At 43.8% G+C, this 69,818-nt stretch overlaps 5 protein-coding genes across 9 annotated transcripts in view; 1 reads left to right on the top strand and 4 right to left on the bottom strand.

The window, feature by feature from the left end:
* Window positions 1-1,957: 1,957 nt before the first annotated feature.
* Window positions 1,958-15,774, bottom strand: LOC115799280 (acetylcholine receptor subunit delta-like). The gene is made up of 12 exons (XM_030756357.1): window positions 15,663-15,774; window positions 10,775-10,920; window positions 10,602-10,646; window positions 10,412-10,521; window positions 9,645-9,800; window positions 9,254-9,366; window positions 7,953-8,153; window positions 7,099-7,210; window positions 6,860-6,974; window positions 5,064-5,274; window positions 4,422-4,540; window positions 1,958-3,096 (listed from the first exon to the last, which is right to left on the bottom strand). The coding sequence occupies exons 1-12, from the start codon at window positions 15,718-15,720 to the stop codon at window positions 2,914-2,916; spliced, it is 1,569 nt and encodes a 522-aa protein (XP_030612217.1). The 5' UTR covers window positions 15,721-15,774; the 3' UTR covers window positions 1,958-2,913.
* Window positions 15,775-17,600: 1,826 nt separating this feature from the next.
* LOC115799279 (acetylcholine receptor subunit delta-like) lies at window positions 17,601-33,089 on the bottom strand. The gene is made up of 12 exons (XM_030756356.1): window positions 33,032-33,089; window positions 30,443-30,588; window positions 30,270-30,314; window positions 30,080-30,189; window positions 27,698-27,853; window positions 27,291-27,403; window positions 25,990-26,190; window positions 25,136-25,247; window positions 24,897-25,011; window positions 23,129-23,339; window positions 22,487-22,605; window positions 17,601-17,923 (listed from the first exon to the last, which is right to left on the bottom strand). The coding sequence occupies exons 1-12, from the start codon at window positions 33,087-33,089 to the stop codon at window positions 17,720-17,722; spliced, it is 1,590 nt and encodes a 529-aa protein (XP_030612216.1). The 3' UTR covers window positions 17,601-17,719.
* Window positions 33,090-34,075: 986 nt separating this feature from the next.
* cip2a (cellular inhibitor of PP2A) lies at window positions 34,076-50,401 on the bottom strand. Of its 2 annotated transcripts, XM_030756339.1 has the most exons (22): window positions 50,332-50,401; window positions 50,004-50,106; window positions 49,613-49,760; window positions 46,874-46,986; window positions 46,172-46,266; window positions 45,995-46,091; window positions 44,348-44,470; window positions 43,699-43,844; window positions 43,546-43,621; window positions 40,162-40,383; window positions 39,859-40,021; window positions 39,629-39,776; window positions 38,997-39,096; window positions 38,761-38,879; window positions 38,488-38,668; window positions 37,749-37,823; window positions 37,404-37,514; window positions 36,021-36,217; window positions 35,431-35,544; window positions 35,271-35,353; window positions 34,963-35,102; window positions 34,076-34,551 (listed from the first exon to the last, which is right to left on the bottom strand). In XM_030756339.1, exons 2-22 carry the CDS (start codon window positions 50,103-50,105, stop codon window positions 34,405-34,407), a joined length of 2,700 nt encoding a protein of 899 aa, XP_030612199.1. In that variant the 5' UTR covers window position 50,106; window positions 50,332-50,401; the 3' UTR covers window positions 34,076-34,404. The 2 variants fall into 2 exon arrangements, with proteins under 2 accessions (XP_030612199.1, XP_030612200.1); XM_030756340.1 differs by lacking the exons at window positions 49,613-49,760; window positions 50,004-50,106; window positions 50,332-50,401 and adding an exon at window positions 47,300-47,569.
* A 3,741-nt stretch (window positions 50,402-54,142) lies between these two features.
* LOC115799307 (SH2 domain-containing protein 1B-like) lies at window positions 54,143-68,451 on the bottom strand. Its single transcript, XM_030756403.1, has 6 exons — window positions 68,322-68,451; window positions 64,676-64,829; window positions 63,340-63,660; window positions 62,153-62,216; window positions 55,235-55,484; window positions 54,143-55,153 (listed from the first exon to the last, which is right to left on the bottom strand). The coding sequence occupies exons 3-6, from the start codon at window positions 63,480-63,482 to the stop codon at window positions 55,113-55,115; spliced, it is 498 nt and encodes a 165-aa protein (XP_030612263.1). The 5' UTR covers window positions 63,483-63,660; window positions 64,676-64,829; window positions 68,322-68,451; the 3' UTR covers window positions 54,143-55,112.
* Window positions 68,452-68,579: 128 nt separating this feature from the next.
* LOC115799299 (erythrocyte band 7 integral membrane protein-like) overlaps window positions 68,580-69,818 on the top strand; it is a 4,777-nt gene continuing 3,538 nt past the window's right edge. For 2 of the 4 annotated variants that reach the window (XM_030756386.1, XM_030756389.1), the window contains exons 1-2: window positions 68,580-68,655; window positions 68,846-68,961. In XM_030756386.1, coding sequence (XP_030612246.1) covers window positions 68,869-68,961 — 93 coding nt within the window. In that variant the 5' untranslated portion in view covers window positions 68,580-68,655; window positions 68,846-68,868. Of the gene's footprint in view, window positions 68,765-68,845; window positions 68,962-69,818 lie in introns of all 4 variants that reach the window. The other 2 variants (XM_030756385.1, XM_030756387.1) reach the window with 2 other exon arrangements.

Here is a 69,818-nt window from a genome sequence, read left to right on the forward strand (position 1 = left end):
AATGTGCAGCCACTCTGGACCGTTTGTGATGATGCTGTTTGCAGGAGATGGTGTCAGATGAAGGATTTCTGAGAGCATCCATCAGCTGTTGAAGGTCAACAGAAGAGTTTCTGACCTTTATGTGTTAAACTGTTCATGATTACAGCGTCAGCTCTACGAGGTTACCTCATCACTGCCAACTTCTCTTAGGACATACCTGACCTTTGTTTTCTGATCCCATCAGTAACATGTTACTGTGACACATCATTGAACTACAATCAGCAAGTACACTAAAGTTACTAATCAGACACTGATTCTGCAGGTAGATTATTTGAAAGCAATAATCAAATGTGCCTTTCTTTTCTTCTGCACCTGCATCACAGTTGGCCGACTTTATCCTGTGTGGCATTAATCAGCAACCAGGTTTTACCTTTGTAGCCTCTAACTGTAAATAACAGTCTCAGAGTCCCACGTTTTACAATTAAGCAATCAATTATTATCTTTGTGGCATTAATAAAGCTACCTAATTCATTACTGTTTAAAACAGTAATCATGAATTAATGATGATTTTGACCGGCTTGATCAAGAAAGAAATAATGAGGGAAAGTTACACAGCAATAATTTATTTTTAGCAAAAATCAAATTGGCAGCTGAAGAGAACCAAAGTGCCTAAAACTGCTGAAGTACATGGAGCACATGCTGAGCTGAACGAAGGCAAATACACTGCTGTGTGTAACCCACTCACTCCAATAAATATTGTAATATTTGCACTTTGAATCAAGTGTTACTGTGCTGTATACCTAAAGTTACAGTAAAAGCATAATCAGGTACAGTCAGTCTGCAGAGTTTACTCAACAAAATACAATCAGTGTGTAATCAGCTCAGCTCAGATGATTTTTTTATTATTTTTTATTATTATTTAGAGAAAATGAACTGTTGTCTTTTTATAAAACTAAGAACTGAAGTGAGTGAGCAGCTGCAGACCTGTCACTGAGAACTATCCTTAAAGCACCTTCTGTGAATGCTCTGTGGAGCAGCCTTCTCTGCAAGTCCTGCTTTAACAGCTGCATTTATGATAATATATGATAATAATATCACTACAACCTTACAACTATATATATAACATCTCTCTCTCGCTTATTTTTTTTTATTTATATATATATATATATATATATATACATGGTTGTAGTGTAGCAGAGCAGTTGGAATGGCGTAGTGGTAACATTATGGCCTTTGGAGCAGGAGGTCAGGGGTTCGAATCCAACTGTTATCACAGCTAGAGGTTGATGAGGTACAATGCAAATGCTATGGCAAGGGGGAGCCAGGACAACAGGTCAGGGGGGAGATTTCATCATCCCCCCAGAGAGGAGGAGGGGTTACCGTTTATCAGAAATTAAGTCTGTCATGGCCGTCACGCATACCGGCTGAGCAGGAAGGAGGACCTGATGGCTTGACATCAGATAAAATAAAACAGGAGACAGAAACCATAATAAAACACAACTACAACATTAGATACGTTTGCAGATACCTCAAAGCCTCATCTGCTGAACAGAAGCCAGGGCTCTGGAAGCAGACAATGAGCCAGCTAAACAACAACAGCTCTCAAATATGAGAGTTTATTTGCTAAGAATCAGCATCAAAAAAAGTTTTATCCACTTCAATAGTTACACTAATGTAACTATTAGTTAGTTACACTAATGCTTAATTGTAATACTTGAATTGGGAGGGGTATTGACTGCAAGCTGATATCTCCTGACATCTAGTGGAGATACATGACAGTGAAACTAGAAGTCCTACAAAAACAAACTATTTGGTTTATGCCAAGAAAATATTTAAAAGTTAAATAGTTTCAGCTTGGCCACGCTTAGAAAATGGTCTCACAACAAATAAAATCAAAGATGTCTGTAAATCTTTATTCAAACCACACACAGAATTAAAACAATATATGGATTTAGTTATTCATTAAAGACAAGACAGCATACGCAGCTACAGTATTTTCATCACAAAATAATAGAGTTATAACACCAGAGTAACTCTGCTCTATTTAGTGTTCTTGTATATCTCAATATTTTCTGTAATTTTGTTAATAATAATAAACAATATTTTGCATTATTAAAAAATGTGTTCATAAAAGAAGTCCAAGCTAGTAAAATATAAGACTTAAACTAGTGTTTTTGGCACATTAACTTCGGCAATTTTTCAAATTTGATCCCGTTTCGACAGTAAAACAGTTCGAACAACTCCATGCAGCACAAGAGAGCAGCATCTCTGTCATGTTATGTTTGCCAATTTTGCCATATCCAATACGTTGGATGTACAAGTGAGCGTGCTCAATACACATCTAGCTATACATGTCTATGATATTAACATCCATCCATCATCTTCCTCTTTATCCGGCTAGTCGGGGTCATGGGGAGGCCAAGATTTGCTGAGTGTACGTTTTGCCAGACACCTTAGCTGCTTTAGGTTTATCTTGGACAGCGGGGTCCCGAAACTTTTCATATTCCTCATACTCCTTGATGATGGGACAGGTTAGTTGTCGAGCTATCCGCTTTCTTACAAAGTCTGCAAACTGCCGTCTTTTGATCAGTGTCAGTCTTTTCAGATCCAAAACACCTCCTCGCCTAGGAATTAAATCTAAGTCAGTAGACTGCACGGCTGGCGATGTCTGAATTTCTTCGGCTGGCACAGTGTGTTCACTCATTTCCAGCTTTAGGTGTGTTGTTAAGGCAGCTATGCTAGCGCACAGTATGAGCACTCGCAATGCGCACACGCAGCAGCCTATACACTAAAGCATAAAGTCGTGAACATGCAGAGCCGAGGCGTCTGATTGTCGTTTTTGTCCACAGTCATTAGCATACTCCATAACTTCAGCTCGCACATCGTTAACGTGGCAATTACGATATTATCGTAGACGATATACATCGCACACCCCTACAGCAGACGTGCATGATGCTCCATGTAGTCGTGAGGATCTCCTTCGAAGGGCAGACGTGGAGGATAGTTGCAGATTCCCATCAGGAAGATGATGATGGTGCCAAAGGTCATCACGGGAGTGATCAGGAACAGGCAGAGACGGTCCACGGTGCGAGCGATGCCGCTCCAGTTATCTTTCTCCTGTGAAGACAGCAGCGAGGACAGGGTTTATTTCATATTTAACAATCTCATTTTGATTCAACATTAAAGCCATAAACAATGCACAATCACACAACCACAGTTTATACATCAGACGCTGAACCTGCTGCAGGGGAGTCGTCACAGTCAGGTCCCAGAGGCAAGAACACTGACGCAGCAGTGCTAAAACTGCTGTTCCTCTAATGGCCACTAGAGCGCAGCTCCTATAGACTCTCATGTTAAAGAAGCTCCAGAAACAGATGAGAAACAAAGTTATTGACATCTGTCAGTGTGGAGAGGGCTGCAAAGCCATTTCTAAACCACAGACAGCCATTATCCACAAATGGAGACACAACAGCTAAAGAACCACAGGCCTCACTTGGCTCAGTTAAAGTTCATGATTCAACAATCAGAAAGACAAAAACAGCATCTGTGGGAGAGCTCCAAGGAGAAAACCACTGCAAAAATCATCTGGATGATCCCCGAGACTTCTGCAAAATATTCTGTGGACTGACGAGACAAACACTGTGGAACTTTCTGGAAGGTTTGAGTCACGTTACATCTGCATAACTTAACAGAGCATTTCATAAAAGAACATCAGACTAACAGTCAGACATGGCGGTGGTGGTGTGATAGTCTAGGGCTGCTTTAGGACAACTTGTTGTAATTGATGAAACCATGAATTCTGCTCTCTAGCAGAAAATCCTGAAGGAGAACGTCCTGAAGCTCAAGCAAACTTGGTTTATGCAGCAGGAGAATGATCCAAAACACACCAGAAAGTCCACCTCTGAATGACTCAGAAAATAAGAGAAGCTTTTAGAGTGGCCTAGTCAAAGTAAAAGAGAGAAATCTGACTGAGATGCTTTGGTATGACCTTAAACAGACCATTCCTGCTCGAAAACCCTCCAGTTTAGCTGAGTTAAAACAATTCTGTAAAGAAGTGTGGGCCAAAATTCCACAGTGAGGTGAAAGCCTCATTACCAGTTACTGCAGTTCTGCCAAGAGTGGCACAACCAGTTATCAGGGGATAGCTTTTTCCTTCTTGTATTTACTCAGGTTGTCTTTGTCTAATATTAAAATCTGTTTGATTGGAAACATGTAAGTGTAACAAATATACCAGAAACTAAGAAATCGGGAAGAGAGCAAATACTTTTCACAGTACTGTCACTGTGTGTTCTGATGAAAAGTATGCTAACCTGTCTTTCATATACACAGACTTTGGTTTGTGGGTAGTTTGCAGCATTTTGTTGTGCATTTTTCACACAATGATGATTTAAGGAATCTTGAACCATGCAGAGCATCTTTGTGCTCTCCTCGTTCGCTCTCACCTCGTTGTACTCGTTCTTGTTGCGCATGTGTTTGATGATGTAGTTCGCCCCATCCACGGCCGGCTTGATCTCAGAGTACAGCTGATCCGTCACACCTCCATCGTCCTGCGGCTTCACCACTGCGCGCGCGCACACACACACACACACACACACGGCCATCTTAATTTAAGCATGCTCTCTGCTGATGTTCACACAGACTGTACAGTAAGTGTCTCTCTAACAGCTTGTGTAGTGTTTTGATGAATGGCTCCCAGCACAACATACTGCAACACAAACTCCACAAAAGGACCAAAGCCTCACACTGAAGTGGCTTCAGATGGATTAGTAGGTGACAGTCTAGCTGCTGCATACGGTACTTCACATTAGATAAGTGAAGGTTACCTAACATTAACCAGAAGAAAGAAGGTTTAATGAAATGAAGTCAATGTTACTACTCAGCTTTCAGGCTTAGTGATGGTTAAATACTTCACAGTAACCCAACACTGCAAAATTAAGTTTTGATTTGGTACCAGAGGTTTACTTAGTTTCTATCTTTCATATTTATATTTTAATTGAGCATCTGTAGCACAAAGTCTCCCCCTGGGGTTAATGAAGCATTCTGCTTCAGATTTCCTGTCTCAGTATCTCAGGAGGAGGACATACGTGCAGCGTGGGTGATGCGAGTTGTGAGTCCGTGTCGCTCCGACTGTTTCTCAAACATCAGCTCGCTGCGAGACTTCACGGTGTAGTACTCGTCCGCTTTGGTGATGTAACCCACCGAGCTCGATCGCCGTGGCAACGCCCCATCCCAGGCTGGCTCCTCCTCAGAGGGGTGGGACATGCGCAGGATGCGAGGCAGCCGCTCGAGGAAAAACTGGACAGAGACGGAAACGTTTCAGTGACCTGCAGTCTGAACGCTCACACTCTGGGACGGCAAATCGCAGATGACCCAAGAAAATAAATACGCATCATAACATGCTTTGGATACATTTACACGATGAGCATCACTGCATTAAAGTAGGCTGGAAAGTAATTAGAGAGAAAGATGAAAATCAAGAAAGTATTTTATGAGCAATAAGCTGGTGTATTTAAAGGCACATTAATTTGTGCTATTCAGTTTATTATTTTATGTTAATATTTTGGCAGTTTTTGCCTTCCATACAATTTTAGCACTGATGACTGAATTAAATTTGAAGAAGTCAAAAGTGCCAAAATGGTGTTTTTATCCAAACTGACATTTATACCCACAAGTGTGTGTGTGTGTGTCTGTGTGTGCATGTGTCTGTATCTGTGTGTGTACGTGCATCTGTGTGTGCGTGTGTCTGTGTGTGCGTGCATCTGTGTGTGCGTGTGTCTGTGTGTGCGTGTGTGTATGTGTGTGTGTGTGGGTCTGTATCTGTGTGTGTGCGTGTGTGTATATGTGTGTGCGTGCGTCTGTGTGCGTGTGTTTGTGTGTGCGTGTGTTTGTGTGTGCGTGCCTCTGTGTGTGCGTGTGTGTATATGTGTGTGTGGGTCTGTATCTGTGTGTGTGCGTGCGTCTGTGTGTGTTTGTGTGTGTGTGCGTGCGTCTGTGTGTGCGTGTGTGTATATGTGTGTGTGTGGGTCTGTATCTGTGTGTGTGCGCGTGCGTCTGTGTGTGCGGGTCTGTATCTGTGTGTGTGTGCGTGTGTGTGCATGTGTCTGTATCTGTGTGTGTGCGAGTGGGTCTGTGTGTGCGGGTCTGTATCTGTGTGTGTGTGCGCGTGTGTGCGTGCATCTGTGTGTGCGTGTGTCTGTGTGTGCGTGTGTGTATGTGTGTGTGTGCGGGTCTGTATCTGTGTGTGTGCGTGTGTGTATATGTGTGTGGGTCTGTATCTGTGTGTGTGCGTGCGTCTGTGTGCGTGTGTTTGTGTGTGCGTGTGTCTGTGTGTGCGTGTGTGTGGGTCTGTATCTGTGTGTGTGTGTGTGGGTCTGTATCTGTGTGTGTGTGTGGGTCTGTATCTGTGTGTGTGTGTGTGTGGGTCTGGATCTGTGTGTGTGTGTGGGTCTGTATCTGTGTGTGTGTGCGTGCGTCTGTGTGTGCGGGTCTGTATCTGTGTGTGTGTGTGTGCGTGTGTGTATATGTGTGTGTGTGGGTCTGTATCTGTGTGTGTGCGCGTGTGTCTGTGTGTGCGGGTCTGTATCTGTGTGTGTGCGTGTGTGTATATGTGTGTGGGTCTGTATCTGTGTGTGTGCGTGCGTCTGTGTGCGTGTGTTTGTGTGTGCGTGCGTCTGTGTGTGCGCGTGTGTGGGTCTGTATCTGTGTGTGTGTGTGGGTCTGTATCTGTGTGTGTGTGTGGGTCTGTATCTGTGTGTGTGTGTGTGGGTCTGTATCTGTGTGTGTGCGTGTGTGTGTATATGTGTGTGGGTCTGTATCTGTGTGTGTGCGTGCGTCTGTGTGTGCGGGTCTGTATCTGTGTGTGTGCGTGTGTGTGTGCTACCCTCTTGGTCCACTCAGTCATGACGTGCGTGCTCGGCGTCCTGAAGTGCAGGTTGAGGACGACCACACAGTTTAAAACGACCACTGTAACCAGCACCATGATGAACATCAAGTACCTGAGAGACACACAGGAGAGCTGCATCTCTGAGCATCATGCTGGCTCCCACACCCGCCTGCCTCCATCTTTATATACAGTTAATGTTTCCAGACGTTGTTGGGGCGTGTTTTGGTGTTTCTTACTTGACGATAAGTGGAACAGACATGGACGTCTCCGGCAGCCTTTGAGAGATCAGCAGCAGGAAGACAGACTGAGCGAGCAGCACAGAGATGGACAAAGTCATCTTCTCACCACCTGCACACAAACGGTGTCAACAAATCAAGGAATCTGCTTCTGATTGGTGATCATTTGAAACCTGCAACAATGTATCTCTATCCGGTGTAAGAGGCTGGTGTGTGCAGGTGAGCTCTGCTCTGCAGCTGTGAGGATCAACGATGGTCAGTGACTGCCAGCTTCTCAATCCAGGTGATTTCTGCTTTACATCCCATTGATGCATCAAATTATTATTAGACTCCTAATATATTTAATCTACCTTGTTGCACTTTCCTGTTGACATCCTGCAGATTTTCAGCCTTCAAATTTCAGTTTGCACATTTTTCTTGACTTGTAGAAAAGTGTAAATTTGACCTTTTATTAGTTGGAAAAACCCAAAATATTTAATGACATCACCAGGGGGTCTGGGCCACATTTGATTGCATAGACATAATTCTATATGTGATTGTATATAAAACTCAAATTATTCACGGAAAAAATAAAATAAATTTTTAAAAATTGTCAGTTTTTGCCTGAAAAAACTTTCTTCCTGATTTAAGTTTCTATCACTGCATGAATTAAAAATGAATTATCTGCCCTTTGTGTGTATATGTGTGCTTCTTATATTTAAACTATAAGCTCAGGAGTAGCAGTGGGACACCTTTCAGTCGTAGCCCATCCAAATTCAGTTGCTCTGCATACAATTGTAGGAATTTTTGGATGGCTCAGTTCCACTGCATGGTTCTGTGGTTTGGTTGAAATGACCCTTTAAACGCACACTTACTGTCAGCGGGCAGGTAGTAGACCAGGCAGGCCAGGAAGGAGATGAGCATGCAGGGGATGATGATGTTGACTATGTAGAAGAGAGGTTTGCGCTTGATGATCAGGTAGAAGGTGATGTCCTGGTGCTTGTTGCTCTCCATGGGGATGTGTTTGTAGGCGTTTCTCTTGGCCGGCCGGTGGACGACCTCCCACTCGCCGTTTTCTGACGATATTGGTGAAAAACACGAAATGAGAAACAGAAGAAACTGAGCTGCCTCCAGGACTGACTGGCAAAACATACGGAGTTATTTCTGCAGCCTGAAGTGAGACTTTAACTGGAAGTGTCTACATGAGGTGTTGATGGCAGCGAAGGAGGCCACAATTAGGCTGAAAAAGCAAAGTGAACTCATCACAGAGGAGAGGCCAAATTAACTGTCTTATAAAGAATGATAGCACAACACCAAAAGGCTCAATGAAAGACAACTAAAAACCAACTTCACAGCATCTAACCAGGTGGAGAACACTCCTGAGGAGGCAGGGACACGACCAAGAGACACCTTCATGACTGAAGCACTGGGTACACTAAAAAGCAGAATACTGATGATGCAGTAGCTCATCTGGCTCACACTGCATCATGATTCACAGGTTGGTAGGCTGAACTGCACAAAGTAGTGAGAATTACAAATGTGACCTTCACCTTGAGCTCAGATTTGATGAAGGTGATCGTCACGTGCAGGTCTGATAAAATTCTGACCACTGTAAGAGGAGCTGTGAGTCTTGCGGACAGACTAATGGAAACCTCTCCAGATGAGCTAAAAACGTTCTTTGGACAGAACCAAGATGAATCTTTAGCAGCATGATGGGAAGAGAAAAGGAGAGAAACAGCTCCTGAAGCATATCACATCATCTGTCAAACATGGTGGAGGCCATGTTACGGCATGGGCATGTTTGGCTGCCAGGGGAGCTGAGTCACTAGTGTTTATTGATGATGTGACCGCAGACAGAAGCAGCAGGATAAACTGTGACATGTACAGGGCCACACGTCTGCTCAGATTCAGCCAAATTCTGCAAAACGGACCAGACAGTGCTTCACAGCGCTGCAAAAGAAACCCCAGAGCTTCTCAAAACAAAGCAAATGTGAGCGTCTAATGCCTAAAAGGTTAATGCAATACTTTAGTTAAAGCTGAGAATCTGCACTTGTCTCATTTAAAATCCTCCAAAAGATGAAATTACAAAAACATGGAGGTAACTGTATCAATAAACAGCTTCAAAACTGATGCCCGTGCTGACGGTGAAACATCAAGTGTGAAATAAAACAGCTACCTGTCCAGCTAGCAGGGTCGATAACGACCCACTCCACTGTGTGGTTGCGAACATCGTCAACGTATTCTTCTTTCAGCAGCATCTGGATCTCTTTGGCGTTGTAGGTCAGAGAGCTGCAGAGCAACCAATTTAATTCATCTCAGATGTTTTCAGGAGAAAAACAACAAAAACTTCATGGATTTGCTTCAATATCAGAGAGAACATTTGATCTGCAGCTGGATAATTGTAGTTAACAGCAGCTAAACACACACACACACACACACACACACACACACACACACACACACACACACACACACACACACACACACACACGTCAAAGAAAGTAGGAAAGGCTGAATTATCTGAAGGATATTTGATGCATAGTTGTTGGCAGAGCCTTAAATGTTACGTGAATTTGAGGGTGCAGTTCTGCCAGTCGAAGGGGAAGTATTTAACGTTGATGGAGCAGGAGGAGCGGAAGATGGCCGGAGGCAACCAGTAGCAGAAACCATTATTATACACCAGCACGTTACTGTAGTAGGCCACCTCGAACTGGGCATCATTACTGAGAGGGAGGAAAGAAGCAGGGACACAGACAGGTCCATCAGTTTTTGATATATTGGATCGCTGATTTGTCACAGTGGTCCACCCAGTGGAGCTGTGACAAAGTATTTGCTTCCTTCCTGATTTCTTTTTTTTCCCCATATTTGTCACACTTACATGAACAGCTCGTTTAAGGTTAAAGAATCCGAATCTGATTTAGGTCCAGACTTCGATCCGGCCACTCCAAACCTTTTTGTTTTTGGAGCCACACAGACACACTTGTGGTTCAGATGCTGCACAACCTGAGTGCTCTTGAGCCTCAGGGCACAAACTGATAGGTGGACATCCTCAGGTAGAGAGCAGAATCATGGTTCCATCAGTTACAGCAAAGCAGCCCCAGACCATCACACCACCATGTATTGTATTTGTATTTACTCAGGTTATCTTTGTCTAATATTAAAACGTATTTGATGATCTGAAACATGTTAGTGTGACAAGTATGCAAAAAATAAGAAATCAAATACTTTTTCCCAGCATTGAATACTCTTAGAAATTAACACTGATATGAATACTGTTTCATTTTCCTCTGAGTGAAACAGTAACAGTGAGTGTAGTCTTTGTGCGTAATCTCACTTGTTTTCCAGAACGATCTCCGGCAGCCACACCATCCGCGGCGGCAGGCGGAGAACATCAATGCCACCAAACTCCTCCGAATCCCACGTCAGCCTGTAGTCAGTCCACGTCTGTCACAACACACACACACAGGAATTAAAGAGCTGCGTGTATCAAACATGAAGATGCGAAAGAATAAACTGTTACGCACATGTTCGATCCACACATTCGTCAGCAGCGTCTCATCTGCTTCTTTCTACAAAGGAGAACGAAGACGAAGGTTAAAGGAGGAAGATCCAAAAAAAACGTATTTGAATGTTTTGTCAGACACATTTGAGACCTTGCTGCAAAGATACAACACACAACCACACACAAGCTGTGTACCAGAGAGATGAGGTTGGAGAGTGTGAGGGCGAGGTACACGTCGACAACATCCTGCTGCTTCTCAGCGGGACGCAGCTCTTTGTTGTATCCTTTCTCTCTGAACAGGTAGTCAATGATGCGCTCCTCTTCATTCCTGCCCCAGCACTCTAACACACACACACACAAATTTTACTTTTGTAAACCTCATGAGGAACTACGGTGCAAAAATTTGTTACTAATCCAGAGGCTTTAATATGATGTGGGCCCACCCTGTGCAGCTATAACAGCTTCAGCTCTTCTGGGAAGTCTTTCCACAGGTTTAAGAGTGTTTATGGGAATTTCTGACCATTCTTCCAGAAGCACATCTGTGAGGTCAGACACTGATGTTGGAGAGAAGGCCTGGCTCAGTCAAATATACACACACTTAAATTGGTGGTGCTGAAGGTTCTAGAGGCCTGGGCCTATTAACTTCTCATTGGTGATCATGATTGGCATTAACTGGTAGTTCCTCTTTGCAGCATAAAGAGGATTTGTTTGACAACACTTGTTGGATTGACCAACATGCAGAACAATGGGAAATGAGCTCAGTGAAGATCTAAGAAGGAGAATTGTAGGTTTACACAAGTTGGGAAGGTTTTCCCACTTCTTTATGCATTCCCTCTATAGTTTCATCAATCTACTTCCAGGAATTTTCCATCTGTGAGTCTTTCTATTGAGTCTATAATTATTATTCCTCAGACTGAAGCGATGATTCTTATTCTCTTACTGATAAATTGACAAACTACAGTAAAAGTGCTGCACAGGTCAAACACAGTGCAGGCTGTGTTGATACATCGTGTCCTTATTGGTGCGTGTCAGGTTATGATATAGGTTACATCGTAGGGTTTCAGAGGGGTTTGTGGTTATAACGTAGCTTAAAGGCATAAGTCTAATCAAGTGTAAACATGACAGGTGGATGCTGAGGTGGTGGAAGGGTTCAAAGAGCAGGCGGTGATCCAGGACAGCAGCTGTGCAGATGGGAAATTCTGTAGCTTGAACAGGCTGCCAGACTGGGAGGGTGTGTTTGGGATATGACATGAGGAGACTGTTAGTGAGCATGAAGCTTGACTGCGTGCACTAGCTCAGACCCTCCGTCCAATCAGCTTTTATCTGATTAAGGTGTTTGATGGAGCTTTTTTCTCTGTTTGGGGTTTTTGAACCAGCAGGAATCTGAGCTTGAGTCTCCAGTGACAGTCTGGTTTACAGTCTGTGGTCTGATCCCAGTATCAGTCCACTGTAAATACCTAAACATCAAAGTGAAGATCATGTGACACGTCTGAAAGCTTCAACATTGCTTCTTAATGGACCTTCAGCACCTGTTTCCAAGGTCAAATGTAAACTCATCTCCAAGAATGTGCTGCTTCATCTAGAAATCTTCAAACCCTTGAGGTCCAGGTGACGTCTTCTTCTTTGTTTTGGTTTTTATGACTAACAGCCAGTCGCAGTAACACAAACACACTGTAAACAAGCATGACAAACAAACCGGATCCAAGTGTGTGAATGCTTCGTGGTGCTCGTATTTCACCACATCACAGCTGCTCTGCCAGCAGCTGCTGTGATAACTCCCATCCTACAGCTCAGCACACAGCAACGATCTGATCCAAATGATTCAGAGGAGGTTCGGCACGCTGGAAGTAAAGCAAACATAAGGTTTGCAATTTGCTCTTTTTAGCTGATCTGTTATGAAGGACTGATGGTTTAGCTGAAACTGTGCACGGGAGCCCCCCCACCCCCCATGGAACTTGAGGCGACAATCGCTTGCCCTCCTCCAGCGAAGCAACCGGCGAAACTCGTGCATGTGAAATTTTGAGCTCGTACACGTAGACGTGCACATGTGGGCAGGCTAAGCGACACACCAAAGTTGAAAAATGTTCAACTTTTGTCGCTGTCGCATGGCACTAAAACCAATCAGCAAAGGTTTCATTGACTGACCAACAAGCGAAGAGTTCGCTACATGCTGCAGTCTAGGACCACTTTCAAAATGGAGGAGAGAGAGAGAAAGAGATTAAGAGATAGTGTTTATTCGTCACATGCACAGTTATACACAGTACAATGCACAGTGAAATGTATTTTGTACCTGCAACCATATATACACACACATATAAATAAGAAGAATAAAAATAAAAAAGTAATTCACACTATACACTATACTCTATATACTATACACTATACACACTTTTACGTGGAATTATAGATTATAAATTATAATATTTACACTGTGCAATAATGGTCCAGTTAGGGCTCAGAGTTGAGCAGACGGATGGCTTGTGGGTAAAAACTCTTCTTCAGCCTTTCAGTCTTAGCCCTCAGGCAGCGGTAATGCCGGCCTGATGGGAGCAGGGAGAAGAGAGAGTGTCCGGGGTGGCTGGGCTGTTTTAGGATCTTCATGGCCCTCAGCCTGCACTGCTTGGTGTAAATGTCCTGCAGGTTGGGGAGGGTGGTTCTGATGGTCCGTTCAGCTGAACGAACCACCCTTTTTAGGGCCATGAAGTCCTGCTTGGTGCAGTTTCCCATCCAGGTGGTGATGCTCCCACGCATGATGCTCTCAATGGTGCAGGTGTAAAAGTTCCTGAGCACCTTGAGTGGGAGCTTGAAGTCTCTCAGCCGCCTGAGGAGGTAGAGACGCTGTCTGGCCTTCTTCACAGTGATGTTTATGTGATGAGTCCAGGACAGGTCCTGTGAGATGGTCACTCCCAGGTATTTGAAAGTGTCCACTCTTTCCACCTCAGCACAACTGATGACAAGTGGATGGTAGTCCCTCTGCTGCTTCCTGCTGAAGTCCACGATCAGTTCCTTCGTTTTGCTGACGTTGAGCAGGAGGTGGTTCTCCTGGCACCAGTTCTCCAGGCGGGAGACCTCTCTCCTGTAGGCTGTCTCCTCATTGTGAGAGATTAGTCCCACAACAGCAGTGTCGTCAGCAAACTTGATGATGATGTTGGACTCTGACGTGGCCTCGCAGTCATGGGTGTACAGTGAGTACAGCAGAGGGCTGAGCACACAGCCTTGGGGGGATCCAGTGTTGAGGGTGAGGGAGGATGAGGTGACTCACTCGTACCACCTGTGGTCTGCTGGTCAGGAAGCTGTGAACCCACCTGCACAGGGATGGGCCCAGGCCCAGGTCCAGCAGCTTAGAGACCAGCCTGGAGGGAACTATGGTGTTGAATGCTGAGCTGTAATCTACAAACAGCACTCTCACATAGTTCCCCTTACCGGTGTCTATGTGTGAAAGGGTCTTGTGGAGGAGGAAGGATATGGCGTCATCTGTGGATCTGTCTGGCCGGTATGCAAACTGTAGTGGGTCGAGGGTGGTGGGCAGTGAGGAGGTGATGAATGTCTTGATGAGTCTCTCAAAACACTTCATCACCACAGAGGTGAGTGCTATGGGCCTGAAGTCATTGGGGCTGCTGGGGTGTGGTTTCTTTGGGACAGGGACTATGATGGACTTTTTAAAGCAGGTGGGAATCACACACAGTTTCAGTGAGAGGTTGAATATCAGTGTAAACACAGGTGCCAGCTGGTCAGCGCAGGTCTTAAGGACACGTCCACTAATACCGTCTGGTCCAGCCGCTTTCCTGGTGTTTACACGTCTAAACGCCCTCCTCACGTCGCGCTCCGTCACAGTGAGTGTCTCCGCCCCTCCGGCCGGGAGCGCAGCGGGCTGTCGGCTTCCCGACTCAAAGCGCGCAAAGAAGATGTTGAGTTCATCAGCCAGAGAAGCGTCGGCACTCACCGGGTGTGTGTGTGGTGCTTTGTAGTCCGTGATGGTGCGTAGTCCCTGCCACAGTCCCCTGGAGTCAGACTGTTGTAGTTGCTGTTCCAGTCTGCGGCCGTAGCGATGTTTAGCCTCTTTCACCGCTCTGCGGACGTTGTATGATGCAACCTTGTAGTCCTCCATGTTCCCAGAGGCGAGGCCGGAGTTGTAGGCAACGGTGCGGGACCTCAGGGCGTCGCGGACAGATTTATCCACCCACGGCTTCTGGTTGGGAAAAGTCCTGATGGTCCTCCTAAGTGAAGTGTCATCAACAACTTTCCCAATAAATCCCACAACAGTTTCCGTAAACTCCTCGATGTCTCCGCCCGCGCTGCTGCGAAACATGTCCCAGTCGGTTGAATCCAACGCACCCTGCAGAGCGGCCTCTGTTTGATCAGACCACCGTGTCACTTCTCTCACAGCAGGGGGTTCCTGCCTGAGCCGTTGTTTGTATTTCGGCATGAGAAGGACAGCAGTGTAATCGGACTTCCCAAAGGGGGGAAGAGGCTTTGCTTGTGTGTGTGTGTGTGTGTGCACCTGGATGCCTCTGTATATCATGTGCTATCCTAAATAAACCACCTATTGGACTGTACATCCTCTTGAGCATTTCTAACCGAATGCACCACAGTGACTTCTACCCAATCCTTCAGGCTTTCATTTTTGACCAACACAGAGCTGAAAATGTGAGTTTTTTTAATTACTCTGTTTATAGCTGAGTATTTATATGATGAGGTGCTGATTAAGTACCTAATCATTTGGCTGATGACAGAGTCCAAGTTGAGATGTTGAACATCCGTTAGTTTTCTTTCAATTGATAAATAAAAAGATGAACACACTACATTAAAAGAAGGAACTTAAAAGTTTTAATCAGTCATAATCAGTTAACTGATTACATACTCCAATAACTGAACTTATTTAAAGAGTTTTAGTGTCCTGTGTTATAATTAAAGAGAATTTTAGACCTTAAAAAGAAAAGATTTGCTCGTGTTTTAGAATGAAGATGAACACGTTCAGATGTTTACACCAACAGTTTAAGCACTCATTGTGATACAAGAATTACATAAAAGCGACTGAAGATCACACGTTTAGCCTGTCAGGTCACGTCTTTCAATAACTCACCGGATGAGAGCAGTGTGAGCAGGAACAAGGTGCCCATTGCTGCACGCTGAAGCTCCATGGCTGACTGAGAGAGGTCCAGAGTCCTTTCACCCACCGACCTTCTGCTAGCAGCCCGAGAGGCTGAATGACAGGCAGCAGCTGCAGACAAACTGAGGAGAAAATAGAAAGCAGCAGAGGCCCGAGCCACCGGCTGCTGTCACCTCCACCCTGTACGGGAAACAGAAAGAGCCGCGGGGGGGTCAGATAACACTCATCACAGCAAAGAGCTTAACTTTTAGAGTCACATGAAAATCTGCTTTAACTCCAACCAAGGGCGTAGGAATGAGTTTACTATTGGGGGGGACACATATTGGAAACCTGACAGCTCCATAAATACTCTGAACAAAGCATAAAAGTGGTTTACTTTCTTCTTTTTCAAATGTTTCTTGGAAAAATAGTGTTGTGTACACCTATATTATTGCATGTATAATTTACATATGTATATGTTTTATAATTATAAGATGTGGGCAAACCACCAAACAAAATGGCTTGAGTCTTTTATCAAGCACAATGACCATGTCATTCCAGTTTATCAGGTGGCCGCACTGGTAGGAGCAAGCTAAATATTTCAGTAGCACAAAAATAATTTAGTAGCGTACACAAGTGCAAAGTTTGATATGTTTGATTGGTCGAAAACATTTAGTACTGTAGGCTGACAGGCAATAAAACTGGTTCTTTAATTAAACGATGTTCTGACACTAAAGAACCCTCACAAATGATGTAATGAATAAATTAGTCACTTTTTAACATCAAACTTAAGTTAGAAATGCTATTAAAATATGCCTATTCAGTTTGAAACTCTGTTTCAAACGTAAACAAGATCTAATACATAAAAATGAACATCAATAAAAATAATAACCAGAAATACATAAAAGTGTTACCTCTCACATTAACAGACACACTGTGTGCCTGACAACACAGTGTGCTGTTGCAAACACGTCAACAAGTGCTTTCCAAATATATATGAACATTTGACCTGTGCATGTATATTTTCATCATCTCTTTCTCTTTCTCCATCGCTGCTCTTCCTCCTCACCTCAAAGCCTCATCTGCTGAACAGAAGTCAGGGCTCTAGTACTGAAAGCATGCACAAACATGCTTATTTATTCCTCATATTGTCACCATTACTTATTATCAGCAGCTCCTATCTCCCGACAGCTGACAATGAGCCAGCTAAACAGCACCAGCTGGTGATAAGCTATCATTATGCTAGCTAACAGATAAACAGTTTGATAACATTCTAAATTGTATGCGTTTATTTGCTAAGAATCAGCATCAAAAAAAGTTTTATCCACTTCAAATAGTGTTTCACTAATCTGGCTAACAGCGGCGGCAAAAACAGCAGCTAACTGAGGCTAACAGCAGCAAAAACAGCAGCTAACTGAGGCTAACAGCAGCAAAAACAGCAGCACTTACCAACAGAAATGTTCAGCATATCCTGAACAACTCACCTCAGTATCGCTGCCGTTCCACAGAAGTGAGCTTCAGACTCACATCAGACTTTTCACAAAGTTTTACAGCCTCCTCCAGTGAACATTAGATGTGGACACCAGCTGAATTAAACAGCGGACTGACAGCTTACACTCACTACAGATGAGCTGCAGCCAGAATTGTTTGTCCTAGAGCAGCCACCGTACCCAGATTATGCACTTGAACTGGGAGGGGTAGGAAAACAGAATTCATTGACTGCAAGCTGATATCTACTGACATCTAGTGGAGATACATGACAGTGAAACTTTAAGTCCTAAAAAAACAAACTATTTGGTTTATGTCAAGAAAATATTTAAAAGTTAAATAGTTTCAGCTTGGCCACGCTTAGAAAATGGTCTCACTCTGCCAGTGAGTAGAAACAAATAAAATCAAAGATGTCTATAAATCTTTATTCAAACCACACACAGAATTAAAACAATATATGGATTGAGTTATTCATTAAAGACAAGACAGCATACGCAGCTACAGTATTTTCATCACAAAATAATAGAGTTATAACACCAGAGTAACACTGCTCTCTGCTCTATTTAGTGTTCTTGTGCATGTGTTAACAGCAGACGTGCATGATGCTCCATGTAGTCGTGAGGATCTCCTTCGAAGGGCAGACGTGGAGGATAGTTGCAGATTCCCATCAGGAAGATGATGATGGTGCCAAAGGTCATCACGGGAGTGATCAGGAACAGGCAGAGACGGTCCACGGTGCGAGCGATGCCGCTCCAGTTATCTTTCTCCTGTGAAGACAGCAGCGAGGACAGGGTTTATTTCATATTTAACAATCTCATTTTGATTCAACATTAAAGCCATAAACAATGCACAATCACACAACCACAGTTTATACATCAGACGCTGAACCTGCTGCAGGGGAGTCGTCACAGTCAGGTCCCAGAGGCAAGAACACTGACGCAGCAGTGCTAAAACTGCTGTTCCTCTAATGGCCACTAGAGCGCAGCTCCTATAGACTCTCATGTTAAAGAAGCTCCAGAAACAGATGAGAAACAAAGTTATTGACATCTGTCAGTGTGGAGAGGGCTGCAAAGCCATTTCTAAACCACAGACAGCCATTATCCACAAATGGAGACACAACAGCTAAAGAACCACAGGCCTCACTTGGCTCAGTTAAAGTCAGAGTTCATGATTCAACAATCAGAAAGACAAAAACAGCATCTGTGGGAGAGCTCCAAGGAGAAAACCACTGCAAAAATCATCTGGATGATCCCCGAGACTTCTGCAAAATATTCTGTGGACTGACAAGACAAACACTGTGGAACTTTCTGGAAGGTTTGAGTCACGTTACATCTGCATAACTTAACAGAGCATTTCATAAAAGAACATCAGACTAACAGTCAGACATGGCGGTGGTGGTGTGATAGTCTAGGGCTGCTTTAGGACAACTTGTTGTAATTGATGGAACCATGAATTCTGCTCTCTAGCAGAAAATCCTGAAGGAGAACGTCCTGAAGCTCAAGCAAACTTGGTTTATGCAGCAGGAGAATGATCCAAAACACACCAGAAAGTCCACCTCTGAATGACTCAGAAAATAAGAATCAGAATCAGAATCAGAATCTTTATTGTCATTGTACACAGAAGTTGCACAACGAAATTTAAAATGCATTCCTTTCTAGGTGCCTCAGACAATAAATAATAAAATAATAAAAATATGAGTGATAAAAATGATTACTAAAATACAGTGCACAATAGTAAATTAAGACGAATCTAGCCCCAATACACACACCAACGCACGCACACAGTCAGCACTACCACCCCACATCACTGTCCATTTAACCACACAGAGTTCAGTTCAATGATGGCTCTGGCATAAAAGCTGTTCCTCAGTCTGTTTGTTCTGGCCTTCATTGTCCTGAAACGTCTGCCTGATGGCAGTAGCTGAAACAAGGAGTGTCCAGGGTGTGAGGGGTCCTGGAGGATGTTCTGTGCCCTCCTCTGGCAGCGGGCATTGAACAGTTCCTGGAGGGAGGGCAGGGGACAGCCTATGATCTTTTGAGCCGTGTTGATGATTCGCTGGAGTGTTTTCCTGTCTGCTGCTGTGCAGCTGTTGAACCACACGCACAGACAGTAGGTCAGGATGCTCTCTACACAGCAACGGTAGAAGGACACCAGCAGATTCTGGGTCAGATAGTTGCTCCTAAGAACCCTCAGGAAATGCAGTCTCTGTTGGGCCTTCCTGACAATGCTGGTCGTATTGATACTCCAGGTCAAATCATCCTGCAGATGTACTCCCAGGAACCTAAAATCTGAAACCAGCTCCACTTCATCCCCCTCGATGAACAGAGGTTGAATGACATGTGTTGTCCTCCTAAAGTCTACTACCATCTCCTTTGTCTTAGTGGTGTTCAGGATCAAGTTATTCTCACTGCACCACCTTGACAGCTGCTGCACCTCGTCCCGGTATGCTGACTCATCCCCGCCTGATATGAGCCCCACCACAGTGGTGTCATCCGCAAACTTAATGATGCAGTTACTGGCATGTATGGAGGTGCAGTCATGTGTGTAGAGGGTGAAGAGTAGGGGACTCAGCACACAGCCCTGTGGAGAGCCGGTGCTGAGGCTGATGGCTGAAGAGAGGTGGGGACCTACTCTTACCCTCTGGGAACGGTCTGTCAGGAAGTCCTTGATCCAAAGACAGGTGGAGCGTGGTATCCCCAGATCTGACAGTTTAGTCACCAGTCTGCCAGGAAGGATGGTGTTAAACGCCGAGCTGAAGTCCACAAAGAGCAGCCGAGCGTAGTTCCCCCCCTGCTCCAGGTGAGAGAAGGCAGAGTGGAGGGCCGTGGCAATGGCGTCCTCTGTGGACCGGTTGGCTCTGTAGGCAAACTGGTGGGGGTCTAGTCTGGGAGAGAGAGACTGGAGATGACGTGAGCCCGGACAAGCTTTTCAAAGCACTTCATAACAATTGGTGTTAGTGCTACTGGCCTGTAGTCATTCAAACCTCTGATAGTGTTCTTCTTGGGGATGGGGACAATAATGGAGGACTTCAGGCAGGAAGGGACAGCAGCCTGGCTCAGGGACTGGTTAAAAATGCTGGTAAAAATACCAGCCAGCTGAGCCGCACAGACCTTCAGTATCCGTCCAGAGACACCATCGGGCCCCACAGCTTTCCTGGGGTTCACAGTTTCCAGCATACGCCTCACCTCTTGCTCTTGCAGCCTGAGGATGCTGCTGCTGCCTGCTGAGGGATGTTGGATGGCTGTCTCTGATTGCTGTACCTCAAAGCGTGCAAAGAAGCTGTTCAGCTCCTCTGCCAGATTGATGTTACGCTGATCAACTAACAGGCTGGGTTTGTAGTTCAAAATATGCCGAACCCCTTGCCACACCTGCCTGAAGTCGTGGCTCTGGAAACAGTCCTCAATCCTCCTCTTATACACAGCCTTGGCCTCCCTGATGCCCCTCTTCAGGTTGGCTCTGGCAGCGCTGTAAAGCGCCCCATCACCAGCTCTGAAGGCGATGTTCCTTTCTCTGAGTAAGCTCTGCACCTTTCCATTCATCCATGGCTTTCTATTTGGAAAAACCCGGATATTCTTGTCCACAGTTACAGTGTCGGTGCAGAACTTGATGTAGTCCAGAACAGCCGAGGTATACTGCTCCAGGTCCTGGTGCTTGAATACGTCCCAGTCAGTTGTTTCAAAGCAGTCCTGCAGCTGTTGAGAGGCACCTTCAGGCCAGGTCTGAACAGTCTTAGATGTAGAAAGAGCAGTTTTGCTGAGGGGGGTGTATGCTGGAATCATAAGCAGGGACAGATGGTCTGACTGGCCCAGATGTGGCAGTGGCACAGCCCTGAAACCCAGCTTGATGTTAGAGTAGACTTTATCCAGTGTGTTGTTCCCTCTTGTAGGGCATTTAACATGCTGATGGAACTTGGGTAGAACAGTCTTTAAATCGACATGGTTAAAGTCTCCTGCAATGATGTGTACAGCCTCAGGATATCTGCTCTGTTGACTGCAAACCGTGTCATGTAAGAGACTAACAGCCGAGTTAGCATTAGCATCAGGGGGAAGATAAACAACAGTGATCAAAACAGCTGTAAACTCACGGGGCAGATAGATGGGCCTGCATTTAACAGTCATGTACTCCAGGTCCGGAGAGCAGTGGCTGTTCACAGTCATACTGTCTGTACACCAGCTGTTGTTTACATACAAGCACACACCCCCTCCTCTGCTCTTACCGGAGGTCCGCATTCTGTCATGCCGGTGCGTTGTCCTGCCGGCTAGCTCGATGGCTGCATCAGGAATGGATGAATGAAGCCAGGTCTCAGTGAAGAGCAAAACGCAGCAGTCCTTCACGGTCCTGTTTGTAGCCACCAGCAGTCTCAACTCATCCATTTTATTCGGGAGTGATCTTACATTGGCGAGGAAAACACTGGGTAACGGAGGTCTATGAGGCCGTTTACGTAGCCTCTCCAAAACGCCAGCTCTGCCGCCTCTTTTCTGCCTCCTTTCTCTGCGCCGTCTCCGTCTGCGACCCCCCCTCACAGGGATGATGAACCACAAAGAGCCAGGTGGTCTGGCGATGTCCACCGGGATGTTGTGAGAGTGGAGGAAGTCAGCCATAACCGCCTGCTCACTTTGTGCTCCTATATGTAGGAGTTCGTGCCGTCTGTATGTTATAATGTCCGCCCGACATAATGGTGATGTGTTGAGCCACAGTTGAAGCACACATAACAACATACACAATTTCACAGAGCACCGAAAAGGAGAGCACTGAGCCGCTGCGACTATGCGCGCCGCCATCTTGGAAAGATGTCACAAAGATGTCACAGAGAAGCTTTTAGAGTGGCCTAGTCAAAGTAAAAGAGAGAAATCTGACTGAGATGCTTTGGTATGACCTTAAACAGACCATTCCTGCTCGAAAACCCTCCAGTTTAGCTGAGTTAAAACAATTCTGTAAAGAAGTGTGGGCCAAAATTCCACAGTGAGGTGAAAGCCTCATTACCAGTTACTGCAGTTCTGCCAAGAGTGGCACAACCAGTTATCAGGGGATAGCTTTTTCCTTCTTGTATTTACTCAGGTTGTCTTTGTCTAATATTAAAATCTGTTTGATTGGAAACATGTAAGTGTAACAAATATACCAGAAACTAAGAAATCGGGAAGAGAGCAAATACTTTTCACAGTACTGTCACTGTGTGTTCTGATGAAAAGTATGCTAACCTGTCTTTCATATACACAGACTTTGGTTTGTGGGTAGTTTGCAGCATTTTGTTGTGCATTTTTCACACAATGATGATTTAAGGAATCTTGAACCATGCAGAGCATCTTTGTGCTCTCCTCGTTCGCTCTCACCTCGTTGTACTCGTTCTTGTTGCGCATGTGTTTGATGATGTAGTTCGCCCCATCCACGGCCGGCTTGATCTCAGAGTACAGCTGATCCGTCACACCTCCATCGTCCTGCGGCTTCACCACTGCGCGCGCGCACACACACACACACACACACACGGCCATCTTAATTTAAGCATGCTCTCTGCTGATGTTCACACAGACTGTACAGTAAGTGTCTCTCTAACAGCTTGTGTAGTGTTTTGATGAATGGCTCCCAGCACAACATACTGCAACACAAACTCCACAAAAGGACCAAAGCCTCACACTGAAGTGGCTTCAGATGGATTAGTAGGTGACAGTCTAGCTGCTGCATACGGTACTTCACATTAGATAAGTGAAGGTTACCTAACATTAACCAGAAGAAAGAAGGTTTAATGAAATGAAGTCAATGTTACTACTCAGCTTTCAGGCTTAGTGATGGTTAAATACTTCACAGTAACCCAACACTGCAAAATTAAGTTTTGATTTGGTACCAGAGGTTTACTTAGTTTCTATCTTTCATATTTATATTTTAATTGAGCATCTGTAGCACAAAGTCTCCCCCTGGGGTTAATGAAGCATTCTGCTTCAGATTTCCTGTCTCAGTATCTCAGGAGGAGGACATACGTGCAGCGTGGGTGATGCGAGTTGTGAGTCCGTGTCGCTCCGACTGTTTCTCAAACATCAGCTCGCTGCGAGACTTCACGGTGTAGTACTCGTCCGCTTTGGTGATGTAACCCACCGAGCTCGATCGCCGTGGCAACGCCCCATCCCAGGCTGGCTCCTCCTCAGAGGGGTGGGACATGCGCAGGATGCGAGGCAGCCGCTCGAGGAAAAACTGGACAGAGACGGAAACGTTTCAGTGACCTGCAGTCTGAACGCTCACACTCTGGGACGGCAAATCGCAGATGACCCAAGAAAATAAATACGCATCATAACATGCTTTGGATACATTTACACGATGAGCATCACTGCATTAAAGTAGGCTGGAAAGTAATTAGAGAGAAAGATGAAAATCAAGAAAGTATTTTATGAGCAATAAGCTGGTGTATTTAAAGGCACATTAATTTGTGCTATTCAGTTTATTATTTTATGTTAATATTTTGGCAGTTTTTGCCTTCCATACAATTTTAGCACTGATGACTGAATTAAATTTGAAGAAGTCAAAAGTGCCAAAATGGTGTTTTTATCCAAACTGACATTTATACCCACAAGTGTGTGTGTGTGTGTCTGTGTGTGCATGTGTCTGTATCTGTGTGTGTACGTGCATCTGTGTGTGCGTGTGTCTGTGTGTGCGTGCATCTGTGTGTGCGTGTGTCTGTGTGTGCGTGTGTGTATGTGTGTGTGTGTGGGTCTGTATCTGTGTGTGTGCGTGTGTGTATATGTGTGTGCGTGCGTCTGTGTGCGTGTGTTTGTGTGTGCGTGTGTTTGTGTGTGCGTGCCTCTGTGTGTGCGTGTGTGTATATGTGTGTGTGGGTCTGTATCTGTGTGTGTGCGTGCGTCTGTGTGCGTGTGTTTGTGTGTGCGTGCGTCTGTGTGTGCGTGTGTGTATATGTGTGTGTGTGGGTCTGTATCTGTGTGTGTGCGCGTGCGTCTGTGTGTGCGGGTCTGTATCTGTGTGTGTGTGCGTGTGTGTGCATGTGTCTGTATCTGTGTGTGTGCGCGTGCGTCTGTGTGTGCGGGTCTGTATCTGTGTGTGTGTGCGCGTGTGTGCGTGCATCTGTGTGTGCGTGTGTCTGTGTGTGCGTGTGTGTATGTGTGTGTGTGCGGGTCTGTATCTGTGTGTGTGCGTGTGTGTATATGTGTGTGGGTCTGTATCTGTGTGTGTGCGTGCGTCTGTGTGCGTGTGTTTGTGTGTGCGTGTGTCTGTGTGTGCGTGTGTGTGGGTCTGTATCTGTGTGTGTGTGTGTGGGTCTGTATCTGTGTGTGTGTGTGGGTCTGTATCTGTGTGTGTGTGTGGGTCTGTATCTGTGTGTGTGTGCGTGCGTCTGTGTGTGCGGGTCTGTATCTGTGTGTGTGTGTGTGCGTGTGTGTATATGTGTGTGTGTGGGTCTGTATCTGTGTGTGTGCGCGTGTGTCTGTGTGTGCGGGTCTGTATCTGTGTGTGTGCGTGTGTGTATATGTGTGTGGGTCTGTATCTGTGTGTGTGCGTGCGTCTGTGTGCGTGTGTTTGTGTGTGCGTGCGTCTGTGTGTGCGCGTGTGTGGGTCTGTATCTGTGTGTGTGTGTGGGTCTGTATCTGTGTGTGTGTGTGGGTCTGTATCTGTGTGTGTGTGTGTGGGTCTGTATCTGTGTGTGTGCGTGTGTGTGTATATGTGTGTGGGTCTGTATCTGTGTGTGTGCGTGCGTCTGTGTGTGCGGGTCTGTATCTGTGTGTGTGCGTGTGTGTGTGCTACCCTCTTGGTCCACTCAGTCATGACGTGCGTGCTCGGCGTCCTGAAGTGCAGGTTGAGGACGACCACACAGTTTAAAACGACCACTGTAACCAGCACCATGATGAACATCAAGTACCTGAGAGACACACAGGAGAGCTGCATCTCTGAGCATCATGCTGGCTCCCACACCCGCCTGCCTCCATCTTTATATACAGTTAATGTTTCCAGACGTTGTTGGGGCGTGTTTTGGTGTTTCTTACTTGACGATAAGTGGAACAGACATGGACGTCTCCGGCAGCCTTTGAGAGATCAGCAGCAGGAAGACAGACTGAGCGAGCAGCACAGAGATGGACAAAGTCATCTTCTCACCACCTGCACACAAACGGTGTCAACAAATCAAGGAATCTGCTTCTGATTGGTGATCATTTGAAACCTGCAACAATGTATCTCTATCCGGTGTAAGAGGCTGGTGTGTGCGGGTGAGCTCTGCTCTGCAGCTGTGAGGATCAACGATGGTCAGTGACTGCCAGCTTCTCAATCCAGGTGATTTCTGCTTTACATCCCATTGATGCATCAAATTATTATTAGACTCCTAATATATTTAATCTACCTTGTTGCACTTTCCTGTTGACATCCTGCAGATTTTCAGCCTTCAAATTTCAGTTTGCACATTTTTCTTGACTTGTAGAAAAGTGTAAATTTGACCTTTTATTAGTTGGAAAAACCCAAAATATTTAATGACATCACCAGGGGGTCTGGGCCACATTTGATTGCATAGACATAATTCTATATGTGATTGTATATAAAACTCAAATTATTCACGGAAAAAATAAAATAAATTTTTAAAAATTGTCAGTTTTTGCCTGAAAAAACTTTCTTCCTGATTTAAGTTTCTATCACTGCATGAATTAAAAATGAATTATCTGCCCTTTGTGTGTATATGTGTGCTTCTTATATTTAAACTATAAGCTCAGGAGTAGCAGTGGGACACCTTTCAGTCGTAGCCCATCCAAATTCAGTTGCTCTGCATACAATTGTAGGAATTTTTGGATGGCTCAGTTCCACTGCATGGTTCTGTGGTTTGGTTGAAATGACCCTTTAAACGCACACTTACTGTCAGCGGGCAGGTAGTAGACCAGGCAGGCCAGGAAGGAGATGAGCATGCAGGGGATGATGATGTTGACTATGTAGAAGAGAGGTTTGCGCTTGATGATCAGGTAGAAGGTGATGTCCTGGTGCTTGTTGCTCTCCATGGGGATGTGTTTGTAGGCGTTTCTCTTGGCCGGCCGGTGGACGACCTCCCACTCGCCGTTTTCTGACGATATTGGTGAAAAACACGAAATGAGAAACAGAAGAAACTGAGCTGCCTCCAGGACTGACTGGCAAAACATACGGAGTTATTTCTGCAGCCTGAAGTGAGACTTTAACTGGAAGTGTCTACATGAGGTGTTGATGGCAGCGAAGGAGGCCACAATTAGGCTGAAAAAGCAAAGTGAACTCATCACAGAGGAGAGGCCAAATTAACTGTCTTATAAAGAATGATAGCACAACACCAAAAGGCTCAATGAAAGACAACTAAAAACCAACTTCACAGCATCTAACCAGGTGGAGAACACTCCTGAGGAGGCAGGGACACGACCAAGAGACACCTTCATGACTGAAGCACTGGGTACACTAAAAAGCAGAATACTGATGATGCAGTAGCTCATCTGGCTCACACTGCATCATGATTCACAGGTTGGTAGGCTGAACTGCACAAAGTAGTGAGAATTACAAATGTGACCTTCACCTTGAGCTCAGATTTGATGAAGGTGATCGTCACGTGCAGGTCTGATAAAATTCTGACCACTGTAAGAGGAGCTGTGAGTCTTGCGGACAGACTAATGGAAACCTCTCCAGATGAGCTAAAAACGTTCTTTGGACAGAACCAAGATGAATCTTTAGCAGCATGATGGGAAGAGAAAAGGAGAGAAACAGCTCCTGAAGCATATCACATCATCTGTCAAACATGGTGGAGGCCATGTTACGGCATGGGCATGTTTGGCTGCCAGGGGAGCTGAGTCACTAGTGTTTATTGATGATGTGACCGCAGACAGAAGCAGCAGGATAAACTGTGACATGTACAGGGCCACACGTCTGCTCAGATTCAGCCAAATTCTGCAAAACGGACCAGACAGTGCTTCACAGCGCTGCAAAAGAAACCCCAGAGCTTCTCAAAACAAAGCAAATGTGAGCGTCTAATGCCTAAAAGGTTAATGCAATACTTTAGTTAAAGCTGAGAATCTGCACTTGTCTCATTTAAAATCCTCCAAAAGATGAAATTACAAAAACATGGAGGTAACTGTATCAATAAACAGCTTCAAAACTGATGCCCGTGCTGACGGTGAAACATCAAGTGTGAAATAAAACAGCTACCTGTCCAGCTAGCAGGGTCGATAACGACCCACTCCACTGTGTGGTTGCGAACATCGTCAACGTATTCTTCTTTCAGCAGCATCTGGATCTCTTTGGCGTTGTAGGTCAGAGAGCTGCAGAGCAACCAATTTAATTCATCTCAGATGTTTTCAGGAGAAAAACAACAAAAACTTCATGGATTTGCTTCAATATCAGAGAGAACATTTGATCTGCAGCTGGATAATTGTAGTTAACAGCAGCTAAACACACACACACACACACACACACACACACACACACACACACACACACACACACACACACACACACACACACACACACACACACACACGTCAAAGAAAGTAGGAAAGGCTGAATTATCTGAAGGATATTTGATGCATAGTTGTTGGCAGAGCCTTAAATGTTACGTGAATTTGAGGGTGCAGTTCTGCCAGTCGAAGGGGAAGTATTTAACGTTGATGGAGCAGGAGGAGCGGAAGATGGCCGGAGGCAACCAGTAGCAGAAACCATTATTATCCACCAGCACGTTACTGTAGTAGGCCACCTCGAACTGGGCATCATTACTGAGAGGGAGGAAAGAAGCAGGGACACAGACAGGTCCATCAGTTTTTGATATATTGGATAGCTGATTTGTCACAGTGGTCCACCCAGTGGAGCTGTGACAAAGTATTTGCTTCCTTCCTGATTTCTTTTTTTTCCCCATATTTGTCACACTTACATGAACAGCTCGTTTAAGGTTAAAGAATCCGAATCTGATTTAGGTCCAGACTTCGATCCGGCCACTCCAAACCTTTTTGTTTTTGGAGCCACACAGACACACTTGTGGTTCAGATGCTGCACAACCTGAGTGCTCTTGAGCCTCAGGGCACAAACTGATAGGTGGACATCCTCAGGTAGAGAGCAGAATCATGGTTCCATCAGTTACAGCAAAGCAGCCCCAGACCATCACACCACCATGTCTGACTGTTGGTGTGACTGTCAAACCATGAAGTGATTTTTGACTCAGCAGGTCTGCAGCGAGTGTGGCACTGAAACTAAAGTCAGCTGTCTAAAAAATGTGGTTAACTTATGATTTAATAAGGGGGGTAATTACTAGGGATGGCACGATACCACTTTTTTAGGTCCGATACCGATCCCGATATTTTACATTTGAATATCTGCCGATGCCGATACAAATCCGATCTTTTTTTAAAAAAAACAAAACAAAACAAAAAAAAAAACAATTGATTTCAAATGCCTGGATACATTTTACATAAGTCAACAGTCTCTCACACAACAAAATCAAAATCTTTTAGTTGTCCCGCGTACAAGACTAAGAACCAGGGAGGGGCAGAGCTTTTCAGGCAGTGGTGCCAAAGCTCTGAAACTGTTTACCACTCCAGCTCCATTTAGCTGACTCTGTGGCATCTTAAAAAAACAGTTGAAAACTTTTCTGTTTAACCAGGCTTTCTGTTGACTTTATTTTTATTCTTTTTCTTTTAATATGGTAATGTTAATATGTTTTTAACATGGTGTTTTATCTGGGTTTTTTGATATTGTGTTTTAATTATTGTACAGTGTTTTGTGACTTTTTGTCTGTGAAAAGCACTAAATAAATAAACTTTACTTACAACAATCGCTCTATCACCTGAGCCCTGTTGCTCCTATGTGAGAAGATGATGCATTGGCTTATGGTATGTTGCAAATTTTAGTAGGGCTGCAACTATCGCTTAATGAGTAATTGAGTATTCTATCAATTATACCATCAATTACCCGAGTAACTGGATAAGAAATACTTTTTTCACATTAACAGTTCATCTGCATATTTTAACTTCCGTACTGCAGTTTTTCCCTGTGTGAAACAAACAGGGTGGATGGAGCAGCTGCAAAGTTCTCTGTTCTTCACTTACTGATCAGGTGGTTGATGAAGGACCTCCAGCTGTTTCCCAGTAAAGGTTTTAAGGAGGTTACAGGGAGAAACCATTCTTCCGCTCCATCTGAGCTCACCGGCTCCGCCTCTTTGTGCAGACAGACTGCACGCTAATCAGCTGACTGCTGCTGTTGCATCATCAGTGTTTATGTTGAAAAACTGGGGGCTGCGTGAGCGTAATTTTGTAATGCTTTATATTCACAAGCATTCTCCTAAACACATTTCTACTGCAGATCTATATTTAGTCACTAATCAGGGATTAAAGTATAAAAAATATTTTGACGAGGAAGGGGTCCTTCCGGACCACTCAGTGTCAAAGGGAATCCGTCCCAGCAACGATGGAGAACTGAGGGGGTCATTTCCTGATCCCCACTCCATTACGGTAGATGGCGGTAATGCAGCTCTAAGCTGGTTTGGTCAACCGCAAACTCACAAGAAGAAGAAGACGACGGAGAACTGTAAAGCAGCTAATGTGGGTCGGATCGGATCGGATTGCATTTTTTATTTCTTTCAGATATCCGATCCAGTAATTTAGGCCAGGATCGGACCGATACTGATACTGAATATCGGATCGGCGCATGCCTAGTAATTACTTTTTCACACAGGGCCAGGTAGGTTTGGACAGCTTTTTTTCCACCTTAATAAATGAAATAATGACTAAAAAGCTGCATTTTTTATTTACTCAGGTTATCTTTGTCTAATATTAAAACGTATTTGATGATCCGAAACATGTTAGTGTGACAAGTATGCAAAAAATAAGAAATCAAATACTTTTTCCCAGCATTGAATACTCTTAGAAACTAACACTGATATGAATACTGTTTCATTTTCCTCTGAGTGAAACAGTAACAGTGAGTGTAGTCTTTGTGCGTAATCTCACTTGTTTTCCAGAACGATCTCCGGCAGCCACACCATCCGCGGCGGCAGGCGGAGAACATCAATGCCACCAAACTCCTCCGAATCCCACGTCAGCCTGTAGTCAGTCCACGTCTGTCACAACACACACACACAGGAATTAAAGAGCTGCGTGTATCAAACATGAAGATGTGAAAGAATAAACTGTTACGCACATGTTCGATCCACACATTCGTCAGCAGCGTCTCATCTGCTTCTTTCTACAAAGGAGAACGAAGACGAAGGTTAAAGGAGGAAGATCCAAAAAAAACGTATTTGAATGTTTTGTCAGACACATTTGAGACCTTGCTGCAAAGATACAACACACAACCACACACAGGCTGTGTACCAGAGAGATGAGGTTGGAGAGTGTGAGGGCGAGGTACACGTCGACAACATCCTGCTGCTTCTCAGCGGGACGCAGCTCTTTGTTGTATCCTTTCTCTCTGAACAGGTAGTCAATGACGCGCTCCTCTTCATTCCTGCCCCAGCACTCTAACACACACACACACACACACACACACACACACACACACACACACACACACACACACACACACAAATTTTGCTTTTGTACTGTGAGGAACTTCAGTGCAAAAATTTGTTACTAATCCAGAGGGTTTAATATGATGTGGGACCTTTGCAGCTATAACAGCTTCAGCTCTTCTGGGAAGTCTTTCCACAGGTTTAGGAGTGTTTATGGGAATTTCTGACCATTCTTCCAGAAGCGAGAGAAGGCCTGGCTCACAGTCTCCGCTCTAATCCATCCCAAAGGTGTTCTATCAGGCTGAGGTCAGGACTCTGTGCAGGCCAGTCAAGTTCTTCCACACCAAACTGGCTCATCCATGTCTTTATGGAGCTGCTTTGTGCACTGGTGTGCAGTCATGTTGGAACAGGAAGGGGCCATCCCCAAACTGTTCCCACAGAGTTGGGAGCATCAAATTGTCCCAAATGTCTTGGTATGCTGAAGCATTAAGAGTTCCTTTGACTGGAACTAAGGGGTGGAGAAGTGTGATTCATCCCTCCAGAGAACACGTCTCCACTGCTCTAGACTCCAGTGGCGGCGTGCTTTACACCACTGCATCCGACACTTTGCATTGAGCTTGGTGATGGAAGGCTTGAATGCAGCTGCCATGGAAACCCATTCCATGAAGCTCTCTACACACTGTTCTTGAGCTGATCTGAAGGTCACATGAAGGTTGGAGGTCTGTAGTGATTGACAGAAAGTTGGTGACCTCTGTGCACTATGACCCTCAGCATCCACTGACCCCACGCTGTGATTTTATGTGTCAGAAGGCTACGTTCACACTGCAGCCTGAAGTGACCCAAATCCGATTTTTTCGCCCTCATGCGACCTGTACCCAATCTTTTCATGCCAGTCTGAACAACACAGATCGGATTTTTTCAAATGCGTCTGCTGTTCACACACAGATCACATCCAAGTCGCATATATTTGGAAATGTGAACGACCACGCAAAAAAAAATATCGGATTTCACAAAAAATTGGAATTGGATCACTTCAGGCTGCAGTGTGAACGTAGCCCAAGTGGCCTGGGTCGCATTTGAAAAAATCCGATCTGTGTTGTTCAGACTGGCATGAAAAGATCAGATACAGGTCGCATGAGGGCGAAAACATCGGATTTGGGTCACTTCAGGTTGCAGTGTGAATGTAGCCTTAATCAAGTGTAAACATGACAGGTGGATGCTGAGGTGGTGGAAGGGTTCAAAGAGCAGGCGGTGATCCAGGACAGCAGCTGTGCAGATGGGAAATTCTGTAGCTTGAACAGGCTGCCAGACTGGGAGGGTGTGTTTGGGATATGACATGAGGAGACTGTTAGTGAGCATGAAGCTTGACTGCGTGCACTAGCTCAGACCCTCCGTCCAATCAGCTTTTATCTGAATAAGGTGTTTGATGGAGCTTTTTTCTCTGTTTGGGGTTTTTGAACCAGCAGGAATCTGAGCTTGAGTCTCCAGTGACAGTCTGGTTTACAGTCTGTGGTCTGATCCCAGTATCAGTCCACTGTAAATACCTAAACATCAAAGTGAAGATCATGTGACATGTCTGAAAGCTTCAACACTGCTTCTTAATGGACCTTCAGCGCCTGTTTCCAAGGTCAAACGTAAACTCATCTCCAAGAATGTGCTGCTTCATCTAGAAATCTTCAAACCCTTGAGGTCCAGGTGACGTCTTCTTCTTTGTTTTGGTTTTTATGACTAACAGCCAGTCGCAGTAACACAAACACACTGTAAACAAGCATGACAAACAAACCGGATCCAAGTGTGTGAATGCTTCGTGGTGCTCGTATTTCATCACATCACAGCTGCTCTGCCAGCAGCTGCTGTGATAACTCCCATCCTACAGCTCAGCACACTGCAACGATCTGATCCAAATGATTCAGAGGAGGTTCGGCACGCTGGAAGTAAAGCAAACGTGAGGTTTGCAATTTGCTCTTTTTAGCTCATCAATCAGGCTTTCATTTTTTGGAACACAGAGCTGAAAATGTGAGTTTCTTTAATTACTCTGTTTACAGCTGAGTATTTATATGATGAGGTGCTGATTAAGTACCTAATCGTTTGGCTGATGACAGAGTCCAAGTTGAGATGTTGAACATCTGTTAGTTTTCTTTCAATTGATAAATAAAAAGATGAACACACTACATTAAAAGAAGGAACTTAAAAGTTTTAATCAGTCATAATCAGTTAACTGATTACATACTCCAATAACTGAACTTATTTAAAGAGTTTTAGTGTCCTGTGTTATGATTAAAGAGAATTTTAGACCTTAAAAAGAAAAGATTTGCTCGTGTTTTAGAATGAAGACGAACACGTTCAGATGTTTACACCAACAGTTTAAGCACTCATTGTGATACAAGAATTACATAAAAGCGACTGAAGATCACACGTTTAGCCTGTCAGGTCACGTCTTTCAATAACTCACCGGATGAGAGCAGTGTGAGCAGGAACAAGGTGCCCATCGCTGCCAGCTGAAGCTCCATGGCTGACTGAGAGAGGTCCAGAGTCCTTTCACCTGCTAGCAGCCCGAGAGGCTGAATGACAGGCAGCAGCTGCGGACAAACTGAGGAGAAAATAGACTGTGGACACAATTGTCAGGAAGTATTCAAAGAGGATATCCCTTATATGGTCATCTTAGGTAGAGAATTCCCACCCACCCGCTGTACAAACATTGTTTGTGAGGGGCAGCCAATCAGAAGAAAGTTGGCTCAAAAGGGGCGGGCTAAAACTGTAAATTGTAAATAGAGTTTTGAATTCTCAAATTAAACTAGTTTGGGCAGTGACCTAAAGGATATAGCAGAAATGAGTTTTCAGAGGGTGGCCGGGCTCTCCTTTAGAGATGGGGCGAGGAGTCCACTACTATCCACATCGAAAGGAGGCAGCTCAGGTGGTTTGGGCACTTTCTGGTACCTCCTGGCCAAGGTGCTCAGGTTACGTCCCACTGCGTGGAGGCCCCGGGGCAGACCCCGGAGAGTTTACACGTCTCAGTCAGCCTGGGAACACTCAGATGTTCCTCCAGATGAGCTGGAGGAGATGGAGGTCTGGACTTCTCTGCTTAGGATGCCACCCCCCCACTGCCTCCTTCATCCATCGACTTCAAAGTTTTATTGATTTTAATCCAGTTTTCAAACAGCAAATTGTTGAAGTAATTAAAAATATCTAAACAGATTTATTGCACCTGCACTGGCAGAGCAGAAGTCATCCAGGTTACAGAAGGCATCTGCTTCAGACACTCCTTCATTTACACTCTTCCCCTCATTCACTTGTTTTCAAGGTTCACAGTTACACTGGTGATCAAACATTTTCAGTTTCACTTTAAGACACATTTGATTTAGTTTGGAGTCCAGTAGATAATATTCTGGGCACAATAATTAAAAAGATCTGCCTGAAAACATCACTCTGGGTCTGTAAAACTGCAAAGGAGAATTTATTTCAAGAAAGCAGAACAATGTCTGAGAAATATATCCAGCTTTACTGATATTAGTGATATCTAGTTGATATCTTCTGATTCTGTTGATGGCTTCAGTTCATTTTTAAAATAGTTTTAAAATGTTTTTAAAGAGGAATTTACAGTAATGTCTTTAAAAAGCACATCTCAGTCAGCAGAGACGTTCAGGACTTACACACAAACAGATCTTTGATTTATTTACTAATAAAAACACAAAAACTCCAACGTGACCTCTTTAAAATACAACTGACATGTCATAAAGTTAATGAAGTGTTTTTTATTAAATATAAAAAGGCTCATGAAGTTCACTGAAATGACTTAAAAATCTCATCTTCATCACCGGGCGCCACTCAGAGCGACAGGTTGACGTCGCTCTTCATCTTGCCGCTGCTGAGGCTGTGGATCATGGCGATCATCGCCGAGTGTTTGTTCAGCTCGTCCTCCTTCTGCTTTAACTTCGTCTCCAGCTGACTCTTCTGCAGCTCCAGAGACGATGCCTGGAAACAGAAAAGGTTCCATATCAAGAACAGAGCCGGGGAGTCTTTGTTCTGGATCAGGCAGATCCAGGCTATTCAATTTCACTGGGTTTAAAACGGAGTCAGACTTCTTCCTGGTGACCAGTAGACTCCATCAGAGTCATAACCTTTGGAGACAGAATTTCTGGGGTAACGAGATGAGCAGTGACCTTGGGATCATCTCTCTGCTGTCTGCAGATGGTGCTGAGAATCATGTGATGTCTTCCAATGCAAAGCTGCTGGGATAAAAACCTCCAAGCCTGAGGTTTTGGCTCTCAGCCGGGTGGGTGTGGCAGGCCATAACAATGCAAAGCTCATGAAGCTGCAGGTGTAATAAGATCCGAGCGCAGAGTGAATGTGTCGTTTTATCTGCACTGTGACTGCTTCAGTTACCTTGATGCTGGCGTCCTTCCGGGCCTGCTCCGTTTTATTGAGCTCTTTCCTTAAAACATCCACCGTCTCCTCCAGGTCTCTCCTCTCCTGCTCCTTTTCCTTCACCTTCTCCTCCTCAGCCCTCAGCTCAGCACGCAGACCTGACAGGAACGAAGCAAAGCGCTCAGTGAGATCGAGAACGTATGAATGCAGGAGTCAAACATTAGATATTCTTTTAGAAGCTGTAACCCGGTCTCTCCTCCTCGTTCTGCTCTTACAGTCGCCCTGAACGCCTGACTTCCTGCTCTGCTGATGAACTCAACACCGACCTGAGATTTCACCGTTTTTCCTCTGTAGCTCTGAATGAAGCGATTGGACCTCCTCTTCTTTCTCCTCCAACAGCGACGCCGTCCTGAGAAAAAGAATCAGAATCAGGACTCATGTCGAAGAAAACGGTCTTTTTTAAATGTGTGTGTAAACGCGGTTTACTTGTTTTGCTGCAGCTGCAGCGCTTCGTGGTTCTTCCTCAGAGTGTCGCTCTGCTTGGTGAGAGAAATGTGAGCCGCCTGCACCTCCTTCAGCAGCCGCTCCGTCTCATTATACCTGCACGGGAGGACCGAACCGTCACACCCAAAACACTGAATGTCACAGTAAAAGAAGGCCACAAATACACACTGGCTGTTCACGCTTTCAAAATAAAAGCCTTATATACAGAATTATGTGAGATGGTAGGTGGTTTCTCTCAGGGGGAAAAACAGGACATTAATGGTTAAATCTGCAGCACGGATCACAAAAACACCTTCAGGTAAAGTGAGAACCCCCAAAAAAGGAACAAAACTCAGACTTTGGTGTTTAAGATGTTTAAACACACTCGATCCCATCGTCTGTAACCTCACTGAAAAACAACAAAGTGTTTTTGCTCTTCTTGGTGTTCAGAACCTGAGCAGGAGGAGTTTGACACAAACACAAAGACTGGATCTCTTTCTAACTACATCAGTGATTTGGGAGAAAAAATGAGAGCCTCATATTAAAGGATGCTAAACATAAATCCAGCCAAAGTCCCACTGGGTGCCTCTGACCTGTTGAGCAGGGCATTGTAGGCTCCTTTCAGGGCCTGGTGTTCCTCAGAGTCCTGCTGTAGTCTGGAGTTGTGCTGCAGCAGCTCCTCCATGTCAGCTTTGGAACGCTCCACCTCCAGCACCTGGCCGCTCAGCTCCACCTGCAGCTCCTCCCGCCGCCGCTCTGCATCCTTCAGCAGCCCGGCCAGCTTACGGGCCTGCGGGCGGAGCGAGGGGCAAGAGATAAAAACTGCAGCTGTGAATTTGATCAAAAAAATCTTTTAGGACTAAAATGTGAGGAAACAGTAAAATATACAATGTTTCCAGAGTTCAATATGAGGTTTTTAGCTTTCAGTGAATTCACTGTGTTCAGCTATTAGACAAATCAACTGTCTCAGCTTCAGACAGTAAACCGGGTGCAGCAGTGTAGTCAGACTGCTGAGTACTCCTGTCTTTAGTGATGGGACGTACTATACCGAGGCCTCAGGGTGGGTGTTGAGACATCCAGGAAGTCTTTTGTGTAGCACGTATTGAGGCTCGCTTTTTTCAGGGAGAGTGACGTCACTGATGACATCTGAAGCCTCGCTGCTTCAGGAAGTGGTCCGAGTGTTGGCGTGATTTATGAACATATAAGAAACGCAATGATCCCTTCAAAATGTCTGCTTGAGTTTCACCAGTGTGCCAAGCAGCTGATCTACGGGTATCATCCAAGCCTGTGCAGTGGGATGCAGGCTTGTACCTGTGCAGCCAGCCTCCTCAGTGCCATGTGAAAGCTGGAGACCGGCTGAGACCAAGCACAGCAGAAAAAAAAAATCTCTCTTAATAAAAATGAAAGTTCACCCAGTATTCATAAACACAATCACTGCCCCATCTTTAACCTGTTAACTGGCAGCACCAAAATCACCTGAAAAAACTACATAACACCCTCTGATTATTATTTGCTCTGGAAAACCCATTTTGTAGCCTATTAACCGGCCACCAATGTATGAAGTGCATTTTATATGGCAGGCTAGACCCTCCCATTTTGATTGACACCTATTTGGCCAATCATGTCAAGTAATGGGTTTCTCAGAGCCAATTATAACCAGAGGGCGTCACGTAGCTTTGTCAGGTGATTTGGTTCGGCCAGTTACATGACTGGCCGAATGAGGCGTCAATCAAAATGGTAGGGTCTAGCCTGCCATATAAAATAAACTTATTTCTGTAGGAAGATGGCCAAAAACCCATCACAAACAGTTGAAAGAACAATAATGGTTTTGACCAGCAGGGGGGGCTGTGTGCACATGAAATGAACCTTTTTTCTAAAAAACCCAATTAGATGTAAAGGCCTCCTGAGGCTTCATCTGGCCATCACTTTCTTTTTCATGAGGAAAGAATAGTATGAAAAGATCAATAATGTGTTACCTCAGCCTCAGCCTGAGCTCTCTGAAAGCGATACTGAGCGAGGAGACGGTCGGCCTGAGAAAGAGCCAGAGCCTTCGCCTCCAGCAGGTCCTGCAGACGGCTCTCCTTAGACTGACGAGGAGACACAAAGAAACTTCATCAGATACAGAAGTGCTGAAATCAACTGAGGTCTGAATGCTTCTGCATGGGTTTCAGTGTTACATGAACAAATAACTAGCACGAAGTAAAAGGTCAGACTGTAAAAAAACTGCAAGAAGAAGAACATGACAGGTTTGTGGTTACATGACTGCTGAGCCCAACTATAGCTGCGTTCATCAGGGTTTTCCTTTGGTCTGATGTACTCACCGCATACGTAACGAGCTTCTGCTCATAAACATCGATGATCTCAGACACGTGCGAGTCCTTGACCTGCTCCTGCAGCTGCAAACAGCAGAAACTTCCATTAACAGCTAAAAGGCACATAAGCAAAACCCTGTACAGTTCAGTCAGAGATCAGCACTTCACCAGTGAAGATTCAGACAGTTTTTTTTATTGGAAATGGTGAAAATGCAGAGACAGAAACTATTTGGCCTTAATTTTACAGCTGTTTTCAGTGGTTACACTGATCTTCCCAAACTTTATGACCTTTAACCTTTTAAAAAAAGCTATATATGTGTTTGTGACCCTGAGTTCTTAAGGCCCCGAAGAGATCAAACAATCCAGCAAATAAATAAAGCAGAAAAAATAAAACAGCATCTTACGATTTCCCCAGATTATTTTGCAGCACCTTCAGCTTATATGCTGCACAGGCTGGAGCTACATTATAAAGATCATATTTGTTTATGTAATTTAAGACATGTCATTTGTTTGTTTGTTCCCAATCAAAAGAGTTTGAGTGAATTTCCACACGAGGAAATATCTGAAGAGTTCTGGATGCAGAATTTAGATCTCAGAGCATCAGCATTTAATGAAAATTAACCTCAATGAGCAAATTTAAAATGAGAGAAGGAAACTCTGCATCTTAGTTTAATGTTGTGATCAGAGCTGCATTCCAGGCTTTGGCTGAACTGCAGCAAATGTCTCATTTCTGGAAATATGTCCTCACCTCCAGCCCATTCTGAATCTTCTCTACCAGACTGTGGACACTTTTGCTGGAAACGCTGGAGGATTCCAGCGTGCTGGCGTTCATCCTTGGAGGCGGGACTTCCTGCACTGCCACGCGCTTCACAGACAGCTCCGCCTCCCGCTGCCGATAAGCGTTGTTGGCGGCGATACTTTCTCCCAGGCTTGAGAAAAATTAGAAAGTTTTGTCCAAAAATATTTTCACAAAATTGTTACATTTTCTAGATAAAAATCACGTTTCGAGCATGAGACTCACACCAGCGAGGGGAAGTCTGGGAGGGGAGTGGCTTCAAACAGCAGACAGAGTCCGGTCTGCACACGGTCTCTGCGGTGGGAGGTGAGGGCCAGGGAGAGGGGGGTCACTATCCTCTGGTCCTGAGGGATAAAAACAGAGAGCGTAACGTCCCGTTTTAACTGAACGCATCATTCATGACATAAAATTAAAAAATACTGCAGTCAGTGAGACTGCAGGGAAATAATATCAGGGCGTACCTGCAGTATCCTGTAGAAGCTGGTCTCCATGTCTTTCACGTGTTGTCTCAGTCTGCTCATTAACTCCAGAGTCTTCAGCACAGCTTCAGCGCACACCTGACTGAGACAAAAGCACGCACACCTGAAATCACAAAATACCTCTAAAACAACTTGAAAAGTTTCATCAGCAAAATTAATGTTTAGTGGATTGTTTTACACCCCATACTGTGTTACTTTGCTCATATCTGTTACAGAAGTCAGTACTGTGTCCATCATGTTTCCACTCACTTGTGGCCCTTTGAGTACTTTATGTAAGTGAGTCAAAAAAGCCTCTACAAAGACTCGCTGGCCATCATGGCAGCATTCAGCAGGGCTGCTGATGTCCCTGGTCCAGCAGCCAGTTTCACACCTGGTAGCTGGTTGTGTGCTGGTGGAGAGCGGCTGAATAGCAGTTTGGTTTTTTTTTAAGGTATATGCGAGTACAAATCACTGATACAATAAAAGAACTAAATCATAACATCTGGTGCAGCTGTTCATTGCAATATTAAACTGTCACAAAATCCCACAGCTTCCCTCACTGCTCTAAAGTCATGTGAACCCAGAAAAATCAGAGCATGATGTATTTTATGACTGCAGTCAGAGCTTTTACTCACCTGAGATCATCGTCGGAGACAGGAGGCAAGCAGCTGAGGGGGCTGTTGCTATGGTAACGTGAGAGGAGCGCTTCAACCTGCGAGAGGCAGAGCTGAGCGCTCACCTGACAGGACACCAAAGATCTGGTGGCGTCCTCGGCGCAAAGGAGTGGAAGAGTTAAGGGTTCAAAGCAAACAGACACGTGCAGATGCAGAGAGCCTGCAGAGCAGCAGAGTCACGTGAAGGATATTGAGCAGCAGTCTGGTGACGCGGGTGATGCGGAGGCAGTGCTTTCTCAGGTGAGCGTCTCCCTGCGCGGGATCGAGACCCTTCAGCAGCCCCAACAGGACCGGAAGCAACATTTCCACAAAGCTCAGCGTACAATCAGACATGCTCTCTGCTCCCAACGCCTCCTGGAGGGAGAGGACAGGAAGGGGAACGGCTGTAGCATTTTCCTGGTTCTAGCAGACTAGCAGTCACATCAGAGCAGATGCTGCATCAAAGCTCTTTATATCTTATGTTAGGCCGCTGTGTCCCAGTGTGACTGCCGTACCTCCAGCAGCTCGTTCAACAGCTGCAAAACCTGCAGAGAGCAAGATTCTCCGCCCTCCACAGGTGAGCTCAGCCACTGCACCAGAGCCAGCCCACACTGCACCTTACGCCCACCGTCCCGTCCTGCAGCTCTGAGTTTGGGTCCCGCCGGTTTGAAAACCACCTCACACAGGAGCGAGCGCAGACCCGAGACACTGCACATGGCCAGGAGAAGCTCCAACACCTGCACACGACACAGACACACAAATCCGGATAAAAGTTTTAGTCACTGAGCTTGACCTGCTGAAGGGTTTAAACCTCTGGTTAGAGAACAGGAGCAAAAAGAGGCTGCAGGAGGAAGAGTGCGTACAATTATGCAGTAAAACTTAAGGTGTTTCCCTTATTTTCTGTTACACAGGTGGATGCTGACTGAGAGTAGAGCAGCAGAGAAGCATCTCTGTGTCCATTTGGGTCCTCAATCTGAAACACAGCAGCTTGAACTCACCTTTATGTTGTGTATGTATGTATAAATGAGTTGTCCGTGACATTGGCCACGTTGGCATGTTCATGGTCTTTGTGGGTTTTTTTTCCTGTTTATCATTTTGTAACAGAGGCTGTAAAAAAGCTGTTTGGCGTTTGTGACGCATTTGTCACATTTAACAGTGTGACGGGTTTCACTCATGACTGCTGATATTTTAACCCTGATGATGATGATGATGATCTGTTCCTAAACCTCAGAGCATTTTTAGTTCCTGAACCGATTCAGTCTTGTGATAGAAACCAAATAATAACCAAGTAAAAAGTTCTCAGCAGCTTTTCAATCAATGTTTGCAAACCAACTGTGACCCAGTTAAATTCTGAGACACAGAGAGAGACCACTCCACTGTCCACTTACATCACAAAACAACACTAAGAAGATTTAAGGTTAAATCCTGTGTTTGAGGAAAAGATGAAGAGTTGAACACAAACTTAGAGAACAATGATTCTGGGGGATGGGACTGAAGCAGCTCTGAGGGCTTCCATAACATCAGCAACAGCCTCCGTCAAATGGACAAAAAACAATTTCAGTTTTATTCAGAGCATCAAACCTTTTTACATGGGCCCTACAGCCAGAATTATAGTGAATGGGAGTTTCTCTGGGACCGCACATCTACCACGTGGACGCCACAAGGCTGTCCAGCCCACCTGAGGCTCTTCCAGCTATTTACTGAGCCACCTGCACAAGGTATCAGACAAGATCCAGGTGTACAGGGTAAAACAATACCAGATATCCCTTCATGTGGACAATGTCTTGGTTAGCCTCAGAGGCTAATGGCCATGATTGTATGGCAGCCTGTCACGCTAAACCTTTAACATAGAAAAAACAAACAAGTTTTATCCTTTAACTTTAACCCAGCACCTGAAGTTTAACTGGCACGCTAATATTTAGGGTAAAACTAACAAAGGATGCATCTGAACTTCATACTGAAAACTATAAAAACAAAGAAGATGTAGAGAGAGATGAGCCCTCTGTCTCTGCACTTAGGCAACAGAATAAAGGTGATTATGACGTAGAGCTCAGATTGCTCGACCTGTTTCAGTCATTTCCTACTCAGGTCCCCGATTGCAAATTTAGAGATAGATGTCGCTTAAAAATCTTTATGGCAGCTATTAAAAAGGCCACAAAGCGGTGGCTTAGTAGGGGCCCACCTACCACCAGTCAGTGGATGATGATCGTTAATAACAATCAGAGCAGAAAGAGGAGCGTCTGAGGCTACAGAAAGAAACGGGCGACGTTTTCTGGTAAAAATGGGACAGATACAGAGCAGGGTTACAGCTTACCCTGTACACGATTCTTAGAGCTTCGTTCTTACCTTTGTCAGGTGAACATCAATACTATCTTTGATTTTTGACAGCCCTGTGGAACCCCCAAACTATCGTATATAACATTTCCTTTATTTTTCATTTGCAAAGCTAAAAGGAAAGTGTAACCAAAAATGGTGACGTCTCTGCCTCGCTTCCTCCTGTAACTGTGGTTTATTTTAAACCATGTTTTAATTTAACGGAAACACCCAGTAAAAGATTAAAATCATCTGTTTCCTGAATTTGAACTCCTGAACAAATGTGAGGAAACCGTCAGATTTTATGTGAATCCTCAAAGCCAATCGTGACACTAATATTTTTTAGCATTTTATTGTTTTGAATTTTTATTTTGAGTTCAGTTTCACTTCAGTTATTAAAAAAAGGATTTCTTGATTTCAGTTTAGTTTTTCAGTTTCAAAATCTCCAGTTATTTAATACTTTATTTACTGTGTTAGTTATTTAAAACATGTTTTGCTTCCTTTTATTAAATTCATAAAGCAGTTTTAATTTAGAGACTATTATTTTCAGCTTTTTAATTGTGCTTTATTGTCTTTAGATATTTATGTATTCTATTCTGAAGTTTTTTGTGTTTTACACTGATAAAAAAATCATTAAGGAAACACTCGATCATCAGCGTATGACAGTTTTGGACTTTTTGGGCTGCCTCCTTAGACCTCAGACACTATTATTTAAGTTTCTTCAGTCAGACTTTCGCCTTCGTTTCTGCCTTAGCGGTGAAGGCTTCTCTCTAACATCGTCACTGCTCCACTTCAACTCCAAAATAAAATGATGTCCTTATTTAAAGAAATGAGGGTTGTGGCTATACGCAGATATTATGCAGATTCCAGGTAGCGACCACAAGGCCACTGATTTTGAATAAGTCTGATTTAATAACATAATAGTTAGCAAATATTATATGGGCAGTAAGAAAAAAAATTGGCCAGTGCACACGTGTCATAAATCTGAGTGTTTTTTTTGAGCAGGATAAAAACTTTTCCATGCACTGAGGGCCAAACCTTCACACGTATGGATGTGCCGTCCTGGAGAAGCTGGGCTACATGCCCGACTCATGTCTCGAACTACCAGCAGTGACAACAACACTATGAAAATGCAAAACTACAGAAAGATTAGACAGGGATAAGGAGAGCGTAACGCTCTGCGGCCACCACCAGGGTTGTCTTGGTCGCCCCTCCGGTGCACCTGCTGTCACTTGCATTTGCACCATTGCAGGTAAAAAGGATTCAGTGGTTTATCCTTTCAAACTGAACATATTGATACCCCTGAAGTTTAACTGTTACCTTTTTTGAGCAGTGTTTTTAGATTTATGTATTACTAAATGACATATTTTGACTGTGCTGTCATGTCCCCAAAGCCTCTTTAGGCTATATGTAACATCTTGCAGGGTAAATGCACGCCACGCTTCTGATCACTGCTATACTGTAAAAAAATAAATAAATAAATCATGTATGAGGCAGTGTGACACACACAGTCAGATGATGCTTTTGGTGGGAACATGCAGACTAACGTGCAGCTTGTGTGTTTTATCCTATTTGTCTCCGCTCACCTTGGCTGCAGGGTCTGGGTCTTTTGAATGCAGCAGTCCTAAAACCTGAGACACACATGCTGAGAAGTGCGGATACCTAGAAATGAACACATGGGTTTCAACAAGAGTTTTAAAGCAGCCACTGAGAAAAACTGCTCTGAAACGTCCGCATACCTCGTTAGGCAATCTGCTATTTTGGGGTTCTTTAGCAAATCAACCAAAAGATCAACTGAGTATTTTCTGGTCAGAGTGCCGTCACCATTCACGATGATGTTGAACACGAGCTGGAACGTCTGATGGATGTTCTTTGCATCAAAGAGCTGTCAGGAAATCAGAGATATTAAACGGTACGATATGAATCAGTATGAACGCTATTTACTGTCCAGGATGTAAAGAAAAACAAGAACAGAAAACAGGAACAAAAAAAGGAACTGCTGTTTCCAGTGCTGAGAAAAAAAAAAAAAAAAAGTATTTGTTAAGACACTTGCAAAGGTCTTGGTTTCCAAGAAACCAGACCACACTGTACTTCTTTTTAATCACTCTGAACAGCAGTTCTCCGAACTTTCTGAAGGTCTTTCAAAGTGTTTCTTTGGCTGCTTTTTCACTCCTTTTCTCATCTGTGTACCTGACCCTTTTCAGAGTTTCATAAACCGCTAAACCCTGACCTACGAGTCATTCAAGCAATAAAAAAGGCAGTTAACTCATTTTAAATGTTATCTTTATGCACCTTTTTAACAGCAGCTGCAAAAATGCATAATTTAATGTGCAATAAAAAAAATTTAAAAAAAAAAGGTGACAGCAGGTCGCAGCAGAGTTCACCCACCTTCTCTCCGACCTTCTCGTTCAGAGTGAGGCCAGCCAGTATGGACAACGTGAAGACCACCACAGTCAGGCTGTTGTGAGCCAGGAAGTTGATCAACGTGCGATAAAACGGCTTCACGTTGTCCTGCAAAATAACAGAAGCAGTTTCACTCACAGCGGTGACAACAGCAGCTGCACGTGGACTGAAGAGGTAAGGTTTATTTGTCACATGCACTAATACACAGTACAATGCTCAGTGAAATGTATTTTGTACCTGCAGCCGATGAGCAGTAAAAATATATAAATAAGAATAAAAATATGTAATTCACACATCACAGCACACAAAATAAAGATATATAAACATCCATCCATCCATCAGGGCACAAATATAACAGTTTAGTCTTCGAGGGTTTGTTACTGCAGCTGTGAAAAATGTGCATCTCAAAAAAACGAGAATATCACAAATTTTTTTCTTATTTAATTCCAAAAAGTAAACTATATTCATTACAAGTATGAAGCACAGACGACCCCTGAGGGGACGCTAATGACATGGTGAGCTGAGCTGTAATGTTAGCCATCTGCACGCTTCCTCTGGTTGTTGGATGGACACATCTCTACAGCTGTTATATCCAAAACTGGCCAACTAGTTTTATCTAATAGGGTTCTATTATCTCTCCAGCGTGTCCTGGGTCTACCACGGGGCCTCTTCCCGGTGGGACATGCCCGGAACACCTCACCCAGGAGGCGGCCAGGAGGCATCCTAATCAGATGCCCGAGCCACCTCAACTGGCTCCTTTCGATGTGGAGGAGCAGCGGCTCTACTCTGAGCCCCTCCCGGATGGCCGCACTCCTCACCTTATCTCTAAGGGAGAGGCCAGCCACCCTTTGAAGGAAACTCATTTCTGCCGCTTGTATTCACGATCTTATTCTTTCGGTCACTACCCAAAGCTCGTGACCATAGGTGAGGGTAGGAACGTAGATCGACCGGTAAATCGAGAGCCTCGCTTTTACGCTAAGCTCCCTCTTCACCACGACGGACCGGTGCAGCGTCCGCATCACTGCAGAAGCAGCCCCGATCCGCCTGTCGATCTCCCGTTCCCTTCGCCCATCACTCGTGAACAAGACCCCGAGATACTTAAACTCCTCCACTTGAGGCAAGAACTCGTTCCTGAGCCGGAGATGGCACTCCACCCTTTTCCGGCTGAGGGAAGAGGCCCCGTGGTAGACCCAGGACACGCTGGAGAGATTATGTATCTCGGCTGGCCTGGGAACGCCTTGGGGTCCATCCGGATGAGCTGGAGGAGGTGGCTGGGGAGAGGGAAGCCTGGGCTTCTCTGCTTAGGCTTCTGCCCCCGCGACCCGGCCCCGGATAAGCGGAAGAAAATGGATGGATGGATGGAGGGTTCTATTATAGTTAAAGGAAGCAGACAGCTGAGATCTCCAAACCTGAGCAACATCTAGAGGGATAACACTGCAGCCAGAAGAAACAATTACATTTCTGTCCTTTAACTTTAGCAGCATTTAATCTTTGTGCTACTCCCAACAGTGGATTCAAAATCCTTCCCTGAACAAAGTTTAATGCATTTATTTGTTCTTTATGTCTTCAGTGTTTGAACTGATGCTGATAACCAACCGTCTTCCTCTTTTATCCGATGCAGCAGAAACTCACCAGAGACTTGATGTAGTTCTGCACCGAATGGTTTTCACGACAGAGATTGGCCATGAGGCCCAGACACGGCATGACGACATCATCGTTGTGAGACTGGCTGTGACGACAGTAAAAGGGTAAAAGGGTTAAATGAAAGCCGAACGAGTCGTGTAAGGTACAGGCAGAGACGTTTATTACATGTTGGTCATGAGAAACGTAATGAGCTCGTGGATGTAGCTGGTGGACTGGAAGATACGAGTGTTGTAGGTCAGCTTCTGGAGCACCTGGAGGCACTGAAACACAGAACAACACAACTGAAGTGTTACATTAATGTGCAAATGATGCAGTCTGAATATGCAGTAACTGACGAGGGCATTTTGATGTGCATCTTAGGTATCATAATCCTGACTTCTCTGCATGCTCTCCAATATCCCGATCAGCATCCAGTGAGGTGGGCACTGTCCTTACAGCCCTACTGAGGTTAGAGAGAGAACCCCCCCCAACAGGCCTACAGTGGGAGTTAGTCTGCGGTATTACAACAGTGCCAAACTAATGTATTTTTGGTATTTAACCTTTTTTTAAGAGTCTTGGCCAAATTAAACCTGCTTTTGTTTATTATTGCAGAGAACATCAGGCTCCACATTAACATCCAAAAACAAAAGTCAATTTTCACCATCACCACAGTCTTATTAAAAAATAAAGGGTAAATAAATCAAGCCCTGAGTGATACATGAGCGAACTCCTCCAGTACCAAGGCCGGACTGAAACTGGCTGTAATGCAGCCGAAGCTTTATGAAAATATACAGAAAAGTCCTTTAAAAGGGTAAAACATAGGACATAATTCATGATTGCACACTTGGCTGGAGCCTAACAGCAGGCAGGCTGCAATGACGGGCTTACCTGCAGCACCAGAGGCTCTCCGGGTGTGTTGCTGTGACAGTGTACGACAGCAGCCAGGGTGCCGGTGAGGTTGTAGCTGCTGTGCAGAATCTCCCGGCTCTGAGCATCACAGGCTGCAATCAGATGAAATTAGAAATCAGAAATCACATGGTTCGCTTTTTTAAACTGTTTTATGTCTGTGCTGATGAAAGTGTCTCCATTTTATGAGTTCTATTGTAATTAAAAAAAAAAAAAAAAGCCGTTTCCTGAATTTTGTTACACAAAATAAATAAATAAATAAATAATTTGTTGAGTCTTGTTGTGAGAATCTTGAAAAACAGTGCACATCAATTTTAAAATTGACCTAATCTGTAATGTGGTATCAACATTTAGGTGATCTCTCCATATAATGACCTACAGAACTGCCCAAAGGTCTGTGCAGCTCACCTGGAGCTCACCAAGGAGGAGAGATGATGAAGCTGGGCTGTTAGGTCATCCACCCACTGGCACTTACAGTGATAATGGATGGTATCACAGAGGGCTGAGAGAGGCTGACAGGATGAGGAGGAGATATTAGAACAAGAAGCTTTTAAGGCCTGAGGAGGGGCAAAATGATGACAACTGAGCACCATCATGCTGCAGAGCCTAAAAAGCTTGCACACTGCTTTTTATCCATTATGGATGACGGGTGCTGTCACAGTGCCTCTGCTCAGGCTCCTCAGGAGCTGCTCTCCTCCTCTGAGCTTCCTGCTCTCATCTCCAGCCCTCCTCCACCTCATCTCCAGACAGCTTCTTCCTGCCTCACTCTTCCCTCTGCTTCCTGAGGTATGGACATGGGTTAAAAGCATGAGGGAGTAAGTCCTGCTGCAGGACAATGACTAAAAATGTTATTTTGGAAGGGCAAAATTACTGTACATTTCTGAAATCCTACTAAATCAGAGTTAAGACTCTCAAAGTGAAAAACAATTAGATTTGTAGCAACAGAATCATAATATCAGCATAAAATGTGGAAGCTGTAACTCCCACAAATATGGCATCAACAGAAGCTCAGGATGTCCCACTGACAGTAAAGACTGCACAGATGGTGCTTGATGGGCTCAGACCCCCACAGAGGACAAAGATAAACTGCTGGGTCTCAGGAGGACAGACATGCTGTTTAAACCTTCTTGGCCTAAAAAATTTATTTATTCCCTCCAATATCTTCTACTTCTTAAAATAACATTGCAGGCATCCCATAAAAACTGGAAAGCATGGATCCACAATACTTTTCACAAAACAGGGGGATTTGATGTGTGACCTTTGACCTGTAACAGGTCTTTGTGGCAGTGAAACACTTCCTTTATATGTCCAGACAGCCACCAAAGACCTAATGATGCAACTTTCTGCTGCTCCCATGTGAGATTACAGGTTTACATTCATGAGTTTTTAATTTTAGTCTACTGTGAATTTGTTTATTCTCAGTTCCAGATTTGCTCGTTTCACTTTTGTTTTGATTGGCTTTACAATCAGATGTGAAGTGCTAATGGTTTAAGCAGCGGAGCGCATCGCTCTCTAAGGCTATTCCACCGCAATGGGAAATTTAAATTACTTGGCTTTAACAGAGCATAAAATCTTCTGCCTGACCATCAGCTTCATCATCTCTCCTCCTTGGATGTCCTCCCTGTGGGAAGGTTATCCCACTCTCCCTCTAACTTTGATGCCATCTCTGTGCCTCACTTATTCTCTGACTTATGTTGAACAGTTTTCACAGAGTTACAGATACTGCATATCTGACAGCTCAGGTGGAGGCAGGATTCATCCAGTTGCTAATTAAAAACCGTTCCACCAAATATGACCTGAAATCCTGGCTACAGCTGACCTGTCACAGTGTGCAGACGAACACAAAACATTATTTCCCGTCAGATCGTGACCCGCCCACGTGTCGAAGTTAGACAGTAACTGTGTCACATGCATAAATCCACACGCTGACATTTTCATCTGTATTCCTTATTAAAGTCAGTATTATATACTGTAAGAGTGAGACAATCAAAAACACTTCGATCTTTCTGAGTCACATTAATTGAAGCATTTTGAAAGACATGCCGGTGTTGTATAGTACAGATGTGAGAAGAAAAATAAGAACAGACATTATTACAGACATCAGCTGCTCCTCGCACTCCCTCATCAGCTGTGCTGGTTTTTGAGCAGGTAATCTGCACTGCTCTTGGCAGGTGATTCCTGAGATGAACAGAACAAGCTTTGGGTGATCTACCACTGCTAGGAGATCACCCAAAGAAATGTCCACTCCCACAGGAGCATAATAGTTTGTCCTGCAGCTTTCAGTCAGAAAACTGGCACTGCGCCTCTGCCAACAGCAGCTTTTTGACAAAGTTTTGTCTTTTTTTAGTTTTATTGCATGAAATATTCTTATAGTAACAAATAAATTTCAACCCAGTCTACTAATAGTGAATATTTTATTTCCTCTCTTGGAATAAAGTGTGGAGGAGTGTTTCTCCTGTGCTTTTCCAGCCAGGACTACACCTCTCTTTGGGTTGACAGAAGTGGCCACATTAATACTAAAATCAAGGACATTTCCTCATTTTCACATTTCAAATTGTAAAAAGTCTAACTTTTATTGTTATTTCTATTAACTAAAATGTTTCTCCACAGTTTCAGTTCTGTGTTTAGTTCTGGTTGATTATAATAAACTTGGATTCAAACTGCCAGAGCACCCAGGTCTCAGTGCTTACTGGCCCTGAAGTGTGAGCAGGTGTTTCATACCTAGCTGTGACAGCAGGGAGATGATGGAGCTCGTCAGGGGGGGGCTGGTGCTTGGACTTCCAGCCAGCTCCACCAGCCCACTCACGCACTCGCTGGGCAGAACCTGCGCTGTGGACAGCAGCTGCTCGCACTTCAGCCCCGAAAGTTTCTACAAACACACAACATGCATGTGAACCGCACAGGGACAGCATCCACGCATCCCACCAGCACGCTGGGGTGTAATCACAGACCAGATTATTAGACAACAAACCGCTACAGTATTATTTATAGCTGCATGATATCCTGCCTTCTTCACATATTCTACTCCAAAACCAAACCCACGTGGAGCCTCATGACACCACTCAGGTGTGACTCTCCGGTACTGCAGGTGTGTTAACAGCACTTAGCTCACCTCCACCTGTTTCTGTAGCTGCGCTGCGTGCTGCGCCGTCCTGCTGTCTCTGTACTGCTGGATAGCCAGCAGCAGAGACTTCAGACACGTCGTCACGTCCATCCTACACAACAAAAACTACACTTTAAGAGGCTTTTATCAAAGACAGACAGAAAACTTTAGTTCGCGTGCCTTCAACCAACGTCCATTTTAAGCCTGCAGGCTAACATTAGCTGACCAGCTTATCTTACAGTGTAATGACAACAGACAAAAAGCTAATTATAAAAGTCTGAAACTGTGAACTGTGGGTCATGCATTCAAAACAACCGCCTTACAATGAACTTTATACCTGGGGTGCCTTTTGTTTCTTACACAAACATCAACAACCGGCAACACAACGGCGACTTCCTCCCGCTTCAACTTCGAAAGGGAAAGGATCGTACCATGTACGAAAACGGGGGTGAAAGTAAATAAAATCAACATTAACAAGACTATTATTTATTACTTTGTGATATACACAATTGCGTCCTATTATGATAAGGTTTGAAAGTCATACTGAAATAATTTTTAATAATTTATCGGTAACGGCTTAAAAACAGATAAAGCTGCTGAAAATCACAAACCCCCTCATTACAGGTCCTAAGGGCGAGGCCATGCAAGGAGACACGTAACAATAGGGGGCGGAGCAAGAACCTGCCGCTGTAATTTTTTAATAGTAAAAATTCGATTCAGTTCAATAATAACTCGGTAAGAATGGTCTAAATTAAAAATCTATTAGAATTAGATATTTCTTTTTATTTCTGAAATTGATTTGAAAAATAATAATTTTTGCATTCAGCCCTTACATTTGTGGTTTACCGCAAAAAATAACACCCAACTGTTTCCTCCACATTTTTCATTTCACGAAATAATACATATATTATAAGCTTGTTATTAACCAAAACTCTCGAGCCATCCCACATTTCCAGATAACATGGAAATGCAGAATAAAATATTAAAGCAGAGTTTGTACAATTCTAACAAGTCTGAAAGTAATTCCCTTACGAAAATCCACTACGGTTAACTATGGTTTTTATGCAGTAACCATGTTTCTGCTTGTAAAAAAAAAAAAAAAGGCCAAAAGATAAAATTTAAAACTGGTTCTTTGCTAAGCTGTCTGTGTGGACACACTGATTCATCCTGTGATGGGTGCATTTTTTATGCCTGAGTGATTCATAAATGCATTAAGCAGCTTAACAAAAAAATGAACATTCCTCTGAAAATGGTCAGGTATGAGGATGCCCGATGAAAACGGACCTTCAGAAAGCTGGAGAACTGTTCCTCAAGACCTCTTTAAAAATGACAAGAGAGTAATATAAAGAAATGAGGGGTGGCTCAAGACTTTTACACAGTACTGTACATATTTGTGCTGGACTGGATCAGACAAATGCATCCTTTTTCAGAAGTCATTTCTGGTATACATACTTTAAAGTGCCTGTGGAAAAGTAACCTGAGTACTTGAGCCACTTGTTGGTCAGTGTTGCAGCACGTTTACTGCTCTGATCAAAATTACATTACATTTAACAACAAATACTAAATATTAAATAGAAATGATATCGTTAGATCTGCCATAACTGGTTGAAAGACATGAACGATGATGCACTGTGGTTTCTTGTCACCCCATTCAGGTTTCATATCGTCTGTAGGGCACGTCAGATGTGCAGAAAGGAAGAAAAAATAAGCTTCTAAGCCGCTGCATCCATGATAGGAATGAAATGATCTCATCAGCCTGTGCAAAGACAACAAAGTGTAACAAATGAAAGAGTACAGGAGGCTTCAGAGGCTTCTGCACTCAGTAAAGATATTTAAAGTTTGTGCAGGCTTCTGACTGCAGACAGGGGGTGCATGCGTGTGGTGTGCACGTCCATTTGATTCAGAGTGTGGAAACTGTGGTTAGACCGTGCTGATGGTCTTAGAGGACATCAGCTGCTTTCTGCTCCTCTCATGTGTCTTTGTTGTTTTCCTGTCAGCTGGTTTTCTTTTAAGATGCACATATTTGAAACAGATGACCATGTGTCTCAAATGCAAAAAAAAAGGATAAATGCTCAAAGATTTAATCCCAGCTCAGATATAATGAGTGTAATGTTTAGGTCAGCGAGCAGCAGCAGCAGCAGCAGCAGCGGCGGCGGCCTGTACTGAAGGTGTGTGAAAACAAACACAGGATGTGTGACTGTACAGAAAATAAGGGTTTAACACCGCATGCTTTTTTCAAAGTGAAGAGTTTAGCACGCACGGACCTGAAGACAGAAAGGCTTTTTGAAGACATGTTACACAATCTCAGACTTTCAGGGATCTTTAAGGCTCAAATTTAACGGCGCGCAACAGTAACGAATCAAAACTGATCAAACGTGTACAGAATATTTACAGTAAGTAAAGAATAGCCTTTTATAATCATTTGACTTTTAAAAAGATTCCATAGCTGAAAAACGACTCCCACAGATTATAAAGAGACAGAGATCTGATGGAGATAACATCTGATCGCTGTGGAAACAAGCCCACGTGTAAATGTAAAGTTCGTTTTTGCTACATAGTTGCAAAGATGTGAATCATCATATTTTGTTTTCTGCTTTGATGCTTCTGCTCACGAGGTTTCAGAAAATAAAGCGAGTGGTTTACGGTGCGAGATTAACACTTTGGAACAAAGGTTACTGTTACTCAGTGTCTGCTGGACCCACTGCATCATTCAGTCCCTGATGATTAATATAAATCTTTACTTTATCCCAGTTCCACATTATCTGGTTATATGGTCTGTTAGAGCTCATCAGTGGACAGAAGTGTGATTTTCTTTATGATAAAATGTAATAAAAAATAAACAACATCTGACAGCTCAGGTGGAAATCTTGATCAAATGTCAGCGAAGTTTCGGATTCCTGTTCACTTCTCTGAACTGATCCCATGGCCTTTGTGCCAGTCTGTGGGGGCATGTTTGCACGCATGTTTGCACGTATGTGTCTTTCATGTGTATTCTTTGCACTTGACACACAAACACTGTGTCTTCTTGCCTATCTTGGGGCTCACAGATTATACCTGTGGTTTTGGTTGAAAAAAGTTAAAACAGCAGACAAAGCACATGTGAAGCACAGTGGGTTGCCAGTTTGACCCAAGGGTTAAGTTCAGATGGAAAGTCGTATTGGAGGGTGAGAGCAGAAGAAAAAATATAGCTGAGTGTGGTCTCTGCAGAGTCACAGCTCTCATCTGATCGTATTGTGGGTAAAAACTCATTTATGACTGAAGTGAAACAGAGACGCCGCGCTCAGCTACATTAATGCTGCACATTCGTTTTTACAATGACAAAATCTGTTACATCGTCTGCATTTTTACAAACGCATCAGGCTCTTTAACCGTTCGGGGTTCAGTTAAAGTCCATTTTGGCAGGTGCAGAACACCTGAGTGGAAAATATGAAACATTCCACCCTTCTTTTTGAGAGCCCGGGGGTCCCTGCTGATTTATCGATCACCCACCACGTTAGCACCCGTGCCTCACAGCGGGAAGGACCTGGGTTAGAATCCACCGGCCGGCTGGAGCCTTTCTCTGTGGAGACTCCGGCCTCCTGTCTTTGTGTCAGAGCCACCGTCTCCAAACACCACAGCAGGTCTGTCTGTAAACCTTCCCTTTCATTCTCGCTGCTCTCCTTCACTCAGAAACCACCGCTGACACTCATCTCCACCCGCTCCACACAGTCACAGTTTACAGCAGGGGGTCAAACTTTTGTTCATGACTCAAAAAACAAGATGTTCACATTTTTCTGAGCCAAACATGTTTTCCAGAAATGATAATGCGCTCTCCCACAGCAGGAAAAAACAGGGAGTTATATTTGATAAAACTGGATTCATTAATGGTATTAATGCAGCAGACCGAGCTTTCCTTACTTTCTCTCCTCTCACCGATTATGCAGCCAGTTTTCCTTTTTTTTCAGAAGCTTTTTAAAACTGGGTCCCAAACCTTGTTTGCAGACAAACAAACAAACAAACAAAAATGAAGAATTTAAGCCTCCTCGTCTCCTACATTTACACACTTAAAGCCTTTTTCTAATCTCCTAAATTTACACTCACCAGCTACTTGATTCAGCTGCTTGTTCATGCAAATATATAATAATAATAACTTTATTTGTACAGCACTTTAAAAAAACACACAGCTACAGAGTGCTTCACACTTCAGATAAAAACACATTAAAAATAAGTGTACATATTTACACACACAAACTCACAGTCTTTCATCCATTCCTGCAGACACACTCCTAAACGCACACGTTAGTGGAACAAAAGAACACAAATAATGAAAACGAGTTTCCACAGATTCGGCTGACGGGAATGTTTTAGAGTTACAACCTCTGACCTGCCGACCACATGACAGCAGTTCGGTGCGTTCAGACAGGTAGACGTGACCGAGATGATGTGGCGTGTTCATCGCTGTCAGACGGGATGGTCTGAGTATTTCAGGACCTGCTGATCTGCTGGGATTTTCCCACCAAAACAGGTCCGAAAAAGAGAAAATATTCAGTGAGCGGCAGCTCTCTGGGTGAAGATGCTGCATTGATGTCAGACTGGATGTAACCAGCCGTTGCAGCTAAGGTGGAATTGAACCCAAGCCTTCCAGTATTCTGAGTGTGAGGCAGCAGGGCTAACCACCGCGCCACCGTGCTGCCCAGCTTTGTGACCATGTGAGATTTTTATTTGCCCTCGCTGCCTGGAGTAACTCTCACAGTACAACACAGGTTACAGTATTTAAGATATGTTATGATAAAAAATATATACATGTATATAAATCTATTCTTTTGGTAATAAAAGCATTAACACCTAAAATTTACCACTAGGACGGACTTCCTGACACTTCTGCAGGTGCTGGAGGAAAAACACCAAAGTTCATACAGTTCATCCTGACGGGAGCATCGAGGGCTGGGATGCATTTAATGGAGATCCTCTGGAAGGTGGTCAGAGTTCTTCAGGAGTTCTTCAGGGCACTGTGATCCAAGAGCAGATGATGTTCTTAAAAATATGTAGGTACAGTCAACATCCCAAATAAGATCCAGTCTGTGGACCTGACATCACTGATTTCCTCCAGATGTCTCATGTGGTGTTTGATTGTCGGTGTTAATCGGGAAGCACTTCCACGTACTCGGCATCAGGAGCATCTGGGTGGAAACAGAGAAACGGTCAAACATGCAAACCAAAGGAAGATGTTGAGAAAAGAAAGGAGAACATGTGAGACGTACTCTCGTAATCATGCTCTTCATCAGGTACGGGAGGCGGCTGCCTCCGTGACTCGTGCTCATCCCTTCGCGACCTTTGCTCGGGTGATTTCGAAGGCTGCGTTTCCAGAACTCTTTGGGGCTGGATCAGCAAGGCCGTCTTCCTTTTGACTGAGTGGCGCAGATGCATGGCCAGACCCTGGTTCTTCCTCTTGTAGTGACGGATCAGGTCGTCGATAGTCTTAAAAAATGTCTCCTCCAAACCCCCCGCTGTCTGAACAAAGACCAAGAGCATAAGGTAAATATAATAAAGCAGCACAAACATATGAATCAGTCAAAGCTGGTATAAAAATGGCGGTTAAAAAGAGACCTGCTGTAACTTATTTGAGCAGCCACCCACATGTGGCCTGTTCTGTGTGAGAGGTTTGTATAAAGTAGGAACCATCGACGAGCCCTGAAAATGCATCCAAATTACACTTTTTGGAGTTTCCTCCAGCAAATGATCAGAAACCAAATGAAACATTCAGTGTTTGCTTCTGTTCTACGTTAAACTGGAGTAACTACTGACCGGTGAAATATATGAAACATCCAGAGCATCACTTATTCTCTTTGTAAGTCAGTTTGCTGATTATTTCCCAGTCAGTAATTCCTCATATTTACAATTTAGTTAAAAAAAGTGCTCATTTCTCTTGTTTTCATTTAACACATCTTTCAGTTTGTTCAGTTTCATGAATTCAGATTCCAGGAGGAGCCGATCCCATCTGTGACAGGGAGACGGGTGGGGTGCTCCCCGGACAGGTCGCCAGCCTGTCGCAGTGCTAACAGAGAGACAGACACCCGCTCACACTCAGGGCCAATTTATAATAACCAAATAACCAAACATGCATGCTTGGACTGTGGGAGGAAGCCGGAACCGGAGAGAACCCGCACAAACACGGGGAGAACGTGCAGCCTGGGCGCTGGATTTGAACGCAGCCGTAAAGCCACAGCCTTAATTAATTAAAGAATTACAAGACCATGTCAGGAATGTTGTCACATTAGTGAAAACACACAGAGAACCTGAGAAATCTGATCTGGGAAAAACTCTGGCAAAGAAATTGATGGAAGTCATTAAGCTCAAAGGCCTTTCTGGCTTTTAAAGGGCCGTTCCGCAGGAAGGCGTCCAGCACACGTCTGTGTTTACGTTACGTTCACGGCGCTGCGTCAGTTTGACAGCTTTCCATTTCTAAGTGCTTTCAGGCTGCCTGCCTGTGAGCAGTTTGTTATTGTGGTCACAGCTGAGACATACTGAAACTCTCCGGTGGATCACTGGATGACAGACGTGGTGATGTGTAAATGGGTTCTGCTGCACCAGGAACTACCTTCAGGCTTTCGTGCATAATGGGTCAGGGCTGGTTTGGGGAACACAAAGGAGACCCACACAACTTTGTGGTTTCAAGAGTGTGACTAATGTGTGTGAACATGATTCAAAAAACCTCAACCAACAAAATGTAACAACAGGGCTGAGAAAACAGTGCTGATCTGGGACCCCCTCACTTTTAATATGACTGTCATCTGAGTTTTATGTGGCTCTTAAAGGGTTTTTCCGCTGCACTTTTAAATATTTTACAACTTCATTTGGAACCAACTGAATCTGAAGTTGGACTTTCCCAGAGCTCGAGGTGACGTCTCAGAGCGTTGTCTGGTCTGAAGGATTAAAATTGGAATTAAAACATCAAATCGAACAGCTTGAAAATGCAGTAAAAACAAAGGATCGTTTAGGTTTTACGTATCAGGACGTTACAAAAATGATCAGGTCCTTATTAGGTCTCAATATTAAGTAAACAGAGTCTCAGAAGAACTCCAACATCATGACATGTTACACCATGGTGTTATTTATTTAATGAAAATAAACCAAAATGCAGAAGCTGTGTGATGCACCCTGTGATTCAGCAGTAAAAGTGCCTTCCACTGCAGTAAGTTGAAGTTATGGTTTTCTGTATGACTCTCACATGGCTGCAGAGGGATGTTAGACTGCTCTTCTTTACACTGCTGCTTCAGTTCTGTGAGGTTTGCTCATGCACAGCTCTCACAAGATCCCACCACAGCCTTTCACAGTCGGGCTGTGGTCTGAGCTTTGGACGCTGCAGCACGTTGTTCTTTGTAGATTTGCTGCTATTCTCAGAATCATTGTCCTGCTTCTTGACCCAGACAGACAGCCCCACCTTTGACTCTAGAGTACTTTGGCACACAGAGGACTTCATGGTTGACTCAGTGACCGCGAAACAAGCCCACATCATCACCCCTCCACCACCGTGCTGACAGTTGCTATGTTTGTGCTGATATGCCGTGGCTGGTCTTCTCTGTCCACAGGACATCGTCCCACAAGTCTTATGATTTGTTCAGATGCATCTTTGCCAACCTAAGCTGTGCAGCCATGATCTCTGCAGAGGGAAGCACCTTTTTCCTGGCAACCCTTCAAAATAAGCCACACTTCGTCTTTTTCTAATTGTGCTCTCGTGAACTTTAACTCGCTCGCTGAGGCCTGTGGACTCTGAGGTGGGCTCAGAGGTTGCTGCAGTTTCTCTGAGCGTTGAACGGTCTGACCTTGAGACTGGCAGCGGGCACTGCAAACTGATGTCAAGGGAACCTGGAAGGAGCTGTGTCCGTGGAGCTGTGGGTGGATATAGAGGAGTTGGACCCACTAACAGGTGGTTTCCACTGGGTCAAAAACTGTTTGCTGCAATGGCCCTGAAGCATTTGACTGAACACGTGCAGATAAGAATTGTTGGACTGCAAGTTTATAACGATACCAAGTGAACAAAGCTGTATAAAAAAGTATATATTGAGGCTACATCAACAGTGTTTATCAGCAAAGGAAATATGGTAGACTAAACCAAACACTAAACAAAAAGCTTTAAATATTCCTAATCAGCCCAGAATGAGATAATAGGAAAAAATGCAGATTTGGTGAAAAAGTGAAACCTCCAGCAGCCACATCCTGAAGCTGAGCCCACGGCTTTATTTTTAATGTCATAGTTGAACAGCTCGTGCACGTGGGCAGCAGGTTAATAAATCTGTAGCTTCTGTATTTTTAAACACTTCATTTTGTTTTTTTGAGTGTGGTGGAAAAAATTGACCGTGATAAAAACTCTGCTCTTCATTCTGCTGTTTTTTTTGTGTGTAACCAACGTCAGAGTTGTTTCCTGTGGGAGAGATGATGACAAAAAAGTTTCCATTTTGGAGGTGAAATGTTAGTTTATAGATGTACAAACTGCTCTAACCAAATCGCTGTCATTTCTCTGCCATGTTTAATGCATGAGAACGAGTTAGAGAGCAGAGCTACAAACAAATGGAAACATTTAACTGAAACCGTGCTCGATTCCTTTTCTGACATCTGCAGAGACGAGATGTTTTTCACATGTAGTTTAACTATTCTTACATTTTAGAAATGCACACAGACCAAACATCTGCACATCCTTCTTTAATAAATAAGGTTACAAGTTTCAAAGCATTTTGCTCCTTGGACTCTTGCTGCAAAGCAACAACTGCTGCAGTGGTACGAGTATCTTTGGTATCACAAACTTTGTGTCATTATTAAAAATCCTGTAAATAAACTGTGGAGTGAGTGACAAATAGACTCACTTATATAGTGCCTTTCCTCTCATGGTGAACACTCACTCATACACACTCACTCATACACACACACTCATACACACACACATACTCATACAGCACTTTTTACACTCACATTCCAGCAGATACATTGGAGCTAAATCAGGGTTCAGTATCTTGTCTCAGGATACTTCGACACATGGAGTGGAGGAGCCGGGGATCGATCCACCAGCCCTCTGATTGGTAGGTCGCCCGCTCTACCGCAGCCACCTGTGGGGTTCCTCAGGGACTGGTAATTGGTCCTCTGATTTCTTAAATAACTTTTTTTTTTCTTTCTTGTTTGCTTTATTTTTCATGGCATTTTTAAGATAAGAAAAGAAAGATAAGAAAAACATTATCTACTATTTTAACTACTCAGCTATTTAGTTTTCAACCTACGTTTGCAGATTTAAGCACAATAAATTTAGCTGGCGCTTTGGTTAGGGCTACAGTTTCCCCCCGTCAGTGACAGCTGGAACAGAGTTCAGCCTCTGCGACTCTGAATTTGATGAGCTGTTAAGAAATGAATGAATGGATTTTGTTAATCGTGTTTTTCAGTCTGTGGAGTAAAACTAGAAGATAATTCCACATGTAGTTCAATTATTCTTAAATGTAATAAATATAGAATAGAATAGAACGCCTTTATTGTCATTATACAGGATGTACAGGAAGAGACTGGAGGTAATTGGAGGAAATAAATATCTGTTCTCTTTTTAAAGAAATATTTGTGGAGACTCTTCCAGACAGAAGGAGACTCCACAGTTTTATGACAGTGTGAGAAACAATAACTGCCGTGTGTAATTAAAAAGGATTAATACTTGCTTACGTGATTTCAAATGATGTTTTTGTAGTTTTGCTTTCTTTCTTTTTTCTAATGTTCTGTTTTACAACCTGTTTCCACATTTGTACCCTGCTGACTGTCTTTTACTTCCTTCTTGTCTGGTTTCATTGTGGCTGCATTTGTTTTTCTCTGCCATTTATTTTTTTGTCTCTGACTTTCTGTCCATTGACCAAATCAAACAAACATTTGAATATCTTGACGTGTGAAAGTGAGAAGGGGAACTTGATTTTCTTATTTTTTGACATAGAAAAAAAAAGATTAAACAAATAATCAGCACACCTGTTGGTCATAAAAATAACCTTTGCTGGCGCTGGGAGGTAGCTGAGGCTTTGGGTCTGTCCTGCTGCACGTGTGTTTGATTGAACTGGAAATATTAAAGTTTCTTAAAATTAAAGTTTCTTTCAGCGTCTGTGGTGTGACAGGGACTTCGTGCTGCTGCCGTAGGCTGCTGGTGGTGTTACCACAGCGGGGAGGTGGTGCTACACAGGAGAGGGTGGGGCAGTTTACCAGCAGAGCATTGCCCCGTAATGAGCTGATCGATGCGGAATATTTTATCACTGTTTTTATCTGTAAATGAAAACCAAAGTTCAGGACTATCAGGGTGAGCAGGACTCGTCTCGATACAACAAGCAAGAAATCTTGAGATCATTTTTGACTAACAACAAAAGTTCAGTTTTGATTCAAACTGAAACTCGACAGCAGATTTTGTACATGCATATACACAAACTGATTCCAACAAATTTAGATTTTAAATGCTTAAATTTGACTTTGTTCAGGCCAGCCAAAGATTTTCTGATAAAGTATTAAGTATTCACTTTGATAAAACAGAAACAAGTTTACCTCAACAAGAAAATCAGGAAATCTTTGCTCACAGAAAAAAGAACCGATAGCTCTCAGCAGGTTTCCTTTAACAGCTCAGATTCAGTGAAAAGGAGCTTCCTATTAAAGTGGTTCCCAGGACGTTAAAGCCACACATCACAGATATTAAACCATGTACACACAACCAACTTTTCTTTCTGACATACACAAATAATGTAAACTTTGGCCCAAAATAATGGGTGGAGCATTAAAGGAACTGAGACTGAGGAAGTTTGGATGCTACAACTTCAAAAGGTCAGCTGCATGTCTGATATATGAGCCTTTCCAACTACAGCTTCATCTGCTATTAACCAAATTTTAAAGTGGATTTTGGTATATTTTATATATATATATATATATATATATATATATATATATATATATATATATATATATATATATATATATATATATATATATACAGTGCATCACAAAAGTGCGTACACCCTTCACTTTGACACTTTGACACAATGAGCAGTAGTCTGTGTGCAGCTGATATAACAGTCTTCATGCAGAGCAACAGTTCATCTTTAAGATCCTCACAGAGTTCTTTGCCATGTTGGAACTTTCAGTGACCAGTATGAGAGAGTGTGAGAGCTGCACTACAAAATTGAACACACCTGCTCCCTATGCACACCTGAGACCTGGTAACACTAACGAGTCACATGACATTTTGGAGGGGAAATGACGAGCAGTGCTTAATTTGGACATTTACGGGTGTAGTCTCTTAGGGGTGTGCTCAATTTTGTTGCTGCTGGTTTAGACATTAATGGCTGTATATTGAGTTATTTTGAGGGAAGAATACATTTACACTGTTATATAAGCTGCACACAGACTACTTTTCATTGTGTCAAAGTGTCATTTTGTCAGTGTTGTCCCATGAAAAGATATACTTAAATATCTGCAGACATGTGAGGGGTGCACTCACTTTTGTGATACACTGTATATATATACACCATATGGACTAAAGTATTGGGTGCCTCATTGCCACAGGTGTAAAAAATCTAACACCTGTCTGCCTTTACAAGCATTACTGAGTCTGACTGCAGTGCTGTAAAACATACTCTACAATTAGCTAGAAGTGGCGTCATTGCAGAGTGGAAGTGTTTAGAAGCTGCAGCCACAAATTTACAGGCCGGGGTCGCTGAGCGTTTGGGTGTGTCATGCGTGAGGGTCGCCAACGCTCCGAAGCCTCTCTGGTATTAACGTCAGCACCGGGAGCTTCGTGGTGTGGGTCAAGCTGATCCTGCAGGTGCAACGTGCAGGTGGACCAGTACTTTTTTCATATAGTGCATTTTGTTAAGGCCGCGTTCTCAAAGATAAAGCTTTAAGAACAAACTGAGATAGTGGCCCACACACAGTAAGCTACTCCAGGGGCCTGGGTTTGATGATTTCCTGCATGTTATCCACAAATACGCACTCCCTCCCTGCCTTCCTCTCTGCTCTCTGTGCTTTCACATCAAAACTAAATGAAATGCATAAAAATATAGCAATAATAACAATAATGCTCTGTTTACAGTAAACCCTCAGTTTACTGCAACGCAGAGAGATTCTGCATCCATTAAACCTGCTGAAAATAATCTGTGTGTGTGTATGTGAGCTTGCTTTACCAGGAGAGTGTAGTATCCATTGTGCGACTGCAGCAGTCTGTAGGTGTACACCACCTTCTGTTTGCTGAAAGAAAGGAGACGTGTGCTGCTGTTACATGACGGTGAACGTGATTAAACTTTTGGTTGTTCTCAGGAAATAGAGGAAGAAGAAATGTGAGCGGGTCACATGGTTTGTTTTTCTCATAGTTTGAACCCTCTCATCTGTGTCGTCAGAGCCTCCTTTAAGAAGAAATGTACTAAAAAAAAGGTGGTGGATAAAGGATAATGTTCTGTAGGTACATAAATACTGAAGCCATTTTTTTCTCACGTGTAAACACTGCATGCCTGTCATGGAAAAAAATAACCTGGAGTGGAACCCTAACTGATCGCAGCAGATTCTGTGGTATTTGTGCAGGTGTAGGTTTCCTAGAGTAATAACACAAATAACTGATCTTATCGTGATTTTAATAGAATTCAAACTGCTCAGATCAGTAGAACAGCGTTTGTATCTACTGGTATTAGATTCGTGTTTCCATTTAAATGATGATTAATCAATCTGCAAAGAGTCATTCTGTATTATACTGCTGTATCAGCATTCAAAGGTTTGGTCAGATAATGTATCAATATTTGCTTCTACTTCCGCTAAGAATTTTATCTTTTTTTATACCTTTTTTTTTTTGCTCCATTATTTTTATATTTGTAAAAAAATCGTCTTACCAAACCTCTGAAACTAAATTTCCTGCTTTAATTAAATACAAAAAAATAAAACAAATATTAATTAGCACTAAATGAAGTTACGTGACAGGGAACAGGATATCAGAGATGCTATTGTCACTCATATATGATAGTACACAATAACACGAATCAAAGCTTTAACGTCCATGTGAGATTTGCAGAACCAGGTCTGGGTTTGCTTTAACTTTGTTTTCTCCTCCTCGGCTAAATCAGATTAGACGCCTTCTTTTCCTCATTGTGCAAAAACTCCTCTCAAAATTAAAGCAATTTAACTTAAAAATTCTTCATCGTAAATATGCAGAAGTGTCCTCTGGGAGGAGGCTGCTGTCACAAAGTCAGAGGACCTGGAAACCTGCTCCGAATTATAAAATCCTTAATATTCTAATGATACCATAGAGTGTCATTACCTACAAAACGATTCTAGAAACAGCTTTAACAAAGGGCAGCCTGACTCCCAGGAGCAGAGTACTCACTAGACACAGAGACACATCGCTCCCTGGATGGTCTCGCTGTCTCGGATCAGGTAAGCCCCATCCTTGTTCTTCCTTCCCAGCAGATCCTCACACTCCTTCCTGGTGATGGAACCATGGTAGCACGCAGGCACGGCTGCTGCCATGGTGAAGAGAGGCCAGCAGGCAACACACGGACATCCACCAGCACTTTCTCAGAAGTTTCTGCTTTCTCAAAACGGGCTCATTTCCAAGAACAGTTTTTCTCACTCTGGGGTCCCTTTGAGACTGCACACAGGTGCCACACAGGAGCACAGTCCAGGTCTCCGGTGGACAAAGGTAGGACTGAAAGAGGTGAGCGGAGAGAGGTCAGTGCGCAGCGCTTGGAGGAGCTCAGCAGACTGAGAAGAAGAAGGAAGCCGCCAGCAGTAAAGCTGACAGTTTCACAGGAAGTGTGTGAATATGTGTGAGAGAGCACGAGTGAAGAAGGGGAAAGACGTTTGTTATCAGCACGAATGGAGGAATTTTAGCTGCCTGGTTAGCTGGAAATATACTACAGTACAATATTATATAATAAGCTCAAGTTATTTTTATCCAGCTATTTACGTATCAACAGCAGTTAGACTGTACAACGCATCATGATGTCATGAATGACTTGGACACTCTGCCTCCGCTGCCATCACTTTATGCATACAGTATATATACATTTCTATTTATAACACCCTCAGCCATATAATACATACTGTGTATACTTTACAGTCTACATATGTATACAGTGTTCAAATGTATATGTGTGTATATGTATATATTGATATGTGTATTGATATATATTTTATGTATATAGTGTGTTTCTTTTCTATTTTATTTCATTTTTTATTCATCCTTTTCTGCCCTGAGCTGCTGTAATGCACAAATTTCCCTGTCGTGTGATCATTAATCGTATCAGTACCTGCTATCATCACCTGCATCATGTTTGTGTAATCACAGTAAGCATCTGTCACACTGCTGTTATCTGATTTTTACTGCACTACAAACTTCTTTAAGTATATTTAAAGAGAGAAGGAGCTGCTTTGGTGGAGGTTTGTGTTCTTGGAGTGCTTCTTTTTACCTAAAAACCTATTTTAAAAAGTACTTTTGATAAATAGAAGTCTGCGTCAGGCTTCAGGGCACAGAACAATTTACTGTGAAGTGATACAAAAGTGTTCAAAAATGTAAAATTTTACCGTTTTGCTAATTTATTATTTTATTGCATATTTGTTACACTTAAATGTTTCAAATCAAACAACAAATTTTAATATTTAATATTAAGGGAGAAAAAAGAAAAAAGTTGCAGTGCTGGTGCATACAAGGCTGGCCAAACCTTCAGTCAGAAAGACTGCAGCGATCCAGGAGTTTGATTGTCTTTAATAAGGTCCCACAGGCACATTGAACATTGGATACATTGAATCACTTCCCAGTCTCAATCTAATTTCCCGGCTGCAACTATGACTTGGGGTGTGTGTGGGTGTGGCTTCCTGGAAGACAGAAAAAACCAATTCTATTATTAGCACAGTTATGATTAACCGGACAATCACATCACCTTCTGCTAGGTGAAGCACAGGCACTACCCTACAATGTCCACAAGAGGTCTCTGTAGACCACAAATTGGAACCCACAGAACGTGACTTACAAAGTTGCTAACAACAAGGCACAACGATGGCAAAATTAGCCACAGCTCTAATACCAAACAGACCGTCTCTGTATTCTTAATATAGCCGGATGTAGTCATCATCAGGGAGTCTGGCTGCAGTTAGTAAACTTACACTTTAACAGGCTGTAGCTAACATCCTGTTCTCTACTGAGACATATGACTAACATTTACAAGTCTTTGTAACAGTATCATGCTGTGTAACCTGACAAAGAAATAACACTTACAGATTTATTGACGCACAATCCAAACACCGGAAACTGTCTAATGAATGAAGAGTGATAAGCTTAGTCACAGGGCATATATACTTAGACCCGTTAATATCCACCTCAGCGGTGTGTATCCTGCTGTCATCACCAAGGATTCCTCTACCCGGCCAACTGGCCTCGGAAGCTGCAGGTCAACAATCACGACCACTTGGTCAGTGGTGAGATCTGGAGCACTGATGTGCCATTTCCAGTGAAGCTGAAGACAGATAGACAGTTGCGGGTGTATTGAACCCAGAAATGGTCAGCCAGCACTTGACTGTGTCTCCAACGGCGCCATCCCAGCAGGTCAACCTTACCATACGCTACTTGTGGTAATGATGCATCCCGCCGCCCCATAAGTAAGAGGTTTGAAGTTACAGGATCAGGGTCAGCAATGTCAGACGTTGCATAGCCGAGGGGTTGAGGATACCATCCATTTTCACAAGCATAGTCATCAGGACTTGTTCTGAGATGATTTGATCTTTAAGGACCACTTACAAGGAAGCCTTAACACATTTAATTTCCCTCTCCCATGTACCACCAAAGTGCGGAGCCAGTGGTGGATTGAATTTGAAATCAATGCTATGGGCAGCGAGTTGCTTCTGCAAAACTGGCTCCATTGCAGCAAAGGCCTGTTGTAGCTCCCCTGAAGTTGGTGCCTCGGTCGCAGAGAATTTCAAAGAGTTTTCCTCTCCTTGCAACAAAGCGTCACAGAGCAAGCAAAACTGAATCAGTGCCCATGCTACAAAGATCTAGGTGCACACACCTTGTGGTTAGACATTTAAAAATATGATCCCCCACCTCTTCTTGTGTCTACAGCCTATCTTTATGGTGAATGGGCCAAAGCAGTCAACTCCAGTAGACCAATATGGTGGTTGGTTGATACGTAACCATGCAGCGGGTAGGTCTGCCATTAGGGGAACGACAGGTTTGCTGCACCACCTGCAACACTCCACACAGCCCCGTTGATGATTTTTGATGATTTGCCGACCCCGGAGTATCCAGTATGTCCTTCTTATTTTGGCAAATATACAGTCAGGACCTGCATGTAGCAGACAGGTTTCGTAATCCTGCACAATCAGCTTTGTGACAGAATAGTGAGAGGGTACAGTACTGTCAAACAGCAGTGAGAGGAACATCAAGAAGAGTTAAGGGGGACGGGTTTACCTGCCTCCAGTGCAGTCACCTCTGCAGGAAAACTCTGCCTTTGGGATCTCTTCAGGAGAGCAAGCTCTGTTTCAAATCGACTGGAAGCAGTCATGGGTAGGGCAGTGATTGTGTCCCGGGTCTCCTCTGCTGGAATGGAGTTTTGTGGCAAGCGAACAGACCAGTTAGCTGGGGCCTGGGGAGGAATGCCGGGCCACATGTCCAGCGGTTTGGCTTAGATAATTCTTTCAGAGATTTCCCCCAGGTGATATCATCTGCAGGATTCTCTTCTGAGGGAACATATCTCCAGCTGTCAGATCCAACAAGCTCTTGGATCTCTGCTATTCGTGTCCCCACAAACACCTTATATTGCTGGGATTCTGACTTGATCCACTGGAGGACAGTAGTGGAATCAGTCCATAGGATTGTTTTCTGTAGTGGCGGGGTCAGCTTTGTCTGCAGGACCTTAGCTAATTGCACTCCCGCTAAGGCAGCACATTGCTCAAGGTGGGGTGTGGAAAGCTGCCGTTTCGGTGCCACACGAGATTGGGCCATCAAAAATGCCACTTGAACTCCATCACTGTCAGCCTTGACTCTCAAGTAAGCGACGGTGTCATAGGCTCTCTCTGAGGCATCAGCAAAGATATGTAGGTCAGTAGATGTTCCAGCTGAGACATCAGGGTCCAGTTTCTCATACAGGGATTATGTCTAATCCTGGACTAAATACTTTTTCCTATTGTAGTCTTCATTGACTTTTTCCTTCTCGTCTAGGACCATGCTTAATCCATGACTGGGAAACCGGCTGCAGGAGTATAACACCTCGGCAGGCTGATGCTTAGTTTGGCTGTTCATCGGGCTGAAATATAGTATAGGCAGCCAAATAATATAATGCCAGAAGTATTCGCTCATCCGCTTACACATGCATATAAGCTTGAGTGACACCCCATAGGGTTTAATATGATGTTTGCCCAGCCTTTGTAGCTTTAATATGAAGGTATAAACTGTACAGAAAGAATGGTTCAAAGCTTAAGTTAAAAAATAAATTAAATGGGTTTGACCATCTTTTATATTATTTTCTGTCAGAACTAAACACTTGAATTTAGACAGTTTTTTCTAATCTTGGCTCCAGCTGATGTTATACAGTGGGGTCCATAATACAGGAATCTCAGGCACAGAAGCCCCTCCCACCTTCTGTTTAATTTGACAATTTAAGAGGGGCAGCCAATCAAATCAAAGTTGGCTTAACGAGTAAGGTGCTTTGTATGTATATATTTTTATACATTCTATTTTTTGTATATTTTACACATTGTTTATTTCTGTATATCTCTTGATTATATTGATCATACTAGATTATAATATTTTTATAATATTTTTATTTTAGAGAGTTTGATTTTCTGTTACATGGCACTGAACAGGAGTGGCCCTCCAATCTCATTGTACATCCTGTATAATGACAATAAAGGCATTCTATTCTATTCTATTCTAAACAACTTGGTGCAGATGCTGTGACATCGAGCCGCGGCCCATTATTGAGGTTTAGGCATTGAGGTTGCTAGCAGGTTTCCACAGTTTACTGTAATTTTTTATGTCTGTTCTGCAAATACCTGCTAACTACTAGCTGAGTGGTAGCACAGCTTGAAAGAGTGAGATGAAAACTGGAAATGTAGGTTTGCCTTCGAAGTAAAATTGTGCCTCCGCGCTGCAGCCAACATGTTTGAAAAGGTGCAACTTTCACTTTGACGGCCAACCTTCTCTATTTCCAGTTTGTGCTGCACTTGTGAAAGCGTCACTGCAGCTCAGAGAGCAGCTGGGCACTGTTGGCAGACAAGTCCATCTCTTCTATTCAAACTGCGACCCCAGCAATGCGCTAACAACCAAAGCAATCCCAATCACTAACCACTTGGTGGATACAGGTTTTCCCTCACCACCGGTAGTTGCCAGACGGTTGCAGACCGGTCTCTAGCTGTGCGACCGGGACCTTGATCTTGCACTGTCACAGTGATCACCTGTCCAACGTGTTAAGCTGCTTTTTTGTAGTGTCATCTTCTTCTGCTGTTTATTCATTTTAGAAATTAGTTTAAATTAGTTTTAACATCAAGCTGGAAATAAACACGACAGGTCCACTTTAATTAGATTCAGGAGTTCTATTTTATATCTACTTTTTTCTAAAGGAGAAGGGGCGAGTTCTTGTTGCTAGGCGACGCGTCACGGAGGGCAACCGGACAACACCGCGCTGAGATCGCGGTTAATGGTTTTAACGTGAGTAAACACTCTTTACAGACTGTCACTGAAGCCATGCTGCGAAGGGTAATCTCGGGCTTGAACACAGTGGTGCCTGTCACCGCGGAGGAATGCAACACCGGGGCAGGTAAGCACACCTGTGAGCGCTGATGCGGCTCAGCTGATGTTTGTCGTTGCATCCGCCCTCCTGCTTCTCTGTCGTCTGCAGGTGGAGGTCGGAGGAGCCGCGGGATGGTGGTGGAGGTCCTCGGGAAGGTGCTGACCCTGTTTTCGGTCGTCCTCATCTTCCTCACCTTCCCGATCTCAGTCTGGATGTGTGCGAAGGTGAAAGAAGGGAGAAACAGTCAGACTGTAACTTTACTGAGAAGTAAAAGACTCTTGGACATGCTTCTACTTTTGTCACTGAGCGCAGAGACAAACTGATTCATCAGCTGATGGAAAATTTATTTATTAATGAAACAAGCATATGAGAGAAAATGTGACGATTCTCTGCGTTTTTATGTCATTGTACAATAAATAACTAAAATTAAGTTTCCAGAACGTAATGAGCCAGAGGAGCTTTTTATTGCAGCTTTTGGATCTTTTTAGTCCAAGGAAAAATAGTGGGTTAAATTAATGAAAACTATTTCTAGTCTGACAAATAAAAGGCTAGATGGCGATAGATAAATTTAAAGTTAACACTAGAAGTGAGGTTCTTACTAAAACTAAAAATGGGTATGAAATCATCTTAGTTTAGTCTGTTATGTTTCTGTGGGGATATAAAAATATGAGGTGTGAGAACAGCAAACTAACCATATGTTTCAGTTTGCGTAGATGCTGCTACACAAACTCTGAGTGAAGGGGAGGTCTTAAAAAACACACATCTGTCCACATCTGTGCATTTATTCTCTGTAAGGGCAGCACAGAGGCAGTCGCTCCGAAACCTGAGAGAAAAAAACTCTGCAGGTTTTTGTGTCTGTCAGGTGGAGCTAATTATGTGTCTTAGCAACAGGCTGCTATTAACAGTGTCTGAAGGCACAGTTTAAAATTGGCTCTTTGCTAACCTGTCTGTTATGTGTAGACCAGCACTGGTTCATCCCTTGAGTTTGGTGTTAAGTGGCTTAAAAACTGTGAAAGTGCTTCAGAAAGCTGGAGAACTGTCACCCAGGACCACGATTTAAAAATATCAACAACATCCGGCT

This window comes from Archocentrus centrarchus, chromosome 20 (genome assembly GCF_007364275.1).
Source record: "Archocentrus centrarchus isolate MPI-CPG fArcCen1 chromosome 20, fArcCen1, whole genome shotgun sequence".
In the NCBI taxonomy this organism is placed as follows: domain Eukaryota; kingdom Metazoa; phylum Chordata; class Actinopteri; order Cichliformes; family Cichlidae; genus Archocentrus; species Archocentrus centrarchus.

Bases quoted from the DNA above. Each gene is read 5' to 3' on its own strand.
- LOC115799280 (XM_030756357.1), bottom strand. From the start codon at position 15,720: ATGGAGCTTCAGCGTGCAGCAATGGGCACCTTGTTCCTGCTCACACTG. The intron at 8,154-9,253 runs GTAGCTGTTTTA...CAATATCGTCAG, and splicing joins CGACCCTGCTAGCTGGACAG to AAAACGGCGAGTGGGAGGTC. The intron at 3,097-4,421 runs GTGAGAGCGAAC...CTGTCTTCACAG, and splicing joins ACAAGAACGAGTACAACGAG to GAGAAAGATAACTGGAGCGG.
- LOC115799279 (XM_030756356.1), bottom strand. From the start codon at position 33,089: ATGGAGCTTCAGCTGGCAGCGATGGGCACCTTGTTCCTGCTCACACTG. The intron at 27,854-30,079 runs GTGAGATTACGC...CCTCCCTCTCAG, and splicing joins GAGATCGTTCTGGAAAACAA to TAATGATGCCCAGTTCGAGG. The intron at 22,606-23,128 runs GTATGTCCTCCT...GCGCGCGCGCAG, and splicing joins TCGCATCACCCACGCTGCAC to TGGTGAAGCCGCAGGACGAT.
- cip2a (XM_030756339.1), bottom strand. From the start codon at position 50,105: ATGGACGTGACGACGTGTCTGAAGTCTCTGCTGCTGGCTATCCAGCAG. The intron at 46,987-49,612 runs GTATGAAACACC...ATCTGATTGCAG, and splicing joins CTCCCTGCTGTCACAGCTAG to CCTGTGATGCTCAGAGCCGG. The intron at 34,552-34,962 runs GTAACTGAAGCA...TTCTGTTTCCAG, and splicing joins GGAAGGACGCCAGCATCAAG to GCATCGTCTCTGGAGCTGCA.
- LOC115799307 (XM_030756403.1), bottom strand. From the start codon at position 63,482: ATGGCAGCAGCCGTGCCTGCGTGCTACCATGGTTCCATCACCAGGAAG. The intron at 55,485-62,152 runs GTAAAGCAAGCT...GTCTTTGTTCAG, and splicing joins ATGGATACTACACTCTCCTG to ACAGCGGGGGGTTTGGAGGA. The intron at 55,154-55,234 runs GTACGTCTCACA...GTTTCCACCCAG, and splicing joins TGAAGAGCATGATTACGAGA to ATGCTCCTGATGCCGAGTAC.